Source organism: Sus scrofa, chromosome 15, assembly GCF_000003025.6.
Source record: "Sus scrofa isolate TJ Tabasco breed Duroc chromosome 15, Sscrofa11.1, whole genome shotgun sequence".
NCBI classification, from domain to species: domain Eukaryota; kingdom Metazoa; phylum Chordata; class Mammalia; order Artiodactyla; family Suidae; genus Sus; species Sus scrofa.
This window is the reverse complement of record NC_010457.5, coordinates 139131159-139189125: the sequence shown is the minus strand read 5'-3', so window position 1 is coordinate 139189125 and position 57967 is coordinate 139131159. Positions and strand designations below refer to the sequence as shown.

Genomic DNA, 57967 nt, shown 5'->3' with positions numbered 1-57967 from the left:
GTTGGCCATCTGTATATCTTCTTTGGAGAAGTGTCTATTCAGGTCTTTTGCCCATTTTTCCATTGATTGATTGTTTTTTTTGCTGTTGAGTTGTATAAGTTGCTTATATATTCTAGAGATTAAGCCCTTGTCAGTTGCATCATTTGAAACTATTTTCTCCCATTCTGAAAGTTGTCTTTTTGTTTTCCTTTTGGTTTCCTTTGCTGTGCAAAAGCTTTTCAGTTTGATGAGGTCCCATGGGTTTATTTTTGCTCTAATTTCTATTGCTTTGGGAGACTGACCTGAGAAAATATTCATGATGTTGATGTCAGAGAGTGTTTTGCCTATGTTTCCTTCTAGGAGTTTGATGGTGTCCTGTCGTATATTTAAGTCTTTCAGCCATTTGGAGTTTATTTTTGTGCATGGTGTGAGGGTGTGTTCTAGTTTCATTGCTTTGCATGCAGCTGTCCAGGTTTCCCAGCAATGCTTGCTGAATAGACTTTCCTTTTCCCATTTTATGTTCTTGCCTCCCTTGTCAAAGATTAATTGACCATAGGTGTCAGGGTTTATTTCCGGATTCTCTATTCTGTTCCATTGGTCTGTCTGTCTGTTTTGATACCAGTACCACACTGTTTTGATGACTGTGGCTTTGTAGTATTTCTTGAAGTCTGGGAGAGTTATGCCTCCTGCTTGGTTTTTGTTTCTCAGGATTGCTTTGGCGATTCTGGGTCTTTTGTGGTTCCATATAAATGTTTGGATTGTTTGTTCTAGTTCTGTGAAAAATGTCATGGGTAATTTGAATCAAGCAGAAACAGACCAACTGAACAGACCGATCACTAGAAATGAAATTGAAGAGGTCATAAAATCACTCCCTACAAATAAAAGTCCAGGACCAGATGGCTTCACAGGTGAATTCTATCAAACATATAAAGAGGAATTGGTGCCCATCCTCCTTAAACTCTTTCAAAAGGTTGAAGAAGAAGGAATACTCCCAAAGACATTCTATGAAGCCACCATCACCCTCATTCCAAAACCAGGCAGAGATACCACCAAAAAAGAAAACTATCGCCCAATATCATTGATGAATATACATGCAAAAATTCTCAACAAAATCTTAGCCAACCGAATCCAACAACATACCAAAAAAATTATACACCATGACCAGGTTGGGTTCATCCCAGGTTCACAAGGATGGTTCAACATACGCAAATCAATCAGCATCATACACCACATTAACAAAAAAAAGGTCAAAAATCATATGATCATCTCAATAGAGGCAGAAAAAGCATTTGACAAAGTTCAACATCCATTCATGGTCAAGACCCTCGCAAAAGTGGGTATAGAGGGAACATTCCTGAATATAATCAAAGCCATTTATGATAAACCCACAGCAAATATAATCCTCAATGGGGAAAAACTGAAAGCCTTCTCACTCAAATCTGGAATAAGACAGGGATGCCCACTCTCACCACTGCTCTTCAACATAGTCTGGGAAGTCTTAGCCACAGCAATTAGACAAACAAAAGAAATCAAAGGCATCCATATAGGAAGAGAAGAGATCAAACTGTCACTGTATGCAGATGATATGATACTATACCTAGAAAACCCTAAGGACTCAACCCCAAAACTCCTTGAACTGATTAATAACTTCAGCAAAGTGGCAGGATATAAGATTAACATTCAGAAGTCAGTTGCATTTCTGTATACCAGCAATGAAACATTAGAAAAGGAATAAAAAAATATGATACCTTTTAAAATTGTACCTCACAAAATCAAATACCTCGGAATACACCTGACCAAAGAGGTAAAGGACCTATATGCCGAGAACTATAAAACTTTAATCAAAGAAATCAAAGAAGATGTAAAGAAATGGAAAGATATTCCATGTTCCTGGATTGGAAAAATCAATATTGTGAAAATGGCCATACTACCCAAAGCAATCTACAGATTCAAGGCTCCTTTAATTTTTAAAAAAAGTTTCTATGTTTACTAGGAGTTGGAGAAGTTGGAACATTCTTGTCCTGTTGATGGGAATGCACAATTTAGGTACAGACACTATGGAAGTACTTTGGAGGTTCCCCTCAACTTAAAAAGTGTTTACTATATGATCCAGGCGTCACAGGTTTGTGTGTATATTCACCCAAAATTTGGAGCTGCAACTATACGAGATAATTGCATATGCATATACATAGCAGCATTATTCACCAATGGCAAAAGGTAGGAGCCATCCAAATAGTCATCGATGGATGAATAGACCAACTGTGGAAAATACGTTGGATGGAATTGTGTTCAACTTGTAAAAAGATGAAACTACCGTCATTTGAGGGTAACATGGATGAATCCTGAGGACACTATGCCAAGTGCTATAACCAGACACAAAAGGACAAATCCTATATGTTTTACGTATCGGAGGTATCTGAAGTAGTGACTTTCATGGAGGCAGCTAGTAAGATGTTGGTTCTCAGGAGGTGGAGCTGAGGGGAAAGAGGGGTTGTTGAAGGGTGTGCAGTTCAATTTTAGAAAAGGGTGAAACTTCAGGTCTGGAGATCTATTACACAACAAGGTGAATGTACATTGCACGGCTGAAATATACCTTTAAAGTAGTTCCAACAAAAGCAATATTTTAGAAAACAATTTAAAAATTTTTAAACATTTGGGAAACTTAACAAGGCATCAGAATTCAAACTACAATATGGTCTTCACATTTAAGGTGTTTGTTCTACACTTAAACATACCTAAAGCAATGCCAGGGCTACAGTGGAATTGAATAAGGGGTTACCAGTGACCTCAAATTACAGTCAAGCCGTACATGTGTACTGAGAACTTCTATGTGGCAGCAGCATGCAAAGCGTGTATGGGACCAAGAGACCAGTTCTATCATTGCCCAGTGACCTTCACCCAAATCTGAAATGTAAGTAACATAGACATGGTATAATCTGTGGAGTTCTAAAAAATAATTTTTTCACAGTATTGCAGAAATTCTATTCCATCGAATACCTGACGAGACTTCCTGATTTAATCCAAGGTCAGATTTTTGGCTCTTCTGCTCGGTACTACCGATTGGTGACTGTACAATGCAAATTTTCATAATGGTAATAATTTTCGAGAGGTGCAAGAAAGAACGGTTGGGGTTTTTTCCATTCCAAATTTGGATTAGGGTGGTATATAAGCCCAAGAAAATCCTTATGGAAACTCATGGGGAAATGGAAGAATACATGAGAGAGGGAGAAGACAAAGAAGGAAGAGGAGGGGGAAGAAGAAGTGCACAGGCCAAGGAGGAGGACAAGGGGAAGGAAGGTTTGAGATAGAAGAAGATAAGAGCCTGAAAATAAGAGGAGAAGTCCTGCTACTTGGGGAGGAGCCCCCGTCAATTGGCTGTGAGCTTGTGGCCCAGTCTCCACAGGGCCTCCTTCACCTCCTTGTTCCGCAGACTGTAGATGAGGGGGTTGAGCACGGGGATGACCAGGGTGTAGAAGACAGAGACCACCTTGCCCTGCTCCATGGACTCCACCGCTCCCGGCTGGGCATACATGACAAAAAGGGTCCCATAAAAGAGGGACACGGCCGTCATGTGGGAGCCACAGGTGGAGAAGAGCTTGTGTCTGCCTGCTCCCGAGCGCATCCTCAGGATGGTCACGGTGATGTAGGCATAGGAGATGAGGACCCCGAGTGTGGTGCCCACGATGATGAGCCCGCAGATGCCAAACAGGACCAGCTCATTGATGGCTGTGTCAGCACAGGCAAGCAGGAGCAGCGGGGGCACATCGCAGAAGAAGTGGTTGATGTGGTTGGAGCTGCAGAAGGGGAGGCTGAATGTGAAGCTGGTCTGCAGAATGGCGTTGAGGCAGCCTCCACCGTAGCAGCCCAGCATGAACCGGGCACAGGCCATGGGGCACATGGTGATGGGATAGTGTAGGGGGCTGCAGATGGCCAGGAAGCGGTCATAGGCCATCACGGCCAGGAGGAATCCCTCAGTGGTGATCATCAGAGAGATGAGGAAGAACTGGGAGGCACAGCCCCCGAAGGAGATGACCTTGGCTGAGGACAGGAAGTTGGCCAGGGCCTTGGGGTAGATGACAGATGAGTAGCACAGGTCCAGGAAGGAGAGGTTCTTGAGGAAGAAGTACATCGGGGAGTGCAGACGGGCGTCCAGGGTGATGACCACGATCATGGTGAGGTTCCCCAGGACGGCGGCCAAGTACAGGGCCAGGAAGAGGGCAAAGAGCAGGGCCTGGGTCTGCAGCCCACCCTGAAACCCCTCCAGCACAAACTCCTGCAGAGGCTTCCCTGAGAGGTTTCCATTTCCATGAGGTGGCATGGTCCTGAGCTGGTGATGGGGTTAATATTGGGTGGGAGGCAATTAGTGGGAGCAGAGCAAAGTCATAAGGTCATCCTTCCCTTGGAGCACTAGGACACTCAGTGCCCATCACACACTGACTAGAAACCACCTGCTGTGCCGTCTTATTCCCAAAGAGCTCAGACAGACCTGAAATGGGAAACATTCCCTCTGATTCACCAATTTGTAGGTATGCTTGGAGCCCTCCTTCTGTGGGAGACTGAGCTGCTGCTCTGGGGTGGTTCCAGGTTTTGCAGAGCTGATTTCCTAGATGGTAAGGCTATCTTACATCTCCTCATCCTTCCTGAAGGACATACTTTCCCTACCCAGGTGATGCTTCTGAGTTGTTCCTTTTCTTCAACTTGCTAGCGTATCTAATCTTGCACTCTGCAAGCGTGATTCTACCTATTCTTTAAATACACAAATAGTGAAAATAATAAATACATGAATTGCTGAAAAAAAAAATCAAGTTCCCTTCATGGTGCAGTGGGAACAAATCTGACTAGGAACAATGAGGTTTCAGGTCCTGCCTCACTCAGTGGGTTAAGGGTCTTGTTGCTGTGAGCTGAGGTGTAGGTCACAGATGCGGCTCAGATCTGGCATTGCTGTGGCTCTGTCATAGGCTGGAAACTACAGCTCTGATTTGACCCTTAGCCTGGGAACCTCCACATGCTGTGGGTGTGGTCCAGAAAAGACAAAAATTAAATATAAATAAATAAATAGATAGATAGATACATGATAGATAGATAGATACGTAGATAGGTAGATAGATAGATAGATAGATTGATAGATAGATAGATAGATAGATAGATAGATAGATACATACATACATACATACATACATACATACATACAGTGAAAGCACCTCAGCTCATCAGCGCTTAACTCAGTGATTGCAGGAACTCCCATCTAGTCTCGGAGCAGATCAGGCACCATCCCTCACCAGGCTAATGTGGGTATTGTGTCTGTCACCCCATTAGGCCCTGAGACCTGTCTCTGTTTCTTTGTCTCTGAGATTGGTCCATGGTGGCTACCATCAGCAGAGCCCTCTGAATCCTTGTGCATCCGAGGGCACCTTTCTAAAATGTCCAGATGTAGGACCATTTATAGAGAGGGGAATGTCCATCTCCATGGTGAGAAGCAGCAGAGCAGGGGCTGTGACACGTTCAGAATACGGGCATGCCACATGCTTACCCGTTCTTGGGTCCATGTCCCTGGCTGCTCAGCACACCCTGTGGGACTGATGGCTTCCAGCAATGGGAGTCACCAATGCTGTCACATCTACTTCAGTGTCTGAGGCATCCTGTTGGGTGCTGCCCCCTGTCCCAGTCCAGACCTACGTGTCTGCCCTGAGGAGAGCTGACCACACACTCACAAGGGACATGGGATCACCTGTGCGCTGGTCAGAGGAATGGTCAGAGGAGACCCATCCTCAAGAGGGAGCACTGAGTGAACAAGGTGAGTGCAGAGCCAGCGTGCCTCCCAGGGAGCAGAGGGCAGTTTTTGATTTCAGAGCACATTCCAGGTTTTCTGGCGGTCACATCTGCAGGATCAGGGAGCTGTTTGTCTTTGAAGGCGTGACCAGTTGGGAGTGGGGGTGCGCAGGCAGAGGCCGGTGTGTCAGTGGTGCCTGTGGAGGAGCGATGAGCCTCACATTCTGTGTTCTCTCTCAGCCTGATGTTCTCTTAAAGATGGTCTGTGAGAGATGCCACTATGCAACCAGAGAGCAGGTGGTGGGAACTGTGGGTTGTCCCGTTTTCCTCTCCTGGGGGACTTGATTCCAACCGTCACAGGAGAGCAGAAGGGGACAGTTTCACCTTGGAGGCCCAGAGAGTGTCTCAGGGTCCTTGCTGGCGCCAAGGGTGGAGGTCCTACCAAGTTGGCCCCCACCCCTGTACCCGCAGCCCCATCCTGTGCACAGACACTCACATTCACGATGGCCACACCCTGGCCAGCCACCTCTGCCCACCTGTCTGCTCATGTATTCAATGGAGCCACTGTTGCCTAGTGGTCATTATTCACCCAGCACCCCCAGGTTGGCTCCTAAGTCCCCTGATTTACCCAGCTTCATGTTCTGGGACTGTCTCCCTCGGGTCATCACAACACTGATCCATAAGAAGCCTAGGGAGCACCAGAAGAAAGATTTGTATTTTCAACGGCAAAGTCAAGCTCTTGGCTTGGTTTGCTAAAAAGCAAACGCGCACAGTCCCCTGTCTTTCTGAGACTGTCTGTGGGTTTTCATGGTGGCTCCACTGAGCCTGCCTTTGAGTCTGAGCCTGAGACATAACTTCCCAGGTGAAGCAAAAGAATCCAGGCTGCCTGTGAGCATCTATTTATAATGTCTTCATCTCAGGCTTTCATCGCAACAACTTGTTAATCAAGTCTGAGGCACTATAGCACCAGCATCGCCTGGAGACTGTCTGAGGTGCAGAATCTCAGACCACACAATTGAAGCCCACATTTGTATGAAACCATACCCCATTCTTTCTACTGTCATGAAAGTTCAGACCTGCTGCCCTCCCTGACCCTGCCTGGTGGTGTGGGGAGGTGGAGATGGTGTGGTTCAGGCTCCCGGGACTCACCTGTCAGTGACTAGTGACCCGCATCCTGCTGAGCGATGGCTGCCCTGCTCCTGTGATGTCAGGAGTGGTGTGAATCACTGAAGACCCTGTGCTCCTGGGTGGACGGGTCTCCTGAGCTGGTCTGTGCTGATGACAATAACGTGGCACCAAACAACCTGCCACTTTCTGCTCATCTCCGGCTTCGTTTGCAGTGCAGGGGAAGCGGGTGGTGGCAGAGGATGGGAATGGGTTCCCGTAAAAGGCAGGCCAGGTGCTTCAAGTTCTTGCTGCAGGAAACTGATGGGTCTTGGTTGAAGTATGAGATGGGATGGACTCAACTCACCTGCCCTTATATGGCTTGACCCCTTGGCTGACTAGGGTTCCTGGGACTTTCCAATTTGAAACTCTGCTGGGAAGATTTGTTCCACTTGACACAAGTGGGACTCAATGCCTCAAAGGACCAGTTAAGGGCGCCTTGGTCTTCTGAGTGCACTGGGACTCCCAACTCCCTGGGTCCCATGAAAATGAGGTCCTGTGACCAATCTTCATCCAACACATTTCAGCCCAAGACAAGGGGGGCAGGGAGCCTGAAATCCCTCTGCAAGCACTGAGGTCCAACAGGAGAGAAGCAAGACCACTCAGAGGGACCCAGGGCCCATCCTGGCAAAGGCATTCCCTGTGCAGCAGCTGTATCCAACATTGGCCCCCAGTTCCTCCTCCTCTGTGTCATCTGCCCCTGTGCTTGTGAGAAACAGTGACATGTAAGCGTCTGTGTCTGGGGAAGCAGCACAGCCCTTTCTCAGCCCTAGTGTGGCCCTTCCCCCAATGCAGACTGAGTAAATATATGTGGTAAAGAAAATATTTTAATCCTGGACAGAAATCCAAAATCAAATTATAAAGCTGCTTTATGTTGAAGGTAGAGGATGCATGAAATCCAAAAGCTGGAGAAATTTGAGCCAAGAAGTACCTAAGAAAACTAAGGCTGTTGTGGCTCGATAATCATTAGATGAAATAGATTTCAGGAGAAAAAGTTGGCTCATGAATGGACATTTCATAACGAAAATGTTTAATTCAACTGGATGCTGTGAAAAATTGAAAGATGTACACAACTTATAAAGATCCTAAATATCAACTTATAACGATCCTACATCAAAGTTGATAGAATGAAAATGAAATGCAAACATCCAAATCATGGTTGATATTTTACCATGCTTTTATCAGTAGCTGATAAAATTAATGGAAGCATTAGGTCTTATGTTAGGACCTTCATATGGCACAGGTGTGATTGTAAAGAGACAGAAGGAAAGAAAAGAACAAAAGAACGAAAGAACGAAGGAAAGAAAGAAGGAAAGAAGGAAGGAAGGAAGGAAGGAAGGAAGGAAGGAAGGAAAGAAAGAATCTTTTGTAAAACTTAACAAGGAATCACTAAAAAAAAAATTCTTTTGGTCTTTTTAGGGCTGCACCCGTGACATTTGGTGTTTCCCAGGCTAGGGGTCCAATGAGAGCTGTAGATTTCAGTGTGCACCAGAGCCGCAGCAGTGCCAGATCCTTAACCCACTGAACAAGGCCAGGGATCAAACCCACATCCTCATGGTTCCTAGTCAGATTCGTTTCTGCTGTAGCACAATGAGAACTCCAAGAAAAACTTCTTAATGAAAGTTTGATTCTCTTGTTTAGTGGCCTAGTAGGTGATCTCTCCTGGAGAATGTTCCTTATGCACCTGACAAAATAGTGTGTTTTTCTGTTTTTGGATAAAATGTTCGTGAAAATCAATGAATTCCATCTGTCCCAGTATATCCTTTAGTGCAGGGTTTCCTTACTGATTTTCCGTCTAGACGATCTTTCCGTTAATGAAAGCTGGAGGTTAAGGTCCCCTGTTATTGTGGCATTATTGTTCATTTATCCCTTCATATTTGTTAATATTTGCTTTGGTTTCGCTGCTTCTATTTGGACTGTGTGCCTCTTTGGAAGTGTTATGTCTTCTTGTTGGATCGATGTCCTGAATATGACCCCAGATGCACAGAAGTCAAATGAAAAATATTCAACAGTGACCTCATTACAATGAAAAGTCAGTGGCATTATGGGACCTCAGAAGAGTGAAAAAGCAACCTCTGAGATTGGAGAAAATATTTCCAAATCTCATACCTGACATCAGAGTATAAAAAGATCTCCTACAATCAAAAACCAATAATGCAATGGAAATTTTGCCAAGAACATACATACATATTTTTCTAAATATGATCTCCATGTGGCCAACGAAGACATGGGAAAATGCAGAGTTCTGTCCATGATGCAGAGGGATAAGGACTTGCCATTGTCCCTGCAGAGCCTCAGGTGGCTACTGAGGTACAGCTTTGACTGAGGCCCAGTCAGTGGGTTAAGGATCTAGTGCTGCCACAGCTGTTGCATAGGCTCAGATTTGATCCCAGGGCCTGAAACTTCCTTATGCTGCACCAAGTATATGTATTCGGATATATGCATAAGAATAATTTCCATTTGTGAAATGAAACTCAAAACCAATGACATAATCCTCTACAATTATTAGGATGGCTCCTGTTTTAAAAAAAAGTTTCTATGTTTACTAGGAGTTGGAGAAGTTGGAACATTCTTGTCCTGTTGATGGGAATGCACAATTTAGGTACAGACACTATGGAAGTACTTTGGAGGTTCCCCTCAACTTAAAAAGTGTTTACTATACGATCCAGGCATCACAGGTTTGTGTGTATATTCACCCAAAATTTGGAGCTGCAACTATACGAGATAATTGCATATGCATATACATAGCAGCATTATTCACCAATGGCAAAAGGTAGGAGCCATCCAAATAGTCATCGATGGATGAATAGACCAACTGTGGAAAATACGTTGAATGGAATTGTGTTCAACTTGTAAAAAGATGAAACTACCGTCATTTGAGGGTAACATGGATGAATCCTGAGGACACTATGCCAAGTGCTATAACCAGACACAAAAGGACAAATCCTATGTGTTTTACGTATCGGAGGTATCTGAAGTAGTGACTTTCATGGAGGCAGCTAGTAAGATGTTGGTTCTCAGGAGGTGGAGCTGAGGGGAAAGAGGGGGTTGTTGAAGGGTGTGCAGTTCAATTTTAGAAAAGGGTGAAACTTCAGGTCTGGAGATCTATTACACAACAAGGTGAATGTACATTGCACGGCTGAAATATACCTTTAAAGTAGTTCCAACAAAAGCAATATTTAGAAAACAATTTAAAATTTTAAGCATTTGGGAAATTTAACAAGGCATCAGAATTCAAACTACAATATGGTCTTCACATTTAAGGTGTTTGTTCTACACTTAAACATACCTAAAGCAATGCCAGGGCTACAGTGGAATTGAAGAAGGGGTTACCAGTGACCTCAAATTACAGTCAAGCCGTACATGTGTACTGAGAACCTTCTATGTGGCAGCAGCATGCAAAGCGTGTATGGGACCAAGAGACCAGTTCTATCATTGCCCAGTGACCTTCACCCAAATCTGAAATGTAAGTAACATAGACATGGTATAATCTGTGGAGTTCTAAAAAATAATTTTTCACAGTATTGCAGAAATTCTATTCCATCGAATACCTGACGAGACTTCCTGATTTAATCCAAGGTCAGATTTTTGGCTCTTCTGCTCGGTACTACCGATTGGTGACTGTACAATGCAAATTTTCATAATGGTGATAATTTTTGAGAGGTGCAAGAAAGAACGGTTGGGGTTTTTTCCATTCCAAATTTGGATTAGGATGGTATATAAGCCCAAGAAAATCCTTATGGAAACTCATGGGGAAATGGAAGAATACATGAGAGAGGGAGAAGACAATGAAGGAAGAGGAGGGGGAAGAAGAAGTGCACAGGCCAAGGAGGAGGACAAGGGAAGGAAGGTTTGAGATAGAAGAAGATAAGAGCCTGAAAATAAGAGGAGAAGTCCTGCTACTTGGGGAGGAGCCCCCGTCACTTGGCTGTGAGCTTGTGGCCCAGTCTCCGCAGGGCCTCCTTCACCTCCTTGTTCCGCAGACTGTAGATGAGGGGGTTGAGCACGGGATGACCAGGGTGTAGAAGACAGAGACCACCTTGCCCTGCTCCATGGACTCCACCGCTCCCGGCTGGGCATACATGACAAAAAGGGTCCCATAAAAGAGGGACACGGCCGTCATGTGGGAGCCACAGGTGGAGAAGAGCTTGTGCCTGCCTGCTCCCGAGCGCATCCTCAGGATGGTCACGGTGATGTAGGCATAGGAGATGAGGACCCCGAGTGTGGTGCCCACGATGAAGAGCCCGCAGATGCCAAACAGGACCAGCTCATTGATGGCTGTGTCAGCACAGGCAAGCAGGAGCAGCGGGGGCACATCGCAGAAGAAGTGGTTGATGTGGTTGGAGCTGCAGAAGGGAGGCTGAATGTGAAGCTGGTCTGCAGGATGGCGTTGAGGCACCCTCCACCATAGCAGCCCAGCACGAACTGGGCACAGGCCATGGGCACATGGTGATGGGATAGTGTAGGGGGCTGCAGATGGCCAGGAAGCGGTCATAGGCCATCACGGCCAGGAGGAATCCCTCAGTGGTGATCATCAGAGAGATGAGGAAAACTGGGAGGCACAGCCCCCGAAGGAGATGACCTTGGCTGAGGACAGGAAGTTGGCCAGGGCCTTGGGGTAGATGACAGATGAGTAGCACAGGTCCAGGAAGGAGAGGTTCTTGAGGAAGAAGTACATCGGGGAGTGCAGACGGGCGTCCAGGGTGATGACCACGATCATGGTGAGGTTCCCCAGGATGGCGGCCAAGTACAGGGCCAGGAAGAGGGCAAAGAGCAAGGCCTGGGTCTGCAGCCCACCCTGGAACCCCTCCAGCACAAACTCCTGCAGAGGCTTCCCTGAGAGGTTTCCATTTCCATGAGGTGGCATGGTCCTGAGCTGGTGATGGGGTTAATATTGGGTGGGAGGCAATTAGTGGGAGCAGAGCAAAGTCATAAGGTCATCCTTCCCTTGGAGCACTAGGACACTCAGTGCCCATCACACACTGACTAGAAACCACCTGCTGTGCCGTCTTATTCCCAAAGAGCTCAGACAGACCTGAAATGGGAAACATTCCCTCTGATTCACCAATTTGTAGGTATGCTTGGAGCCCTCCTTCTGTGGGAGACTGAGCTGCTGCTCTGGGGTGGTTCCAGGTTTTGCAGAGCTGATTTCCTAGATGGTAAGGCTATCTTACATCTCCTCATCCTTCCTGAAGGACATACTTTCCCTACCCAGGTGATGCTTCTGAGTTGTTCCTTTTCTTCAACTTGCTAGCGTATCTAATCTTGCACTCTGCAAGCGTGATTCTACCTATTCTTTAAATACACAAATAGTGAAAATAATAAATACATGAATTGCTGAAAAAAAAAATCAAGTTCCCTTCATGGTGCAGTGGGAACAAATCTGACTAGAACAATGAGGTTTCAGGTCCTGCCTCACTCAGTGGTTAAGGGTCTTGTTGCTGTGAGCTGAGGTGTAGGTCACAGATGCGGCTCAGATCTGGCATTGCTGTGGCTCTGTCATAGGCTGGAAACTACAGCTCTGATTTGACCCTTAGCCTGGGAACCTCCACATGCTGTGGGTGTGGTCCAGAAAAGACAAAAATTAAATATAAATAAATAAATAGATAGATAGATACATGATAGATAGATAGATTGATAGATAGATAGATAGATAGATAGATAGATAGATAGATAGATACATACATACATACATACATACATACATACACTACATACATACAGTGAAAGCACCTCAGCTCATCAGCGCTTAACTCAGTGATTGCAGGAACTCCCATCTAGTCTCGGAGCAGATCAGGCACCATCCCTCACCAGGCTAATGTGGGTATTGTGTCTGTCACCCCATTAGGCCCTGAGACCTGTCTCTGTTTCTTTGTCTCTGAGATTGGTCCATGGTGGCTACCATCAGCAGAGCCCTCTGAATCCTTGTGCATCCGAGGCACCTTTCTAAAATGTCCAGATGTAGACCATTTATAGAGAGGGGAATGTCCATCTCCATGGTGAGAAGCAGCAGAGCAGGGCTGTGACACGTTCAGAATACGGGCATGCCACATGCTTACCCGTTCTTGGGTCCATGTCCCTGGCTGCTCAGCACACCCTGTGGGACTGATGGCTTCCAGCAATGGAGTCACCAATGCTGTCACATCTACTTCAGTGTCTGAGGCATCCTGTTGGGTGCTGCCCCCTGTCCCAGTCCAGACCTACGTGTCTGCCCTGAGGAGAGCTGACCACACACTCACAAGGGACATGGATCACCTGTGCGCTGGTCAGAGGAATGGTCAGAGGAGACCCATCCTCAAGAGGGAGCACTGAGTGAACAAGGTGAGTGCAGAGCCAGCGTGCCTCCCAGGGAGCAGAGGGCAGTTTTGATTTCAGAGCACATTCCAGGTTTTCTGGCGGTCACATCTGCAGGATCAGGAGCTGTTTGTCTTTGAAGGCGTGACCAGTTGGAGTGGGGGTGCGCAGGCAGAGGCCGGTGTGTCAGTGTGCCTGTGGAGGACGATGAGCCTAACATTCTGTGTTCTCTCTCAGCCTGATGTTCTCTTAAAGATGGTCTGTGAGAGATGCCACTATGCAACCAGAGAGCAGGTGGTGGGAACTGTGGGTTGTCCCGTTTTCCTCTCCTGGGGGACTTGATTCCAACCGTCACAGGAGAACAGAAGGGACAGTTTCACCTTGGAGGCCCAGAGAGTGTCTCAGGTCCTTGCTGGCGCCAAGGTGGAGGTCCTACCAAGTTGGCCCCCACCCCTGTACCCGCAGCCCCATCCTGTGCACAGACACTCACATTCACGATGGCCACACCCTGCCAGCCACCTCTGCCCACCTGTCTGCTCATGTATTCAATGGAGCCACTGTTGCCTAGTGGTCATTATTCACCCAGCACCCCAGGTTGGCTCCTAAGTCCCCTGATTTACCCAGCTTCATGTTCTGGGACTGTCTCCCTCGGGTCATCACAACACTGATCCATAAGAAGCCTAGGGAGCACCAGAAGAAAGATTTGTATTTTCAACGGCAAAGTCAAGCTCTTGGCTTGGTTTGCTAAAAAGCAAACGCGCACAGTCCCCTGTCTTTCTGAGACTGTCTGTGGTTTTCATGGTGGCTCCACTGAGCCTGCCTTTGAGTCTGAGCCTGAGACATAACTTCCCAGGTGAAGCAAAAGAATCCAGGCTGCCTGTGAGCATCTATTTATAATGTCTTCATCTCAGGCTTTCATCGCAACAACTTGTTAATCAAGTCTGAGGCACTATAGCACCAGCATCGCCTGGAGACTGTCTGAGGTGCAGAATCTCAGACCACACAATGAAGCCCACATTTGTATGAAACCATACCCCATTCTTTCTACTGTCATGAAAGTTCAGACCTGCTGCCCTCCCTGACCCTGCCTGGTGGTGTGGGGAGGTGGAGATGGTGTGGTTCAGGCTCCCGGGACTCACCTGTCAGTGACTAGTGACCCGCATCCTGCTGAGCGATGGCTGCCCTGCTCCTGTGATGTCAGGAGTGGTGTGAATCACTGAAGACCCTGTGCTCCTGGGTGGACGGGTCTCCTGAGCTGGTCTGTGCTGATGACAATAACGTGGCACCAAACAACCTGCCACTTTCTGCTCATCTCCGGCTTCGTTTGCAGTGCAGGGGAAGCGGGTGGTGGCAGAGGATGGGAATGGGTTCCCGTAAAAGGCAGGCCAGGTGCTTCAAGTTCTTGCTGCAGGAAACTGATGGTCTTGGTTGAAGTATGAGATGGGATGGACTCAACTCACCTGCCCTTATATGGCTTGACCCCTTGGCTGACTAGGGTTCCTGGACTTTCCAATTTGAAACTCTGCTGGAAGATTTGTTCCACTTGACACAAGTGGGACTCAATGCCTCAAAGGACCAGTTAAGGGCGCCTTGGTCTTCTGAGTGCACTGGGACTCCCAACTCCCTGGGTCCCATGAAAATGAGGTCCTGTGACCAATCTTCATCCAACACATTTCAGCCCAAGACAAGGGGGCAGGAGCCTGAAATCCCTCTGCAAGCACTGAGTCCAACAGGAGAGAAGCAAGACCACTCAGAGGGACCCAGGGCCCATCCTGGCAAAGGCATTCCCTGTGCAGCAGCTGTATCCAACATTGGCCCCCAGTTCCTCCTCCTCTGTGTCATCTGCCCCTGTGCTTGTGAGAAACAGTACATGTAAGCGTCTGTGTCTGGGAAGCAGCACAGCCCTTTCTCAGCCCTAGTGTGGCCCTTCCCCCAATGCAGACTGAGTAAATATATGTGGTAAAGAAAATATTTAATCCTGGACAGAAATCCAAAATCAAATTATAAAGCTGCTTTATGTTGAAGGTAGAGGATGCATGAAATCCAAAAGCTGGAGAAATTTGAGCCAAGAAGTACCTAAGAAAACTAAGGCTGTTGTGGCTCGATAATCATTAGATGAAATAGATTTCAGGAGAAAAAGTTGGCTCATGAATGGACATTTCATAACGAAAATGTTTAATTCAACTGGATCTGTGAAAAATTGAAAGATGTACACAACTTATAAAGATCCTAAATATCAACTTATAACGATCCTACATCAAAGTTGATAGAATGAAAATGAAATGCAAACATCCAAATCATGGTTGATATTTTACCATGCTTTTATCAGTAGCTGATAAAATTAATGAAGCATTAGTCTTATGTTAGGACCTTCATATGGCACAGGTGTGATTGTAAAGAGACAGAAGGAAAGAAAAGAACAAAAGAACGAAAGAACGAAGGAAAGAAAGAAGGAAAGAAGGAAGGAAGGAAGAAGGAAGGAAGGAAGGAAGGAAGGAAGGAAGGAAGGAAGAAGGAAAGAAAGAATCTTTTGTAAAACTTAACAAGGAATCACTAAAAAAAAATTCTTTTGGTCTTTTTAGGGCTGCACCCGTGATTTGGTGTTTCCCAGGCTAGGGGTCCAATGAGAGCTGTAGATTTCAGTGTGCACCAGAGCCGCAGCAGTGCCAGATCCTTAACCCACTGAACAAGGCCAGGGATCAAACCCACATCCTCATGGTTCCTAGTCAGATTCATTTCTGCTGTAGCACAATGAGAACTCCAAGAAAAACTTCTTAATGAAAGTTTGATTCTCTTGTTTAGTGGCCTAGTAGGTGATCTCTCCTGGAGAATGTTCCTTATGCACCTGACAAAATAGTGTGTTTTTCTGTTTTTGGATAAAATGTTCGTGAAAATCAATGAATTCCATCTGTCCCAGTATATCCTTTAGTGCAGGGTTTCCTTACTGATTTTCCGTCTAGACGATCTTCCGTTAATGAAAGCTGGAGGTTAAGGTCCCCTGTTATTGTGGCATTATTGTTCATTTATCCCTTCATATTTGTTAATATTTGCTTTGGTTTCGCTGCTTCTATATGCACTGTGTGCCTCTTTGGAAGTGTTATGTCTTCTTGTTGGATCGATGTCCTGAATATGACCCCAGATGCACAGAAGTCAAATGAAAAATATTCAACAGTGACCTCATTACAATGAAAAGTCAGTGGCATTATGGGACCTCAGAAGAGTGAAAAAGCAACCTCTGAGATTGGAGAAAATATTTCCAAATCTCATACCTGACATCAGAGTATAAAAAGATCTCCTACAATCAAAAACCAATAATGCAATGGAAATTTTGCCAAGAACATACACACATATTTTTCTAAATATGATCTCCATGTGGCCAACGAAGACATGGGAAAATGCAGAGTTCTGTCCATGATGCAGAGGATAAGGACTTGCCATTGTCCCTGCAGAGCCTCAGGTGGCTACTGAGGTACAGCTTTGACTGAGGCCCAGTCAGTGGGTTAAGGATCTAGTGCTGCCACAGCTGTTGCATAGGCTCAGATTTGATCCCAGGGCCTGAAACTTCCTTATGCTGCACCAAGTATATGTATTCGGATATATGCATAAGAATAATTTCCATTTGTGAAATGAAACTCAAAACCAATGACATAATCCTCTACAATTATTAGGATGGCTCCTGTTTTAAAAAAAAGTTTCTATGTTTACTAGGAGTTGGAGAAGTTGGAACATTCTTGTCCTGTTGATGGGAATGCACAATTTAGGTACAGACACTATGGAAGTACTTTGGAGGTTCCCCTCAACTTAAAAAGTGTTTACTATACGATCCAGGCATCACAGGTTTGTGTGTATATTCACCCAAAATTTGGAGCTGCAACTATACGAGATAATTGCATATGCATATACATAGCAGCATTATTCACCAATGGCAAAAGGTAGGAGCCATCCAAATAGTCATCGATGGATGAATAGACCAACTGTGGAAAATACGTTGAATGGAATTGTGTTCAACTTGTAAAAAGATGAAACTACCGTCATTTGAGGGTAACATGGATGAATCCTGAGGACACTATGCCAAGTGCTATAACCAGACACAAAAGGACAAATCCTATGTGTTTTACGTATCGGAGGTATCTGAAGTAGTGACTTTCATGGAGGCAGCTAGTAAGATGTTGGTTCTCAGGAGGTGGAGCTGAGGGGAAAGAGGGGGTTGTTGAAGGGTGTGCAGTTCAATTTTAGAAAAGGGTGAAACTTCAGGTCTGGAGATCTATTACACAACAAGGTGAATGTACATTGCACGGCTGAAATATACCTTTAAAGTAGTTCCAAAAAAAGCAATATTTTAGAAAACAATTTAAAATTTTTAAGCATTTGGGAAATTTAACAAGGCATCAGAATTCAAACTACAATATGGTCTTCACATTTAAGGTGTTTGTTCTACACTTAAACATACCTAAAGCAATGCCAGGGCTACAGTGGAATTGAAGAAGGGGTTACCAGTGACCTCAAATTACAGTCAAGCCGTACATGTGTACTGAGAACCTTCTATGTGGCAGCAGCATGCAAAGCGTGTATGGGACCAAGAGACCAGTTCTATCATTGCCCAGTGACCTTCACCCAAATCTGAAATGTAAGTAACATAGACATGGTATAATCTGTGGAGTTCTAAAAAATAATTTTTTCACAGTATTGCAGAAATTCTATTCCATCGAATACCTGACGAGACTTCCTGATTTAATCCAAGGTCAGATTTTTGGCTCTTCTGCTCGGTACTACCGATTGGTGACTGTACAATGCAAATTTTCATAATGGTGATAATTTTTGAGAGGTGCAAGAAAGAACGGTTGGGGTTTTTTCCATTCCAAATTTGGATTAGGATGGTATATAAGCCCAAGAAAATCCTTATGGAAACTCATGGGGAAATGGAAGAATACATGAGAGAGGGAGAAGACAATGAAGGAAGAGGAGGGGGAAGAAGAAGTGCACAGGCCAAGGAGGAGGACAAGGGGAAGGAAGGTTTGAGATAGAAGAAGATAAGAGCCTGAAAATAAGAGGAGAAGTCCTGCTACTTGGGGAGGAGCCCCCGTCACTTGGCTGTGAGCTTGTGGCCCAGTCTCCGCAGGGCCTCCTTCACCTCCTTGTTCCGCAGACTGTAGATGAGGGGGTTGAGCACGGGGATGACCAGGGTGTAGAAGACAGAGACCACCTTGCCCTGCTCCATGGACTCCACCGCTCCCGGCTGGGCATACATGACAAAAAGGGTCCCATAAAAGAGGGACACGGCCGTCATGTGGGAGCCACAGGTGGAGAAGAGCTTGTGTCTGCCTGCTCCTGAGCGCATCCTCAGGATGGTCATGGTGATGTAGGCATAGGAGATGAGGACCCGAGTGTGGTGCCCACGATGAAGAGCCCGCAGATGCCAAACAGGACCAGCTCGTTGATGGCTGTGTCAGCACAGGCAAGCAGGAGCAGCGGGGGCACATCGCAGAAGAAGTGGTTGATGTGGTTGGAGCTGCAGAAGGGGAGGCTGAATGTGAAGCTGGTCTGCAGGATGGCGTTGAGGCACCCTCCACCATAGCAGCCCAGCACGAACTGGGCACAGGCCATGGGGCACATGGTGATGGGATAGTGTAGGGGGCTGCAGATGGCCAGGAAGCGGTCATAGGCCATCACGGCCAGGAGGAATCCCTCAGTGGTGATCATCAGAGAGATGAGGAAGAACTGGGAGGCACAGCCCCCGAAGGAGATGACCTTGGCTGAGGACAGGAAGTTGGCCAGGGCCTTGGGGTAGATGACAGATGAGTAGCACAGGTCCAGGAAGGAGAGGTTCTTGAGGAAGAAGTACATCGGGGAGTGCAGACGGGCGTCCAGGGTGATGACCACGATCATGGTGAGGTTCCCCAGGATGGCGGCCAAGTACAGGGCCAGGAAGAGGGCAAAGAGCAGGCCTGGGTCTGCAGCCCACCCTGAAACCCCTCCAGCACAAACTCCTGCAGAGGCTTCCCTGAGAGGTTTCCATTTCCATGAGGTGGCATGGTCCTGAGCTGGTGATGGGGTTAATATTGGGTGGGAGGCAATTAGTGGGAGCAGAGCAAAGTCATAAGGTCATCCTTCCCTTGGAGCACTAGGACACTCAGTGCCCATCACACACTGACTAGAAACCACCTGCTGTGCCGTCTTATTCCCAAAGAGCTCAGACAGACTGAAATGGGAAACATTCCCTCTGATTCACCAATTTGTAGGTATGCTTGGAGCCCTCCTTCTGTGGGAGACTGAGCTGCTGCTCTGGGGTGGTTCCAGGTTTTGCAGAGCTGATTTCCTAGATGGTAAGGCTATCTTACATCTCCTCATCCTTCCTGAAGGACATACTTTCCCTACCCAGGTGATGCTTCTGAGTTGTTCCTTTTCTTCAACTTGCTAGCGTATCTAATCTTGCACTCTGCAAGCGTGATTCTACCTATTCTTTAAATACACAAATAGTGAAAATAATAAATACATGAATTGCTGAAAAAAAAAATCAAGTTCCCTTCATGGTGCAGTGGGAACAAATCTGACTAGGAACAATGAGGTTTCAGGTCCTGCCTCACTCAGTGGGTTAAGGGTCTTGTTGCTGTGAGCTGAGGTGTAGGTCACAGATGCGGCTCAGATCTGGCATTGCTGTGGCTCTGTCATAGGCTGGAAACTACAGCTCTGATTTGACCCTTAGCCTGGGAACCTCCACATGCTGTGGGTGTGGTCCAGAAAAGACAAAAATTAAATATAAATAAATAAATAGATAGATAGATACATGATAGATAGATAGATTGATAGATAGATAGATAGATAGATAGATAGATAGATAGATAGATAGATACATACATACATACATACATACATACATACATACATACATACATACAGTGAAAGCACCTCAGCTCATCAGCGCTTAACTCAGTGATTGCAGGAACTCCCATCTAGTCTCGGAGCAGATCAGGCACCATCCCTCACCAGGCTAATGTGGGTATTGTGTCTGTCACCCCATTAGGCCCTGAGACCTGTCTCTGTTTCTTTGTCTCTGAGATTGGTCCATGGTGGCTACCATCAGCAGAGCCCTCTGAATCCTTGTGCATCCGAGGGCACCTTTCTAAAATGTCCAGATGTAGGACCATTTATAGAGAGGGGAATGTCCATCTCCATGGTGAGAAGCAGCAGAGCAGGGGCTGTGACACGTTCAGAATACGGGCATGCCACATGCTTACCCGTTCTTGGGTCCATGTCCCTGGCTGCTCAGCACACCCTGTGGGACTGATGGCTTCCAGCAATGGGAGTCACCAATGCTGTCACATCTACTTCAGTGTCTGAGGCATCCTGTTGGGTGCTGCCCCCTGTCCCAGTCCAGACCTACGTGTCTGCCCTGAGGAGAGCTGACCACACACTCACAAGGGACATGGGATCACCTGTGCGCTGGTCAGAGGAATGGTCAGAGGAGACCCATCCTCAAGAGGGAGCACTGAGTGAACAAGGTGAGTGCAGAGCCAGCGTGCCTCCCAGGGAGCAGAGGGCAGTTTTTGATTTCAGAGCACATTCCAGGTTTTCTGGCGGTCACATCTGCAGGATCAGGGAGCTGTTTGTCTTTGAAGGCGTGACCAGTTGGGAGTGGGGGTGCGCAGGCAGAGGCCGGTGTGTCAGTGGTGCCTGTGGAGGAGCGATGAGCCTAACATTCTGTGTTCTCTCTCAGCCTGATGTTCTCTTAAAGATGGTCTGTGAGAGATGCCACTATGCAACCAGAGAGCAGGTGGTGGGAACTGTGGGTTGTCCCGTTTTCCTCTCCTGGGGGACTTGATTCCAACCGTCACAGGAGACAGAAGGGGACAGTTTCACCTTGGAGGCCCAGAGAGTGTCTCAGGGTCCTTGCTGGGCCAAGGGTGGAGGTCCTACCAAGTTGGCCCCCACCCCTGTACCCGCAGCCCCATCCTGTGCACAGACACTCACATTCACGATGGCCACACCCTGGCCAGCCACCTCTGCCCACCTGTCTGCTCATGTATTCAATGGAGCCACTGTTGCCTAGTGGTCATTATTCACCCAGCACCCCCAGGTTGGCTCCTAAGTCCCCTGATTTACCCAGCTTCATGTTCTGGGACTGTCTCCCTCGGGTAATCACAACACTGATCCATAAGAAGCCTAGGGAGCACCAGAAGAAAGATTTGTATTTCAACGGCAAAGTCAAGCTCTTGGCTTGGTTTGCTAAAAAGCAAACGCGCACAGTCCCCTGTCTTTCTGAGACTGTCTGTGGGTTTTCATGGTGGCTCCACTGAGCCTGCCTTTGAGTCTGAGCCTGAGACATAACTTCCCAGGTGAAGCAAAAGAATCCAGGCTGCCTGTGAGCATCTATTTATAATGTCTTCATCTCAGGCTTTCATCGCAACAACTTGTTAATCAAGTCTGAGGCACTATAGCACCAGCATCGCCTGGAGACTGTCTGAGGTGCAGAATCTCAGACCACACAATTGAAGCCCACATTTGTATGAAACCATACCCCATTCTTTCTACTGTCATGAAAGTTCAGACCTGCTGCCCTCCCTGACCCTGCCTGGTGGTGTGGGGAGGTGGAGATGGTGTGGTTCAGGCTCCCGGGACTCACCTTGTCAGTGACTAGTGACCCGCATCCTGCTGAGCGATGGCTGCCCTGCTCCTGTGATGTCAGGAGTGGTGTGAATCCCTGAAGACCCTGTGCTCCTGGGTGGACGGGTCTCCTGAGCTGGTCTGTGCTGATGACAATAACGTGGCACCAAACAACCTGCCACTTTCTGCTCATCTCCGGCTTCGTTTGCAGTGCAGGGGAAGCGGTGGTGGCAGAGGATGGGAATGGGTTCCCGTAAAAGGCAGGCCAGTGCTTCAAGTTCTTGCTGCAGGAAACTGATGGGTCTTGGTTGAAGTATGAGATGGGATGGACTCAACTCACCTGCCCTTATATGGCTTGACCCCTTGGCTGACTAGGGTTCCTGGGACTTTCCAATTTGAAACTCTGCTGGAAGATTTGTTCCACTTGACACAAGTGGGACTCAATGCCTCAAAGGACCAGTTAAGGCGCCTTGGTCTTCTGAGTGCACTGGGACTCCCAACTCCCTGGGTCCCATGAAAATGAGGTCCTGTGACCAATCTTCATCCAACACATTTCAGCCCAAGACAAGGGGGGCAGGGAGCCTGAAATCCCTCTGCAAGCACTGAGGTCCAACAGGAGAGAAGCAAGACCACTCAGAGGGACCCAGGGCCCATCCTGGCAAAGGCATTCCCTGTGCAGCAGCTGTATCCAACATTGGCCCCCAGTTCCTCCTCCTCTGTGTCATCTGCCCCTGTGCTTGTGAGAAACAGTGACATGTAAGCGTCTGTGTCTGGGGAAGCAGCACAGCCCTTTCTCAGCCCTAGTGTGGCCCTTCCCCCAATGCAGACTGAGTAAATATATGTGGTAAAGAAAATATTTTAATCCTGGACAGAAATCCAAAATCAAATTATAAAGCTGCTTTATGTTGAAGGTAGAGGATGCATGAAATCCAAAAGCTGGAGAAATTTGAGCCAAGAAGTACCTAAGAAACTAAGGCTGTTGTGGCTCGATAATCATTAGATGAAATAGATTTCAGGAGAAAAAGTTGGCTCATGAATGGACATTTCATAACGAAAATGTTAATTCAACTGGATGCTGTGAAAAATTGAAAGATGTACACAACTTATAAAGATCCTAAATATCAACTTATAACGATCCTACATCAAAGTTGATAGAATGAAAATGAAATGCAAACATCCAAATCATGGTTGATATTTTACCATGCTTTATCAGTAGCTGATAAAATTAATGGAAGATTAGGTCTTATTTAGGACCTTCATATGGCACAGTGTGATTGTAAAGAGACAGAAGGAAAGAAAAGAACAAAAGAACGAAAGAACGAAGGAAAGAAAGAAGGAAAGAAGGAAGGAAGGAAGGAAGGAAGGAAGGAAGGAAGGAAGGAAGGAAGGAAGGAAGGAAGGAAAGAAAGAATCTTTTGTAAAACTTAACAAGGAATCACTAAAAAAAAATTCTTTTGGTCTTTTTAGGGCTGCACCCGTGATATTTGGTGTTTCCCAGGCTAGGGTCCAATGAGAGCTGTAGATTTCAGTGTGCCACCAGAGCCGCAGCAGTGCCAGATCCTTAACCCACTGAACAAGGCCAGGGATCAAACCCACATCCTCATGGTTCCTAGTCAGATTCATTTCTGCTGTAGCACAATGAGAACTCCAAGAAAAACTTCTTAATGAAAGTTTGATTCTCTGTTTAGTGGCCTAGTAGGTGATCTCTCCTGGAGAATGTTCCTTATGCACCTGACAAAATAGTGTGTTTTTCTGTTTTTGGATAAAATGTTCGTGAAAATCAATGAATTCCATCTGTCCCAGTATATCCTTTAGTGCAGGGTTTCCTTACTGATTTCCGTCTAGACGATCTTCCGTTAATGAAAGCTGGAGGTTAAGGTCCCCTGTTATTGTGGCATTATTGTTCATTTATCCCTTCATATTTGTTAATATTTGCTTTGGTTTCGCTGCTTCTATATGCACTGTGTGCCTCTTGGAAGTGTTATGTCTTCTTGTTGGATCGATGTCCTGAATATGACCCCAGATGCACAGAAGTCAAATGAAAAATATTCAACAGTGACCTCATTACAATGAAAAGTCAGTGGCATTATGGGACCTCAGAAGAGTGAAAAAGCAACCTCTGAGATTGGAGAAAATATTTCCAAATCTCATACCTGACATCAGAGTATAAAAAGATCTCCTACAATCAAAAACCAATAATGCAATGGAAATTTTGCCAAGAACATACACACATATTTTTCTAAATATGATCTCCATGTGGCCAACGAAGACATGGGAAAATGCAGAGTTCTGTCCATGATGCAGAGGGATAAGGACTTGCCATTGTCCCTGCAGAGCCTCAGTGGCTACTGAGGTACAGCTTTGACTGAGGCCCAGTCAGTGGGTTAAGGATCTAGTGCTGCCACAGCTGTTGCATAGGCTCAGATTTGATCCCAGGGCCTGAAACTTCCTTATGCTGCACCAAGTATATGTATTCGGATATATGCATAAGAATAATTTCCATTTGTGAAATGAAACTCAAAAACCAATGACATAATCCTCTACAATTATTAGGATGGCTCCTGTTTTAAAAAAAAGTTTCTATGTTTACTAGGAGTTGGAGAAGTTGGAACATTCTTGTCCTGTTGATGGGAATGCACAATTTAGGTACAGACACTATGGAAGTACTTTGGAGGTTCCCCTCAACTTAAAAAGTGTTTACTATACGATCCAGGCATCACAGGTTTGTGTGTATATTCACCCAAAATTTGGAGCTGCAACTATACGAGATAATTGCATATGCATATACATAGCAGCATTATTCACCAATGGCAAAAGGTAGGAGCCATCCAAATAGTCATCGATGGATGAATAGACCAACTGTGGAAAATACGTTGAATGGAATTGTGTTCAACTTGTAAAAAGATGAAACTACCGTCATTTGAGGGTAACATGGATGAATCCTGAGGACACTATGCCAAGTGCTATAACCAGACACAAAAGGACAAATCCTATGTGTTTTACGTATCGGAGGTATCTGAAGTAGTGACTTTCATGGAGGCAGCTAGTAAGATGTTGGTTCTCAGGAGGTGGAGCTGAGGGGAAAGAGGGGGTTGTTGAAGGGTGTGCAGTTCAATTTTAGAAAGGGTGAAACTTCAGGTCTGGAGATCTATTACACAACAAGGTGAATGTACATTGCACGGCTGAAATATACCTTTAAAGTAGTTCCAAAAAAAGCAATATTTTAGAAAACAATTTAAAATTTTTAAGCATTTGGGAAATTTAACAAGGCATCAGAATTCAAACTACAATATGGTCTTCACATTTAAGGTGTTTGTTCTACACTTAAACATACCTAAAGCAATGCCAGGGCTACAGTGGAATTGAAGAAGGGGTTACCAGTGACCTCAAATTACAGTCAAGCCGTACATGTGTACTGAGAACCTTCTATGTGGCAGCAGCATGCAAAGCGTGTATGGGACCAAGAGACCAGTTCTATCATTGCCCAGTGACCTTCACCCAAATCTGAAATGTAAGTAACATAGACATGGTATAATCTGTGGAGTTCTAAAAAATAATTTTTTCACAGTATTGCAGAAATTCTATTCCATCGAATACCTGACGAGACTTCCTGATTTAATCCAAGGTCAGATTTTGGCTCTTCTGCTCGGTACTACCGATTGGTGACTGTACAATGCAAATTTCATAATGGTGATAATTTTTGAGAGGTGCAAGAAAGAACGGTTGGGGTTTTTTCCATTCCAAATTTGGATTAGGATGGTATATAAGCCCAAGAAAATCCTTATGGAAACTCATGGGGAAATGGAAGAATACATGAGAGAGGGAGAAGACAATGAAGGAAGAGGAGGGGAAGAAGAAGTGCACAGGCCAAGGAGGAGGACAAGGGGAAGGAAGGTTTGAGATAGAAGAAGATAAGAGCCTGAAAATAAGAGGAGAAGTCCTGCTACTTGGGGAGGAGCCCCCGTCACTTGGCTGTGAGCTTGTGGCCCAGTCTCCGCAGGGCCTCCTTCACCTCCTTGTTCCGCAGACTGTAGATGAGGGGGTTGAGCACGGGATGACCAGGGTGTAGAAGACAGAGACCACCTTGCCTGCTCCATGGACTCCACCGCTCCCGGCTGGGCATACATGACAAAAAGGGTCCCATAAAAGAGGGACACGGCCGTCATGTGGGAGCCACAGGTGGAGAAGAGCTTGTGTCTGCCTGCTCCTGAGCGCATCCTCAGGATGGTCATGGTGATGTAGGCATAGGAGATGAGGACCCGAGTGTGGTGCCCACGATGAAGAGCCCGCAGATGCCAAACAGGACCAGCTCGTTGATGGCTGTGTCAGCACAGGCAAGCAGGAGCAGCGGGGGCACATCGCAGAAGAAGTGGTTGATGTGGTTGGAGCTGCAGAAGGGGAGGCTGAATGTGAAGCTGGTCTGCAGGATGGCGTTGAGGCACCCTCCACCATAGCAGCCCAGCACGAACTGGGCACAGGCCATGGGGCACATGGTGATGGGATAGTGTAGGGGGCTGCAGATGGCCAGGAAGCGGTCATAGGCCATCACGGCCAGGAGGAATCCCTCAGTGGTGATCATCAGAGAGATGAGGAAGAACTGGGAGGCACAGCCCCCGAAGGAGATGACCTTGGCTGAGGACAGGAAGTTGGCCAGGCCTTGGGGTAGATGACAGATGAGTAGCACAGGTCCAGGAAGGAGAGGTTCTTGAGGAAGAAGTACATCGGGGAGTGCAGACGGGCGTCCAGGGTGATGACCACGATCATGGTGAGGTTCCCCAGGATGGCGGCCAAGTACAGGGCCAGGAAGAGGGCAAAGAGCAGGGCCTGGGTCTGCAGCCCACCCTGAAACCCCTCCAGCACAAACTCCTGCAGAGGCTTCCCTGAGAGGTTTCCATTTCATGAGGTGGCATGGTCCTGAGCTGGTGATGGGGTTAATATTGGGTGGGAGGCAATTAGTGGGAGCAGAGCAAAGTCATAAGGTCATCCTTCCCTTGGAGCACTAGGACACTCAGTGCCCATCACACACTGACTAGAAACCACCTGCTGTGCCGTCTTATTCCCAAAGAGCTCAGACAGACCTGAAATGGGAAACATTCCCTCTGATTCACCAATTGTAGGTATGCTTGGAGCCCTCCTTCTGTGGGAGACTGAGCTGCTGCTCTGGGGTGGTTCCAGGTTTTGCAGAGCTGATTTCCTAGATGGTAAGGCTATCTTACATCTCCTCATCCTTCCTGAAGGACATACTTTCCCTACCCAGGTGATGCTTCTGAGTTGTTCCTTTTCTTCAACTTGCTAGCGTATCTAATCTTGCACTCTGCAAGCGTGATTCTACCTATTCTTTAAATACACAAATAGTGAAAATAATAAATACATGAATTGCTGAAAAAAAAAATCAAGTTCCCTTCATGGTGCAGTGGGAACAAATCTGACTAGGAACAATGAGGTTTCAGGTCCTGCCTCACTCAGTGGGTTAAGGGTCTTGTTGCTGTGAGCTGAGGTGTAGGTCACAGATGCGGCTCAGATCTGGCATTGCTGTGGCTCTGTCATAGGCTGGAAACTACAGCTCTGATTTGACCCTTAGCCTGGGAACCTCCACATGCTGTGGGTGTGGTCCAGAAAAGACAAAAATTAAATATAAATAAATAAATAGATAGATAGATACATGATAGATAGATAGATACGTAGATAGGTAGATAGATAGATAGATTGATAGATAGATAGATAGATAGATAGATAGATAGATACATACATACATACATACATACATACATACATACATACATACATACAGTGAAAGCACCTCAGCTCATCAGCGCTTAACTCAGTGATTGCAGGAACTCCCATCTAGTCTCGGAGCAGATCAGGCACCATCCCTCACCAGGCTAATGTGGGTATTGTGTCTGTCACCCCATTAGGCCCTGAGACCTGTCTCTGTTTCTTTGTCTCTGAGATTGGTCCATGGTGGCTACCATCAGCAGAGCCCTCTGAATCCTTGTGCATCCGAGGGCACCTTTCTAAAATGTCCAGATGTAGGACCATTTATAGAGAGGGGAATGTCCATCTCCATGGTGAGAAGCAGCAGAGCAGGGGCTGTGACACGTTCAGAATACGGGCATGCCACATGCTTACCCGTTCTTGGGTCCATGTCCCTGGCTGCTCAGCACACCCTGTGGGACTGATGGCTTCCAGCAATGGGAGTCACCAATGCTGTCACATCTACTTCAGTGTCTGAGGCATCCTGTTGGGTGCTGCCCCTGTCCCAGTCCAGACCTACGTGTCTGCCCTGAGGAGAGCTGACCACACACTCACAAGGGACATGGGATCACCTGTGCGCTGGTCAGAGGAATGGTCAGAGGAGACCCATCCTCAAGAGGGAGCACTGAGTGAACAAGGTGAGTGCAGAGCCAGCGTGCCTCCCAGGGAGCAGAGGGCAGTTTTTGATTTCAGAGCACATTCCAGGTTTTCTGGCGGTCACATCTGCAGGATCAGGGAGCTGTTTGTCTTTGAAGGCGTGACCAGTTGGGAGTGGGGGTGCGCAGGCAGAGGCCGGTGTGTCAGTGGTGCCTGTGGAGGAGCGATGAGCCTCACATTCTGTGTTCTCTCTCAGCCTGATGTTCTCTTAAAGATGGTCTGTGAGAGATGCCACTATGCAACCAGAGAGCAGGTGGTGGGAACTGTGGGTTGTCCCGTTTTCCTCTCCTGGGGACTTGATTCCAACCGTCACAGGAGAGCAGAAGGGGACAGTTTCACCTTGGAGGCCCAGAGAGTGTCTCTTGGAATTCAGGGTCCTTGCTGGTGCCAAGGGTGGAGATGGAGGAGGTCCTACCACGTTGGCCCCCACCCCTGTACCCGCAGCCCCATCCTGTGCACAGACACTCACATTCACGATGGCCACACCCTTGCCAGCCACCTCTGCCCACCTGTCTGCTCATGTATTCAATGGAGCCACTGTTGCCTAGTGGTCATTATTCACCCAACACCCCCAGGTTGGCTCCTAAGTCCCCTGATTTACCCAGCTTCATGTTCTGGGACTGTCTCCCTCGGGTCATCACAACACTGATCCATAAGAAGCCTAGGGAGCACCAGAAGAAAGATTTGCATTTTCAACGGCAAAGTCAAGCTCTTGGCTTGGTTTGCTAAAAAGCAAACGCACACAGTCCCCTATCTTTCTGAGACTGTCTGTGGGTTTTCATGGTGGCTCCACTGAGCCTGCCTTTGAGTCTGAGCCTGAGACATAACTTCCCAGGTGAAGCAAAAGAATCCAGGCTGCCTGTGAGCATCTATTTATAATGTCTTCATCTCAGGCTTTCATCGCAACAACTTGTTAATCAAGTCTGAGGCACTATAGCACCAGCATCGCCTGGAGACTGTCTGAGGTGCAGAATCTCAGACCACACAATTGAAGCCCACATTTGTATGAAACCATACCCCATTCTTTCTACTGTCATGAAAGTTCAGACCTGCTGCCCTCCCTGACCCTGCCTGGTGGTGTGGGGAGGTGGAGATGGTGTGGTTCAGGCTCCCGGGACTCACCTGTCAGTGACTAGTGACCCGCATCCTGCTGAGCGATGGCTGCCCTGCTCCTGTGATGTCAGGAGTGGTGTGAATCACTGAAGACCCTGTGCTCCTGGGTGGACGGGTCTCCTGAGCTGGTCTGTGCTGATGACAATAACGTGGCACCAAACAACCTGCCACTTTCTGCTCATCTCCGGCTTCGTTTGCAGTGCAGGGGAAGCGGGTGGTGGCAGAGGATGGGAATGGGTTCCCGTAAAAGGCAGGCCAGGTGCTTCAAGTTCTTGCTGCAGGAAACTGATGGGTCTTGGTTGAAGTATGAGATGGGATGGACTCAACTCACCTGCCCTTATATGGCTTGACCCCTTGGCTGACTAGGGTTCCTGGGACTTTCCAATTTGAAACTCTGCTGGGAAGATTTGTTCCACTTGACACAAGTGGGACTCAATGCCTCAAAGGACCAGTTAAGGGCGCCTTGGTCTTCTGAGTGCACTGGGACTCCCAACTCCCTGGGTCCCATGAAAATGAGGTCCTGTGACCAATCTTCATCCAACACATTTCAGCCCAAGACAAGGGGGGCAGGGAGCCTGAAATCCCTCTGCAAGCACTGAGGTCCAACAGGAGAGAAGCAAGACCACTCAGAGGGACCCAGGGCCCATCCTGGCAAAGGCATTCCCTGTGCAGCAGCTGTATCCAACATTGGCCCCCAGTTCCTCCTCCTCTGTGTCATCTGCCCCTGTGCTTGTGAGAAACAGTGACATGTAAGCGTCTGTGTCTGGGGAAGCAGCACAGCCCTTTCTCAGCCCTAGTGTGGCCCTTCCCCCAATGCAGACTGAGTAAATATATGTGGTAAAGAAAATATTTTAATCCTGGACAGAAATCCAAAATCAAATTATAAAGCTGCTTTATGTTGAAGGTAGAGGATGCATGAAATCCAAAAGCTGGAGAAATTTGAGCCAAGAAGTACCTAAGAAAACTAAGGCTGTTGTGGCTCGATAATCATTAGATGAAATAGATTTCAGGAGAAAAAGTTGGCTCATGAATGGACATTTCATAACGAAAATGTTTAATTCAACTGGATGCTGTGAAAAATTGAAAGATGTACACAACTTATAAAGATCCTAAATATCAACTTATAACGATCCTACATCAAAGTTGATAGAATGAAAATGAAATGCAAACATCCAAATCATGGTTGATATTTTACCATGCTTTTATCAGTAGCTGATAAAATTAATGGAAGTATTAGGTCTTATGTTAGGACCTTCATATGGCACAGGTGTGATTGTAAAGAGACAGAAGGAAAGGAAAGAACAAAAGAACGAAAGAACGAAGGAAAGAAAGAAGGAAAGAAGGAAGGAAGGAAGGAAGGAAGGAAGGAAGGAAGGAAGGAAGGAAGGAAGGAAGGAAGGAAGGAAGGAAGGAAAGAAAGAATCTTTTGTAAAACTTAACAAGGAATCACTAAAAAAAAAAATTCTTTTGGTCTTTTTAGGGCTGCACCCGTGACATTTGGTGTTTCCCAGGCTAGGGGTCCAATGAGAGCTGTAGATTTCAGTGTGCACCAGAGCCGCAGCAGTGCCAGATCCTTAACCCACTGAACAAGGCCAGGGATCAAACCCACATCCTCATGGTTCCTAGTCAGATTCATTTCTGCTGTAGCACAATGAGAACTCCAAGAAAAACTTCTTAATGAAAGTTTGATTCTCTTGTTTAGTGGCCTAGTAGGTGATCTCTCCTGGAGAATGTTCCTTATGCACCTGACAAAATAGTGTGTTTTTCTGTTTTTGGATAAAATGTTCGTGAAAATCAATGAATTCCATCTGTCCCAGTATATCCTTTAGTGCAGGGTTTCCTTACTGATTTTCTGTCTGGATGATCTTTCCATTAATGAAAGCTGGAGGTTAAGGTCCCCTGTTATTATTGTATTATTGTTCATTTATCCCTTCATATTTGTTAATATTTGCTTTGGTTTCGCTGCTTCTATTTGGACTGTGTGCCTCTTTGGAAGTGTTATGTCTTCTTGTTGGATCGATGTCCTGAATATGACCCCAGATGCACAGAAGTCAAATGAAAAATATTCAACAGTGACCTCATTACAATGAAAAGTCAGTGGCATTATGGGACCTCAGAAGAGTGAAAAAGCAACCTCTGAGATTGGAGAAAATATTTCCAAATCTCATACCTGACATCAGAGTATAAAAAGATCTCCTACAATCAAAAACCAATAATGCAATGGAAATTTTGCCAAGAACATACATACATATTTTTCTAAATATGATCTCCATGTGGCCAACGAAGACATGGGAAAATGCAGAGTTCTGTCCATGATGCAGAGGGATAAGGACTTGCCATTGCCCCTGCAGAGCCTCGGGTGGCTACTGAGGTACAGCTTTGACTGAGGCCCAGTCAGTGGGTTAAGGATCTAGTGCTGCCACAGCTGTTGCATAGGCTCAGATTTGATCCCAGGGCCTGAAACTTCCTTATGCTGCACCAAATATATGTATTCGGATATATACATAAGAATAATTTCCATTTGTGAAATGAAACTCAAAACCAATGACATAATCCTCTACAATTATTAGGATGGCTCCTTTATTTTTTAAAAAAAGTTCCTATGTCTACTAGGAGTTGGAGAAGTTGGAACATTCTTGTCCTGTTGATGGGAATGCACAATTTAGGTACAGACACTATGGAAGTACTTTGGAGGTTCCCCTCAACTTAAAAAGTGTTTACTATACGATCCAGGCGTCACAGGTTTGTGTGTATATTCACCCAAAATTTGGAGCTGCAACTATACGAGATAATTGCATATGCATATACATAGCAGCATTATTCACCAATGGCAAAAGGTAGGAGCCATCCAAATAGTCATCGATGGATGAATAGACCAACTGTGGAAAATACGTTGGATGGAATTGTGTTCAACTTGTAAAAAGATGAAACTACCGTCATTTGAGGGTAACATGGATGAATCCTGAGGACACTATGCCAAGTGCTATAACCAGACACAAAAGGACAAATCCTATATGTTTTACATATCGGAGGTATCTGAAGTAGTGACTTTCATGGAGGCAGCTAGTAAGATGTTGGTTCTCAGGAGGTGGAGCTGAGGGGAAAGAGGGGGTTGTTGAAGGGTGTGCAGTTCAATTTTAGAAAAGGGTGAAACTTCAGGTCTGGAGATCTATTACACAACAAGGTGAATGTACATTGCACGGCTGAAATACACCTTTAAAGTAGTTCCAACAAAAGCAATATTTTAGAAAACAATTTAAAATTTTTAAGCATTTGGAAAATTTAGCAAGGCATCAGAATTCAAACTACAATATGGTCTTCACATTTAAGCTGTTTGTTCTACACTTAAACATACCTAAAGCAATGCCAGGGCTACACTGGAATTGAGTAAGTGGTTACCAGTGACCTCAAATTACATTCAAGCAGTACATGTATACTGAGAACTTCTATGTGGCAGCAGCATGCAAAGCGTGTATGGGACCAAGAGACCAGTTCTATCATTGCCCAGTGACCTTCACCCAAATCTGAAATGTAAGTAACATAGACATGGTATAATCTGTGGAGTTTTGAAAAGTCATTTTTTCGTAGTATTGCAGAATATCTATTCCATATCATACCTGCCATGTTTTTCTGATTAAATCCAAGGTGAGAGTTAAGGCTCTTCTGCTACGTACTACCAATTCCTGAGTGTACAATGCAAATTTTCATAATGGTAATAATTTTCGAGAGGTGCAAGAAAAAATGATTATGGTTTTTTCCATTCCAAATTTGGATTAGGATGGTATATAAGCCCAAGAAAATCCTTATGGAAACTCATGGAGAAATGGAAGAATAAATGAGAGAGGGAGAAGACAATGAAGGAAGAGGAGGGGGGAGAGGAAGGGCACAAGGAGGAGGACAAGGGGAAAGAAGGTTTGAGATAGGAGAAGATAAGAGCCTGAGAGGAGGAGAAGTCCTGCTACTTGGGGAGGAGCCCCCATCACTTGGCGGTGTGCTTGTAGCCCAGTCTCCACAGAGCCTCCTTCACCTCCTTGTTCCGCAGACTGTAGATCAGGGGGTTGAGCACGGGGATGACCAGGGTGTAGAAGACAGAGACCACCTTGCCCTGCTCCATGGACTCCACCGCTCCCGGCTGGGCATACATGACAAAGACGGTCCCATAAAAGAGGGACACGGCCGTCATGTGGGAGCCACAGGTGGAGAAGAGCTTGTGTCTGCCTGCTCCTGAGCGCAGCCTCAGGATGGTCACGGTGATGTAGGCATAGGAGATGAGGACCCCGAGTGTGGTGCCCACGATGATGAGCCCGCAGATGCCAAACAAGACCAGCTCATTGATGGCTGTGTCAGCACAGGCAAGCAGGAGCAGCGGGGGCACATCGCAGAAGAAGTGGTCGATGTGGTTGGAGCTGCAGAAGGGGAGGCTGAATGTGAAGCTGCTCTGCAGGATGGCATTGAGGCAGCCTCCACCGTAGCATCCCAGCACCAGGTGGGCACAGGCTGATGGGCACATGGTAATGGGATAGTGCAGGGGGCTGCAGATGGCCAGGAAGCGGTCGTAGGCCATCACAGCCAAGAGGAATCCCTCAGTGGTGACCAGCATGGAGAAAAAGAACAGCTGAGTGACACAGCCCCCAAAGGAGATGACCTTGGCTGAGGACAGGACGTTGGCCAGGGCCTTGGGGTAGATGACAGATGAGTAGCACAGGTCCAGGAAGGAGAGGTTCTTGAGGAAGAAGTACATCGGGGAGTGCAGACGGGCGTCCAGGGTGATGACCACGATCATGGTGAGGTTCCCCAGGCCGGCCGCCAAGTACAGGGCCAAGAAGAGGGCAAAGAGCAGGGCCTGGGTCTGCAGCCCACCCTGAAACCCCTCCAGCACAAACTCCTGCAGAGACTTCCCCGAGAGGGTTCCATTTGCACGGGGTGTCATGGCCCTGAGCTGGAGACAGGTGCAGAGAGCAGGTGGGAGGCAGTGCGAGGGAGCAGGTCAAGCTCACAGGTCATCCTTCCCTTGGAGCAGGGAGACATTTGAGCATCTCATTGCACCCTGACCAAGACACCACCAGCTGCCGAATCCTCCTTCCAGATGCGCTCAGACTGGCCTGAAATGGAAAACATTGCCTGGATTCACTACTTCATAAATATGCAGATAGCACTCAGTGGCAGACTCTGAGCTTAGCTTAGAGTTTTCAAATGGGAAACACCCACACTCTTAGGGTGGAGGAGGGTTGCGGAGCTGAGAGCCTCCGGCGTTAAATGGTGTTGAATCCACCTGTGTCCTTTGAGAGAAGTGATCTCCTGCCCCTCGAGGGTGCTGCTGAATTGTGCTGTGTCCACTCTTTGCCTAGGTATCTAATCCTGCCCTTTCTCTGCCTTATTAACTCATTCATCAATCTCAGAAATGTTAGTTGAGCACCTCCTGCTCCCCAGGACTCGACCTAATGATGCCTCCATCTGCAGCCCGGTCTGCAAGGAGAGCCAAGGGAAGCCCTCATGAGCACACGTGGGTTTTTGCTACCTGTGTCCCCTGCAGACCCCGAGCCCTCTCTCAGCATCTCTGCCCCTGCACTTGGGCCACAGTGGCTTTCTGTCAGCAGAGATCTCTGCAGCTTGGAGGTTCTCAGGGGCTTCCTGCCAATGATCAGCCTCTTTTGCCAAATCATGGGATGGGAAGAGCCCTCTTCCCCGGTCTGAAGAGCAGTACGATAGGGGCTGTGACACTTTCCGGAGATGGGAGTGTCCTCTCCATTGTTGTCACTGGCGACCTGCCCCCCAAACACTGCACCTCCCTCCAGGGCTGCATCCTTTGGGCAGGATGCTCCTTTTCCATTTGAAAGTAGAGAGATCTGGGGTTCGGTCTTGTTCCTTCTGGAATTCTCTTAGCCTTTTCTGCTCCCTGCCTTTGTCACAGCAGAGACCATTCAGAAGGTCAGAGCACGGCTCTGCCTCGGATAAAAGTCGGTTATAAACCAGGGTGGTTTTGAAGGGGCTGTGCTGACTGGAGCATGGATGGAGCGGTGAACGGGGTCTTCTCTGTATCCCCCTAGTAGCACCCCAGTGGATCCCAGCTGCCCCAGGGCTCATTCACCCGCAGTGGGGGCAGCGTGGCCCCGCTGATCACCCCCACAGCCTAGGAAGATTTTTCTGTGGTGAACTGAGGTTTTGAGTTTGTATTACCTAACCATCTCTCCTGGAAATCCCTTAACTTGATAAAAGAGCACCTGCATAGGTTCTCCTTGTGATAAAAGCTGAGCATAAATAGATATTTCCATCCACGAAGCCATGTTCTTTTTTTCCTTTCTCAACAACCAACAAGCAGGGATCTCCAGCCTGCTGAGATTACCAGGCATCCCCGGCCGTCGATGACATGCACAGGCCTTTGATCCAATCCTAAGGAATGGGCTCAAGGGGATGGATGCCAGCTGGGCAGTGGTGACCCTCTGCAGTGGAACTTCCCCTGTTCTAACGCTCATTGCTAATCCTCCTTCCTGACAGTGAGGCCCAGGAACCAGGAGCTTCACCACGTGGTTACAGTGCGGCTGGTTAGAAATGCAGAAGCTCTAACCCCACCCCACCTTCGCTCTCAGAACTTGCTATTGGAAGTTCCAGATGTGGCTTAGCAGGTGGTCAACCCGACTAGTATCCCTGAAGATGCCAGTTAGATCCCTGGCCTCGCTCAGTGGGTTAAGGATCTGGCATTACCGTGAGTTGTGGTGCAGGTCGTAGACATGGCTCAGATCCCACGCTGATGTGGCTGCTGCTGTGGCTCCAATTCAGCCCCTAGCCTCGGAAATTCCATATGCCACAGGTGCAGCCCTCAAAAGAAAAAAAAACAAACTTGCTGTTAAACAAGTTGCCCAGAGGACTCATCTACTGGTTAATTTGAAGAGGCACTGCTTTCAACCACCTTGAAGCTGAGGTCAGGGTTACCAAGGCAAGACAGTGGACATAATTCCGGGTGCTGAGCACAAGCACTGAGTGCACCCTGCAGACAGAACCCCGCTGCCTCCCTCACGTACCGGTCTCCTTCAACTCCTGGCAGCCCTGATGGGTGGCTACCTTGACCTTACCTTTTTCAGGTGAGGGTCCTCCCTCATCTGGGTCACACAGCCAGGACCTGGTTTCCCAGAGCCTCCTAAGCTCCTGAAAATCGGTGGGCACCAAGGACCCCTGCCTCTTTCCCGTCTGGCCCCCTGTGCATGAGGTGAGAGTGAGAATGGGGAGAAAGAGGGCACCAGGGATTCCAGTGAGAGTCTGGCCAGGTGTTTGATGCAGGGAGCTCTTGGGTTGTGGGGCAAGCAATGGAGAGCATGAGGTCAGCTCAGCTGCCCTCCAAGTCCCGTCCCATTATCTGTGAGGCAGCTCGAGTGCCTGCACCACGGGGCCACTCTGCTAGGGAAGGTGCTTTTCACCTGGCACAGCTGGGAGCCAAGGTCACAAATGGCCAATTAGGGCACTTGGGCTTCCGAGTACACTGGGACTCCCAACTCTCTGGGTCCCAGGAAGCTGCTATGCTGTGGCCGGTCTTCCCCTGACCCGTCTCCCAACCCAAGACAGGGAGCCATGAAGCCGAAAGTCCATCAGGGAGCCTGGGGGAACCAAGAGGAGACAAACACCGGCAATGTAGAGGGACCCAGAGCTGCTTCCTGGAAAGGGCTCCCCAGGCAGCAGGTGTGACCTCCGGGTCCACAGGCCTTGCTTCTCCTCCCCACGTGTGCAGGATGGCGTAAAGTGAGGTGAAATGCATGAAATATTTCACTGGGGGCACCTGGAAATGTTTCTGTGCTTCAAGGAGTCCTGCATTCAATCCAGATAGAGTAATGTGTCTATTTTAAAAAGAGTTTAATCTGAGATAGAAATCAGAAGCCAAAGTACAAAGCTGATATATGTTTGTTTGTTTGTTTTGTCATTTCTAGGGCCAATCCAACAGCATATGGAGGTTCCCAGGCTAGGGGTCGAAGTAGCGCCATAGCCGCCAGTCTACTCCAGATCGTCTGCAGCCCACACCACAGCTCACGGCAATGCCAGATCCTTAACCCACTGAGCAAGGCCAGGGATCGAACCTGCAACCTCATGGTTCCTAGTCAGATTCGTTAACCGCTGAGCCACGACGGGAACTCTCTGATATATGTTTAATTCAAAAATATAGAGGGTATGTAAAGAAAAATTGTAAAGGCTGTATTGCAAACATGCCAAGAAAAAGAAGGCAGGCATCACTCAATAAGACAGAGTAACGTTCAGGAGAAAACCTTTATTCGTAATGGGACATTTTAAAATGAAACTCTTCAATTCAGCTGGATCATGGGCAACTCTAACATTTGTATCCAACTGATAGAAACTTTAAATGTGTAAAGTAAAACCTGGTAGAATTACACACAAATGCATACATCCAAATCCTGGTTGGTAATTGACATCCGTCTCTCCGCAGCTGATAAACCACGCAGAGACACGTTAGAGTCATATGTGAGACAGACTTAAAGTATCCCCCACAGGGACCCCCTTGGCACAGATGGCACACTGCTCTCGGCAGCCACAGAGCCACAGTCCCCTTGGAGCACATGGGACATCACGGTACTGAGGTGACCAGTGTCTCCCTCCAAGACACGTCTACCCAGAAGCTCAGGATGTGACCTTCTTTGGAAATAGGGTCTTCCTAAGCGAACTAGTCAGGATGCCGTCTTGCTGGGCGGGGTGGACCCTAAGTCCCATGGCTGGTGTCCTGATGAGAAGAGGAGAGGCCTCAGAGACACGGACACTCAAAGACACAAGGAGGAAGATCCTGGGGAGACTGGGCAGAGATTGCAGGGATGGAGTAAGAGGGAACAGAAGGCCAAGGACAGCAGGAGCCTCCAGAAGCCAGGAAGAGGCAGGGAAGAAGGTTCTCCCAGAGCTGTCACGGGCAGCTGGCCCTGCTGACCACCGGATTTTGGACGTCTGTACTCGAGACGTGTGAGAGTGTAAATTCCCGCTGCTCTGAGTCACCAGCCTTGTGTTGATTAGTTCTGGTGGCCCTAGTAACTCACGCTGGAGGGTGCTGAGGCAGTGAGCTTTCACCTGGCAAGGTCAGTGGGCACTTAGACTCTCCTGGCTCAGGGGTGGTGCCAGCTCTCCAGCCCTGATTCACAATGTGCTGTGCAGATTGCTGACCTCCCTTCCCGGTCCTTCCATGGTCTCGATCATTCATGCCATTTCAATAGTTTTAAACATGAAGACAAGCCCCAGTTTACTTGTGGAATCTTCTCTAGAGAGACGTTTATGTTACTTCCTTTTTATTTTATTTTATTTTATTACTTTTTATCTTTTATTTATGTGTATAATTTTATATTTATGTATAAGCAAGATAAAGTTTAAAAATTTTAAAAAGTGTGTATAGACTTAGAATCAAATGTATTCCTTGAATTTTAAGGCGTTTACCTTGACATAACCTCTTTAACCTAAGTATAGTGCTATGCCAGGTACATTTTGGGGTGGAATGCCTGGTTAACAATGAACTCAGTTGCAGTTGTGGTAGATTTTGGCTGAGAACCTCCTGAGGGGCCGTCTGCAAAGCCCGTAGGGGATCAAGATAGCGAAACCCTCCCACTTAACACGGTACCGCTGTCGTCGCTACAGTCTGAAGTGTGGGTAATTTAGAGGCCACAGCACTCTGTAACTTTTATTCCTTTTTTCCTTCTTCTTCAGACTGCTGAGCATTTGCATCTAAGGCCCAGTCTTACTTACCCTTAATTCAGGAGAAACGCTCTGTTACCGTGGACCCTTAGGGGTGTCTTCCTGTTGGGAATGCAAAATCCATCAGAATCAAGACACATGCACATGTGGAGGGAATGTCTACTCTTCCCTCTCCAAATCTGGATCGATTAGATGACAGAACATGTCTCTAAAACTCCATGGAATGACAGGAAAGAAAGGCAGGAGGGAGAGACAGGTCTGTCGTTTGTGTAGCAGAAAATCTGGGGGACTCTGCAAGAGGGAATTTGGTAGCAGGTGACTGCAGTACCTGTGGAAGGGGGAGGTGTCATTTGGGAGGTGCAAAGATGAGGCGGTGGTGACAAAGTTCCGTGAGAGACTTCGAGAATGCTTTAGGTGAGGAATTGTGAGCAGCAGACCTTGAGTTTGCCTGAGCAGGGAGAGAGGTTCCGTGAGAGCTGGGATGGCAGAAGCAGGGCAGGTCCCTACTGGCCCAGGAGCAAGCAGATCACCCCCATGTCCCGAGCACAACCTTCTGGTGACCATGGGCGTGAATGACTCCACTACAGAGAGTCAAGGTAAGGAGGCCAGCGGGCTGTGAGCCCAGGCTCTGTGTGGGGTCCCCTGAGCATGAGGCTGGAGCTCCGAGTGGGCAGGTCAGGACAGGGGGTCCAGGCTCCAGGGAGTGTGGGACAGAGGCCAGGGAGCCGTGCGCTCTACCACGACAGTGCACCTCCCTTTCCATCCATGCGGTCTGCTGCAGCCACCAGGAACTCATCCTCATTCAGAGATGTCTGCTGTGTCAAGGCTTCACTTGTCAGGGTGACACGTAGTGAGGATATTGTCTCCTGCCAGGCTGGGTGGACGGGGCCAGGGGAACGCTGGATATCAGGCATTTAAGTGGACTCCCTGGGACTCTGAGGTGCCATCTCAGGGGAGAAACCAGGGGCAGGGTGACCGGGAGCCCCTGAAGCAGGAGCACAGGTCACTGTGCTTCCTGTTGGAGGTGGTAGGATTAGTGACCAGAAGGGGAGGGGGAGGGGAACATCCAGATGCCAAACGGAGGGGAAGCACCGTCCTCCCCCCTCCCCTAAGAGGCTATGCTGACCCCAGGGTATCCCCAAGGAAGGGCAGGGCTGAGCATCCTAAATCCCCCTTCTGGGTGGTCCAGGGGAGATTGCTGAGCACAGGTTTACCTGAGATTCAGCCATGAAGTGAAGGGAAAAGGCCAGAGCATTTGTCTGGCCCACAGACCTTCACTGAAGGTGTTGAACTGGGACCTGTCCCCTGGTTCAGAGACCCTCTGTTCATGTCTTTGCACACTGTATTACACAAATATCTCCTTTAGGGTCATGTTCCTTCAAGGACCATTAGAATCTTTGTGGCAAAGATGCCTTTTTCACCTGTGCATCTCAGTCTGCATGCATGGTCCAAGATGCGCTTCCAGGAAAGTAAAATGAAACGTTGGATGAAGTAATGAACTGGAGGAAGGGGAAGGAATTCCTCAAAGCAAATGCATGACACTGTCTCCATGGCCCCTTTGTCCTTGCCCCCAGGGTGCTCTGTCTCCCAGGTCACCATCAATCAAGGGGCTGTGTGCTTGTGGCCCAGGCTCCGCAGGGCCTCCTTCACCTCCTTGTTTCGCAGACTGTAGATGAGGGGGTTGAGCACAGGGATGACCAGGGTGTAGAAGACAGAGACCACCTTGCCCTGCTCCATGGACTCCACACCACCTGGCTGGGCATACATGACAAATAGGGTCCCATAAAAGAGGGACACGGCCGTCATGTGGGAGCCACAGGTGGAGAAGAGCTTGTGTCTGCCTGCTCCCGAGCGCATCCTCAGGATGGTCACGGTGATGTAGGCATAGGAGATGAGGACCCCGAGTGTGGTGCCCACGATGATGAGCCCGCAGATGCCAAACAAGACCAGCTCATTGATGGCTGTGTCAGCACAGGCGAGCAGGGGCAGTGGGGGCACATCGCAGAAGAAGTGGTCGATGTGGTTGGAGCTGCAGAAGGGGAGGCTGAATGTGAAGCTGGTCTGCAGGATGGCATTGAAGCAGCCTCCACCGTAGCAGCCCAGCACCAGGCGGGCACAGGCTGATGGGCACATGGTAATGGGATAGTGCAGGGGGCTGCAGATGGCCAGGAAGCGATCGTAGGCCATCACAGCCAAGAGGAATCCCTCAGTGGTGATCATCAGAGAGATGAGGAAGAACTGGGTGGCACAGCCCCCAAAGGAGATGACCTTGGCTGAGGACAGGACGTTGGCCAGGGCCTTGGGGTAGATGACAGATGAGTAGCACAGGTCCAGGAAGGAGAGGTTCTTGAGGAAGAAGTACATCGGGGAGTGCAGACGGGCGTCCAGGGTGATGACCACGATCATGGTGAGGTTCCCCAGGACGGCCGCCAAGTACAGGGCCAGGAAGAGGGCAAAGAGCAGGGCCTGGGTCTTCAGCCCACCCTGAAACCCCTCCAGCACAAACTCCTGCACAGGAACCACTGACAAATTCCAATTTCCATGGGGCGTCATGGCCCTGAGCTGGGGACAGGTGCAGAGAGCAGGTGAGGATAGAGTGAGAGGGAGCAGGTCAAAGTCACAAGGTCTTCCTTCCTTTGGCGTGGTAGGCGCCTCAGTGTCCATTGCACACCAACCAAGGGACCACCAGCTGCCCTGTCTTACTCCAAAAGAGTTCAGACAGACCTGAAATGGGAAACATTCCCTCTGATTCACCAATTCCTAGGTATGCTTGGAGCCCTCCCCCTGTGGGAGACTCTGAGCTGCTGCTCTGGGGTGGTTCCAGGTTCTGCCGAGCTGGGAGCCTACAGTGTAAGGATATCTTCCATCCCCTTGTCATTCATGAAGGACGTGCTTTCCCTCCCCGTGGGATGCTTCTGAGCTGTGCCTTTTCTACAACTTACTAGAGTATGTAATCTTGCAATTTCCACACATTATTTGAACTCTCTTAAATTACAGAAATCTCAAAGCACCTCGTGTCATCAGGAATTAACCCAGGGATTGTAGGATCCGCAGGCCAGGCTGTGTGCAGATCAGGCACCATCCCTCACCGGGCTAAGGTGGGCGTTGTGTCTGCTACTCCTGCAGACCCTGAGACCTATCTCTGCTCCTTTGTCTTGGGGGTTGGTCCATGGTGGCTACCATCAGCAGAGCTCTCTTCATCCTCGAGAATCTGGGGTTCTTTCTTCAATGTCCAGATGTTGAACAATTCTCAGAGGGAGGAAATTCCTTCTCCGTGGACTGAGAATCAGCAGGACAGAGTCTGTGACACATGCAGAGAATGGGCATGCTACATTCTTACCTGTTCTTGCATCCAAGTCCCTGGTTGCTGAATACACCCTTTGGGGTTAAGGGCTTCCTGTGGTGGGAGCCACCAACCCCACCTGTCACTTCTCCTTCAGTGTCTGAGTCTTCCTGTTGGGTGCTGCCTCTTGTCCCCGTCCCTGCTGAGACCTTCTTTTCCCCCACGAGCAGGGCTGACCACACACTCAGGTGGGACCTGGGATCCCCTGTCTGCTGGTCACAGGGATGGGCAGAGGAGACCCAGCCTAAAGAGGGAGGAGCTGGGAAGTAGGCTGGACCCTGAGCCAGCGTGCCCCCTGGGGAGGCGAGGCTGCGTTGTTGATTTCAGAGCATATTGCATGTTTCTGGGGGTCAGATCTGCATCCTCAGGGAGCTGACTGTCTTTGAGGGAGTGAGCTGACCGGGAGCGGGGGTGTGCAGGCAGAGGCTGGTTGGTCCGTGGTGCCTGTGGAGAAACGGTGAGCCGCACATTCCCTCTCAGCTTGAAGTTCCCTTCAAGGTGGTCTGTGGGAGCTCCTACCTTCCAAGGAAAGAGCAAGTGGGTGAAAGAGTGAGTTGTCCAGTGTTGCTCTCCTGGGAGACTTGATTCCAACTCTCCCAGGAGATAAAAGGGCACAGATCCACCTCCGATGCCCTGGAGTGCCTCTTGGAATTCAGGGTCATGGCTGGTGCCAAGAATGGAGTTGCAGGAGGCCATACCCACTTTGGTCCACAGCCCTGTACCCGCAGCCCCATCTGTGCACAGACACTCACATTCATTCTGGCCACAACCTTGCCGGTCCTCTCTGCCCAAACGCCTGCTCACGCACACTGTGACCTAGTGCCATTTTTCATCCAACCTCCCTATGTTGCCTCCTACGTCCCTGATATACCCAGCTTCATATTCTGCGACTGTTTCCCAGGATACTTTGTCCACCTCGGGTGCCTTGGGTCAGCACAACAACGACCTCAAAAAGCCTAGGGAGCACCAGAGTTGAGATTCACATTTTCATCTCGGAATCCAAGCTCTTGGCTTGCCTTTGTGAGGAAAAAAACACAACTCACACACTCCTCTGTCTTTCTGAGATTGTCTGTCTGTGGCTTTTGGTGGCAGCTTCAGTGAGCCTGTCTTTGAGTTGAGCCTGAGAAACACCTTCGCAGGTGAAGCAAAAGATCCCAGGCTCTCGGCGAGCCTCTATTTGTAATGCCTGTGCCCGAGTCCTTCCGTGTGTCCTCTTGCTACTCAGGTGTGGTCTGAGGCTCTATAGCACCAGCAGTACCTGGAGACTGTCTGAAGTGCAAAGGTTCAGACCACCCAATTTGAGCTCGTGTTTATATGAGACCACCTGATTCTTTCTACTGTTGTGAAAGTTCAGACCTGCTACCATCACTGACCCTGCCCCGTGGTGTGGGGAGGTGAGGATGGTGTGGGGTACACTGCGAGCTCCCAGGATTCGCATAGCAGTGACTGGTGGCCCACATCTGGCTGAGCGATGGCTGTACTGCTCCTGGGATGGTGGGAGGAGTGTGACTCACTCAGGACCCTGTGCTTCCAGGTGGACAGGTCTCCCGAGCTGGTCTGTGCTAATGCAAATGAGGTGGCATCAAAGACAACTTTCCACTCTCTGCTCAGCTCTGACTGACTTTGCTGTGAAGGTGTGTGGGATGGAGGCAGAGGATGGTAATGGGGTCTGGGGAAAAGTCAGGCCAGGCCTTCAGGTTCTTGGTGCAGGAACCTCATGGGTCTTGGTGGAAGCATGAAATGTGTGGAATCACCTCACCTGCCCCTCTATGGCTTGTCCATCAGCAGGCTAGCGTTCCTGGGACATGCCCCTTTGGTTCACTCTGCTTTGAAGATTCTCTCCAATTGTCACAGCTGGGACTCAAACCCTCAAATGGCCAATTAGGAGGGACTGTGGCTCTGCGTGCACTGGGTCGCCCAACTCCCTGGGATCCAGGAGGATGAGGTCCTGTGACCAATCTCCCTCTGATACATCTCAGGCCAAGACAAGGGAGGCAGGGAGCCTGAAATCCCTCTGCAGGCACTGAGGTCCAACAGGAGGAAGCAAGACCACTCAGAGGGACCCAGGGCCCATCCTGGCAAAGGCAGTCCCTGTGCAGCAGCTGTGACCAACAGTGCCCCCCAGTTCCTCCTCCTCTGTGTCATCTGCCCCTGTGCTTGTGAGAAAGAGTGACATGTAAGCGTCTGTGCCTGGGCAAGCAGCACAGCCCTTTCTCAGCCCTAATGTGGCCCTTCCCCCAGTGCAGACTGAGTAAGTATATGTGGTAAAGAATATGTTTTAATCCTGGACAGAAATCCAAAGTCAAAATATAAAGTTGATTCATATTTAATATTAAAATGAGAAAGTAGGAAAGCAAAATGCTGGAGAAATTTGTGTCATGAACTTCCTAAGGAAAAAACAAGGCTGGTATGGCTCAATAATTACTAGACAGAGTAGATTTCAGGAGAAAAAATTTTGCTTATGAATGGACATTTCATATGTAATTCAACTGGATGATGTGAAAAATTTAAAGGTGTACACAACTTATTAAGATTACAATATGTACATTAAAACCTGACAGAATGGGAGTTCCCATCCTGGCGCAGCAGAAACAGATCTGACTAGGAACCACGAGATTGTGGGTTTGATCCCTGGCCTTGCTCAGTGGGTTAAGGATCTGGGGAATCCATGAGCTGGCGTAGTTTGCAGACACAGCTCAGATCTGACATTGCTGTGGCTGTGGTGTAGGCTGGCAGCACTGGCTCAGATTGGACCCCTAGCCTGGGAACCCCCATTGCCTCGGGTGCATCCCTCAAAAGACAAAACAAAACCAAACCCTGACAGAATGAAAATGAAATGCAACATTCAAATCATGGTTGATATTTTAGTATGCTTCTCTTGGTAACTGATAAAAAAAATAGGAAATGTTGGGTCTTATGTTAGGTTTGATTCAAAATATGAAGTGCACAGACCTCCTTGGCACAGATGGAACACCACCCTCAGCCACCACAGAACATAACTCCCTTTGGAGCACATGGAATGTCCCTGCAGTAAGGTGACCAGTGTCTGCCTCCAAAACGTGTCTACCCAGAAACTCTGAAGGTGACCTTCTTTGGATACAGGGTCTTCCTAAGGGAATTAGTTAGGATGAGTCCATCCCATATTTGGTGGGCCATAAACCAATGACTAGTGTTCCCCATAAAGAGAGAAAAGTGCACAGAGAGATGAAGTCACAAGAAGGAAGGGCATGGAAAGCCTGGGCTGAGGTTGGAGTGATGCAGCAACAGGAAAGAAATGCTCGGGGAGTTGCCTTCATGGCTCAGCAGTTAATGCACCTGACTAGGATCCATGAGGATGCAGGTTCAATCCCTGGCCTCGCCCAGTGGGTTAAGGATCTGGCATTGCTGTGAGCTGTGGTGTAGGCTGTCAGCTGCAGCGCTCATTTGGCCCCTAGCCTGGGAACTTCCATATGCCACAGGTGTGGCCCTAAAAAGAAAAAAGAAAAGCAAAAGCAAAAGCAAAAAAAAAAATCTCAGATTGCCAGGAGCCTCCAAAAGCCCGGAAGAAGCAAGGAATACACCTTTTATCCCCCTAGAGCTTTCATGGGCAGCAGACCTGCTGACAACTTGATTTTGGACATCGATGCTCCAGACCTCTGAGAGTGTCATTTCCTGTTGTTATGAGTCCCCAACTTTGTGTTAATTGGCTACAGTAGCCCTTGTGCCTGACACAGGAAGGTGGTGAGGCAGCTTGCTTTCCCCTGGTGATGTCAGCAATCCACCTTCACTTTCAAGTTATTTTTTGATTGCCTCTTGGATCCCTTTGGGAACCAATTAGCTATTGAGAAACAGGTGTAGAGTCTATTTGTTAATGCTTTTGGTTATTTTTTTTCTGTTATTGAGTTCTACTTTCACACTATTTTCTTTTCTTTTGCTTTTTAGGGCCATGCTGATGGCATATGGAGGTTCCCAGGCTAGGAGTCAAATCAGAGCTACAGCTCCAGGCCTACACCACAGCCACCTCAATGCCAGATGCTTAACCCACTGACCGAGGCCAGGGATCTAACCCACATCCTCATGGTTCCTAGTCAGATTAATTTCTGCTGTAGCACAATGAGAACTCCAAGAAAAACTTCTTAATGAAAGTTTGATTCTCTTGATGTTATTGAGACTTGTTTAGTGGCCTAGTATGTGATCTCTCCTGGAGAATGTTCCTTATCCCCCTGACAAAATAGTGTGTTTTTCTGTTTTCGGATAAAATATTCGTGAAAATCAATGAATTCCATCTGTCCCAGTATATCCTTTAGTGCAGGGTTTCCTTACTGATTTTCTGTCTGGATGATCTTTCCATTAATGAAAGCTGGAGGTTAAGGTCCCCTGTTATTGTGGCATTATTGTTCATTTATCCCTTCATATTTGTTAATATTTGCTTTGGTTTCGCTGCTTCTATTTGGACTGTGTGCCTCTTTGGAAGTGTTATGTCTTCTTGTTGGATCGATGTCCTGAATATGACCCCAGATGCACAGAAGTCAAATGAAAAATATTCAACAGTGACCTCATTACAATGAAAAGTCAGTGGCATTATGGGACCTCAGAAGAGTGAAAAAGCAACCTCTGAGATTGGAGAAAATATTTCCAAATCTCATACCTGACATCAGAGTATAAAAAGATCTCCTACAATCAAAAACCAATAATGCAATGGAAATTTTGCCAAGAACATACACACATATTTTTCTAAATATGATCTCCATGTGGCCAACGAAGACATGGGAAAATGCAGAGTTCTGTCCATGATGCAGAGGGATAAGGACTCGCCATTGTCCCTGCAGAGCCTCGGGTGGCTACTGAGGTACAGCTTTGACTGAGGCCCAGTCAGTGGGTTAAGGATCTAGTGCTGCCACAGCTGTTGCATAGGCTCAGATTTGATCCCTGGGCCTGAAACTTCCTTATGCTGCACCAAATATGCCGAGGTCCAGCCCCAGCAGCCAGGGAGTGCCGAAGGAGAGGATGGGCTACAAACGGCGCGGAAAGATTTGGAGCCAACTCCTCAGCTGCATGCTGCAGATGACCCAATTTATTAAATGAAAAGCATCAGTTTTTATACCCTATCACAATCAGGTTTCGTGTAAGATTTGACATTAACATTTGATTTAAAGCCCTTTTGTTCCCTCCACCCGAGATACAAAAAAAAAAGGTTAGTTAAAACATGTTCCTTTCAACTTTAGATTTTCCTTCAAGATTACAAACTTAAAGTTTCACACCGTATTTTTCTTAAAAGGTCAACAACAGTAGCTATTCTATTCTATATTAAGAACAAAGCTTTAATAAGTAATAAACTATGATACCTAACATTCTTTAACTAAAGGTGTATATAGTTAACAAAATGCATGAAAGCCTTGGGCTCATGACATTCTTAAAACTACGATTTATTTGGCGCCAGCAAGCTAACCATTTAACCTATTGTGCTGATGTACATAAGTTCCAAACCACCAATTTCAATAGAAAGGAGTATTATACCCAAAAATTAACAAATGCCCCCACAAGGGATGAAAGTTACAGGTGACACTGTTATTTGATAAAAAAAATATATCTATTATAGAAAATAGCAATTTATAGGCCAAACAACATTTTTCCCAGCCCCGAACTTCTTTTTAAGTAAAGGGACTGAAATCATAAGTTTCCCCTGTATACTCTCACAAAATAGGTGCCATAAATTGCTACTCCAAAACAAAGGCTTTTTCCATTACATTGTTTGAATAACTTCACTCTGTTTTGGTTCAAGTGTTTTACGTACCCAGGGCAAATCTTTAGCAGTAAGAAAGCTGTGAATCAAAGATAGAAAAAGAAGGATAAACACAGAAAAATAGATTAACATATTTTTTAGGGGATATCATTTTTATTTCCCTGGAGCCGATGTCTTTCAAGGGATTGCTCTGCAATCCTTCTTTCTTCAGCTTGTCTGTAGCTCTGCTAACCAGACAAGTCTCATGCAGGTGCCGACTGTGGCTTTGCTTTCTTTACTGGAGCAGCCTTATGCCTCCCGACACAAATATATGTATTTGGATATATACATAAGAATAATTTCCATTTGTGAAATGAAACTCAAAACCAATGACATAATCCTCTACAATTATTAGGATGGCTCCTTTATTTTTTTTTAATTTTTTTTTTTATTTTCCCACTGTACAGCAAGGGGGTCAGGTTATCCTTAGATGTATACATTGCAGTTACAGTTTTTTCCCCCACCCTTTCTTCTGTTGCGACATGAGTTTCTAGACATAGTTCTCAATGCTATTCAGCAGGATCTCCTTGTAAATCTATTCTAGGTTGTGTCTGATAAGCCCAAGCTCCCAATCCCTCCCACTCCCTCCCCCTCCCATCAGGCAACCACAAGTCTTTTCTCCAAGTCCATGATTTTCTTTTCTGAGGAGATGTTCAATTGTGCTGGATATTAGATTCCAGTTATGTGATATCATATGGTATTTGTCTTTGTCTTTCTGGCTCATTTCACTCAGGATGAGATTCTCTAGTTCCATCCATGTTGCTGCAAATGGCATTATGTCATCCTTTTTTATGGCTGAGTAGTATTCCACTGTGTATATATACCACATCTTCCGAATCCAATCCTCTGTCGATGGACATTTGGATTGTTTTCATGTCCTGGCTATTGTGAATAGTGCTGCAATGAACATGCGGGTGTATGTGTCTCTTTTAAGTAGAGCTTTGTCCGGATAGATGCCCAAGCGTGGGATTGCGGGGTCATATGGAAGTTCTATGTATAGATTTCCAAGGTATCTCCAAACTGTTCTCCATAGTGGCTGTACCAGTTGACATTCCCACCAATAGTGCAGGAGGGTTCCCTTTTCTCCACAGCCCCTCCAGCACTTGTTATTTGTGGATTTATTAATGATGGCCATTCTGACTGGTGTGAGGTGGTATCTCATGGTAGTTTTGATTTGCATTTCTCTTATAGTCAGCGATGTTGAGCATTTTTTCATGTGTTTGTTGGCCATCTGTATATCTTCTTTGGAGAAGTGTCTATTCAGGTCTTTTGCCCATTTTTCCATTGATTGATTGGTTTTTTTGCTGTTGAGTTGTATAAGTTGCTTATATATTCTAGAGATTAAGCCCTTGTCAGTTGCATCATTTGAAACTATTTTCTCCCATTCTGAAAGTTGTCTTTTTGTTTTCCTTTTGGTTTCCTTTGCTGTGCAAAAGCTTTTCAGTTTGATGAGGTCCCATGGGTTTATTTTTGCTCTAATTTCTATTGCTTTGGGAGACTGACCTGAGAAAATATTCATGATGTTGATGTCAGAGAGTGTTTTGCCTATGTTTCCTTCTAGGAGTTTGATGGTGTCCTGTCGTATATTTAAGTCTTTCAGCCATTTGGAGTTTATTTTTGTGCATGGTGTGAGGGTGTGTTCTAGTTTCATTGCTTTGCATGCAGCTGTCCAGGTTTCCCAGCAATGCTTGCTGAATAGACTTTCCTTTTCCCATTTTATGTTCTTGCCTCCCTTGTCAAAGATTAATTGACCATAGGTGTCAGGGTTTATTTCCGGATTCTCTATTCTGTTCCATTGGTCTGTCTGTCTGTTTTGATACCAGTACCACACTGTTTTGATGACTGTGGCTTTGTAGTATTTCTTGAAGTCTGGGAGAGTTATGCCTCCTGCTTGGTTTTTGTTTCTCAGGATTGCTTTGGCGATTCTGGGTCTTTTGTGGTTCCATATAAATGTTTGGATTGTTTGTTCTAGTTCTGTGAAAAATGTCATGGGTAATTTGAATCAAGCAGAAACAGACCAACTGAACAGACCGATCACTAGAAATGAAATTGAAGAGGTCATAAAATCACTCCCTACAAATAAAAGTCCAGGACCAGATGGCTTCACAGGTGAATTCTATCAAACATATAAAGAGGAATTGGTGCCCATCCTCCTTAAACTCTTTCAAAAGGTTGAAGAAGAAGGAATACTCCCAAAGACATTCTATGAAGCCACCATCACCCTCATTCCAAAACCAGGCAGAGATACCACCAAAAAGAAAACTATCGCCCAATATCATTGATGAATATACATGCAAAAATTCTCAACAAAATCTTAGCCAACCGAATCCAACAACATACCAAAAAAATTATACACCATGACCAGGTTGGGTTCATCCCAGGTTCACAAGGATGGTTCAACATACGCAAATCAATCAGCATCATACACCACATTAACAAAAAAAAGGTCAAAAATCATATGATCATCTCAATAGAGGCAGAAAAAGCATTTGACAAAGTTCAACATCCATTCATGGTCAAGACCCTCGCAAAAGTGGGTATAGAGGGAACATTCCTGAATATAATCAAAGCCATTTATGATAAACCCACAGCAAATATAATCCTCAATGGGGAAAAACTGAAAGCCTTCTCACTCAAATCTGGAATAAGACAGGGATGCCCACTCTCACCACTGCTCTTCAACATAGTCTGGGAAGTCTTAGCCACAGCAATTAGACAAACAAAAGAAATCAAAGGCATCCATATAGGAAGAGAAGAGATCAAACTGTCACTGTATGCAGATGATATGATACTATACCTAGAAAACCCTAAGGACTCAACCCCAAAACTCCTTGAACTGATTAATAACTTCAGCAAAGTGGCAGGATATAAGATTAACATTCAGAAGTCAGTTGCATTTCTGTATACCAGCAATGAAACATTAGAAAAGGAATAAAAAAATATGATACCTTTTAAAATTGTACCTCACAAAATCAAATACCTCGGAATACACCTGACCAAAGAGGTAAAGGACCTATATGCCGAGAACTATAAAACTTTAATCAAAGAAATCAAAGAAGATGTAAAGAAATGGAAAGATATTCCATGTTCCTGGATTGGAAAAATCAATATTGTGAAAATGGCCATACTACCCAAAGCAATCTACAGATTCAAGGCTCCTTTAATTTTTAAAAAAAGTTTCTATGTTTACTAGGAGTTGGAGAAGTTGGAACATTCTTGTCCTGTTGATGGGAATGCACAATTTAGGTACAGACACTATGGAAGTACTTTGGAGGTTCCCCTCAACTTAAAAAGTGTTTACTATATGATCCAGGCGTCACAGGTTTGTGTGTATATTCACCCAAAATTTGGAGCTGCAACTATACGAGATAATTGCATATGCATATACATAGCAGCATTATTCACCAATGGCAAAAGGTAGGAGCCATCCAAATAGTCATCGATGGATGAATAGACCAACTGTGGAAAATACGTTGGATGGAATTGTGTTCAACTTGTAAAAAGATGAAACTACCGTCATTTGAGGGTAACATGGATGAATCCTGAGGACACTATGCCAAGTGCTATAACCAGACACAAAAGGACAAATCCTATATGTTTTACGTATCGGAGGTATCTGAAGTAGTGACTTTCATGGAGGCAGCTAGTAAGATGTTGGTTCTCAGGAGGTGGAGCTGAGGGGAAAGAGGGGGTTGTTGAAGGGTGTGCAGTTCAATTTTAGAAAAGGGTGAAACTTCAGGTCTGGAGATCTATTACACAACAAGGTGAATGTACATTGCACGGCTGAAATACACCTTTAAAGTAGTTCCAACAAAAGCAATATTTTAGAAAACAATTTAAAAATTTTTAAACATTTGGGAAACTTAACAAGGCATCAGAATTCAAACTACAATATGGTCTTCACATTTAAGGTGTTTGTTCTACACTTAAACATACCTAAAGCAATGCCAGGGCTACAGTGGAATTGAATAAGGGGTTACCAGTGACCTCAAATTACAGTCAAGCCGTACATGTGTACTGAGAACTTCTATGTGGCAGCAGCATGCAAAGCGTGTATGGGACCAAGAGACCAGTTCTGTCATTGCCCAGTGACCTTCACCCAAATCTGAAATGTAAGTAACATAGACATGGTATAATCTGTGGAGTTTTGAAAAGTAATTTTTTCACAGTATTGCAGAATATCTATTCCATATCATACCTGCCATGTTTTTCTGATTAAATCCAAGGTGAGAGTTAAGGCTCTTCTGCTAGGTACTACCAATTCCTGAGTGTACAATGCAAATTTTCATAATGGTAATAATTTTCGAGAGGTGCAAGAAAAAATGATTATGTTTTTTTCCATTCCAAATTTGGATTAGGATGGTATATAAGCCCAAGAAAATCCTTATGGAAACTCATGGGGAAATGGAAGAATACATGAGAGAGGGAGAAGACAATGAAGGAAGAGGAGTGGGGAAGAAGAAGTGCACAGGCCAAGGAGGAGGACAAGGGGAAGGAAGGTTTGAATAGAAGAAGAGCCTGAGAGGAGGAGAAGTCCTGCTACTTGGGGAGGAGCCCCCGTCACTTGGCTGTGTGCTTGTGGCCCAGTCTCCACAGGGCCTCCTTCACCTCCTTGTTCCGCAGACTGTAGATGAGGGGGTTGAGCACGGGGATGACCAGGGTGTAGAAGACAGAGACCACCTTGCCCTGCTCCATGGACTCCACCGCTCCCGGCTGGGCATACATGACAAAAAGGGTCCCATAAAAGAGGGACACGGCCGTCATGTGGGAGCCACAGGTGGAGAAGAGCTTGTGTCTGCCTGCACCTGAGCACATCCTCAGGATGGTCACGGTGATGTAGGCATAGGAGATGAGGACCCCGAGTGTGGTGCCCACGATGATGAGCCCGCAGATGCCAAACAGGACCAGCTTGTTGACAATGTGTCAGTACAAGTAAGCTGGAGCAGGGGGACACATCGCAGAAGAAGTGGTCAATGTGGTTGGAGCTGCAGAAGGGGAGGCGGAAAGTGAGGATAGCCTGCACCCCAGAGTTGAGGCAGCCTCCACCATAGCAGCCCAGGACCAGGCGGGCACAGGCTGATGGGCACATGGTGATGGGATAGTGCAGGGGGCTGCAGATGGCCAGGAAGCGGTCGTAGGCCATCACGGCCAGGAGAAGAGTCTCAGTCGTGCCCATCATGGAGAAGAAGAAGAACTGGGTGGCACATCCCCCAAAGGAGATGACCTTGGCTGAGGACAGGACGTTGGCCAGGGCCTTGGGGTAGATGACAGATGAGTAGCACAGGTCCAGGAAGGAGAGGTTCTTGAGGAAGAAGTACATCGGGGAGTGCAGACGGGCGTCCAGGGTGATGACCACGATCATGGTGAGGTTCCCCAGGACGGCCGCCAAGTACAGGGCCAGGAAGAGGGCAAAGAGCAGGGCCTGGGTCTTCAGCCCACCCTGAAACCCCTCCAGCACAAAGTCCTTCAGAGGCTGCCCCGAGAGGGTTCCATTTGCATGGGGCGTCATCGACCTGAGCTGGGGACAGGTGCAGAGAGCAGGAGGGAGGCAGTGCGGGGGAGCAGGTCAAGGTCAGGAGGTCATGTCCTTGGAGCAGGGGGACACTCAGGGCATCTCTGTCCACTTAGCAGGAGGCCACCAGCTGCCACGTCTTCCCTCCAGGTGACCCCGACTGCCCTGCAATGAACACAGTGCCTGGGTTCACTCCTTCACTCGTGTGCTGGGAGCACTTCCTCTGTGGGCGGCTGTGCACAGTCCCGCTGGGGGCTGGGGTGTGGTACCAGGGGCTTTGCAGGCCTGGGGGTCTGAAGCGTGGCCGTTGCATTGCAGCCTCCTGTCTCCTCCTTCGGGAATGCTGCCGAGGTTCCCCTCTTTGCCCCGGGGTCGAATCCTCCACCTTCTGCCCCGTATTTGACTCTTTATTTACTTCAGAAGTATTTACTCATCCCCTTCTGCCCACCAGGTCGTGGCTGGGTGATGTTCCATCTCTAGGCCAGGCTGGGAGCAGAGCGGGGCAGAGCCCTCACCAGGCCTGGGTGGGGGCTTTTCTGTCTGTCTCTCCTGTGGGCCTCGATCCCCGTCTCAGCTCACTGCCTACAGCCTGGAGCCCCGTGCTATCCATCAGGTGAGTCGAGGACTGGCCAGGCAGGAGTGTTTCCCCGCCTCTGCTGAGAGCAAGCCATGAGGGCTCACTGTATACTTGGCACGACTGCCACCCTGTTCTTCACAGTCTGCTTCCACTCCAAGCCTCCCTGCCTCGTAGCTGACCTTTTCACGGTGAAGGTCATGACTCACCTGAGCCCGCACAGCCAGGACCTACTCTCCCAGGGTCTCCTGAGCCTCTGACCACGTCTGTGCTGGTGATCCTCAGTGGGGACCGGGGGCCCCTGCCTGTTCCCCGTTCGGTTCTGGCTTCTTGTGCAGCGAAGGAGGGTGGAGAGGGGGCAGCGGAGGGCACCTGGGGTCTCAGTGAGCCTCAGGCTGGTGCTCCAGGTTGAGGAGCAGGAAGCTCTTGGGTCTTGGAGGAAGCAGGGCCTGGAAGGGACTCAGCTCACCTGTTCCCCTAAGTCTTACCTCCTCAGCCGAGCAGTGGGTCAGGTGCCTGTACCTCTGGGTCACGCTGTTGGGGCAGGTGTTCTCTTTGGCAGGCCTGGGGCCCGAGGCCTCAAAGGGCCAATTAGGGGAGACCCGGGCTTCCGAGTGCCTTGGGACTCCCCACCCCCTGGGCCCCAGGAATCTGAGGTCCAGTGTTCAGTCCTCCCTGACAAGCCCCCAGCCCCAGACAGGGGAGCCCAGAAGCCTGAAGCCCATCAGGGAGCCCGGGGAGCCTACAGGAGAGAAACACAGACAGTGCAGAGGGACCCAGAGCCTCTTCCTGGAAAGGTCTCCCCAGGCAGCAGGTGTGACCTCCTGGTCCACAGCTCTGACTGCTCCTCCCCACGCTCACAGGATGGCATAAGGAGGAAGGCTGGCTCCGAGTTCTGTGCCCGGGCCAGTGGCCCCGCCCTTGCCATTCCAGACACAGTGCGTCTGCCTCACAGTCCTGAGATGCAGGCCAATCGTCATCCCTTGGTATAATCGGAACACGGGAGAAGGTAGATGGCCTCCCCCTGCATGCTCCTCTCCGTTGTGGCTGCGTTGCTGGCACGTCGAAAATCCTCCTTCCTGTGTGTGCGAAAATTTGGGGTAAACACATGCTTGGTGGAATTCAAGCAGAGGCTGTGATACAGCCAAACGGAAGGGCTGTGTCTGTGACCCCCATAACCCTTCCCTCCCTAGAGGAGATGTGTGTGTGCCCCAGGTGTGTCTGCATCATGGGGGCTCTCCTCTGTGTGTCTTCGTGCGAGTCAGGTCACCTCTGTCACTGGTTCTGCTGTTGGGGGGTTCACCCCACCACATGTCACGAGCATCTTTCTCGGTCCGTAAATTCCTTCTGAACGTCCCCCCGGGGTTCTGTGTGGGCACAGTGGCCATCCCCGATCCCTCCTGACCTGACAGCCACCCCCTACAGGCTTTCCTGTCATGAAGCCTGACGCCGTCTACGTGTCTTCTGGGCTCCTCCTGTCATTCCTGGTGGGTTAGGATCCTACAGTCCAATCATGCGTTAGCACGTGGACACCTTGCTTCGTCCTGAAAAGCACTGCCCATTTTTCTCCAGAAACGTCCAATGTATTTTCTCCCCGTGGCCCATGGAGATTTGCCTCCCTCCCCTCCGCTAGGCTCGAGGCTTGCTGTCCACCCTGACCCCTAACAGGCAGGTGCTGCTAACGGCACCGAACAGACCTCTGATTCCCAGGGAGGCTGAGCATCGTTTCACACGTTTGTTGACCTTTGGCATCTCTACCTGAGGGACTTGTTTCCCTGAAATGACACCCTGGGTCCTTGCTGCCCACCCGCTGGGGGCGTTGCCGTGGAGAACGGGCACGCTATCCTATGAACCCTGTGAAAGCCCAGACTGGGGGCCTGTTTCACTTACGGTCAAGCCAGGACTCCGAGCTGCCCGCCCCCTCAGACGCTGGCTCTTCTGGTCAGGCCAGGAACTAGTTGTACGGTTTTGCTCCTAAAGGACATTTGGTTCCTTCCCTCCGGCCTCATCCCTAGGGCCCGTGTCCAGCAGAGCTGCCCCTGGCAGTGGACGTGCCCTGTGCTCTGCCCGGTGTGACCCAGGGCCCTGCATGGCCCCTGAGCTCTGGCAATGTGCCAGTGCAGCGGAGAACTGACTGTTCCATTTCACTGCAGTAAAAGGACAAAGCCGAAGAGCTTCCTAGGGCTTGTCGCTGTGGCCCTGGGCCCTGGCGTGTGGCTTGTCCTCAGCAGTTGACCCTTGGTCTCCTCGCCTCTATTCGTCTCTTATCGGCCATCTCCTTCTAAGTTCTGCTTAGGGGTCTTGGCTTTCGCCTCCTGACTTTCGTGCTCCTTATGTGTCACACCCCCGTGGCCACAGTAAGAGTTGTGTGTATTGAAGGCGCTGTGATGCTGCAGTTCCTGACTCTTTAAGCACACTCATGAATCAGACTTTATGTGCAATCTGGCAAGCCGTTCGATATGTTGCCACCAATTCAACATCAGTTTCAATCCCGTGTGAGCCAAAGAAAGTGGACTGTGGGAGTTGCCTGGGGGCACAGCAAGTTAGAGTTCCGGCGTTCTCTCTGCAGTGGCTCGGGTCCGGGCTGAGGCACAGGTTCAGTCCCTGGCTCGGGAAGTTGCACATGCTGTGGGCGCAGCCAAACAGGCAGACAGACAGACAACCAAGCAAACCATGGTTAAGGTGGTAGATTTTTTATAAAGAAAGAGAGAGAGAAAACGGACTTGTGGCCAGAACCCACCTGCACACTCCTGGTTTCCAGCTTCCGTCAGGAGCCCATCAGAGCACAGTAAAGGTGGCCAGCGGCCAGTCCTGGGGCTCAGCACGTGTGGTCTGGACTGGCTGTCTGCAACATCTGTGAGCAATAGCAGGTTTTAAAAACAATTTGGAGGTCATTTGTGGAAATACTCCACAGAAAAAATGTACAAGCATATAAGACACAAATGATGTGTCCTCTCGGAAAAAAACACATGTAACTAAAGAAACCAGGATACTTAATTACGTTTTGCAACACTGAAAAACATTATTAGAAAACGAATGTTTCATGTGACGGGAACTCCGCATAAAACTCAATAGGATGGGAGTTCTCTTGTGGCACAGCAGGTTAGGTATCTGGCCCTGTTATTGCCGCAGGTGAGGTTGCTGCTGTGGTGCGGGTTTGATCCCTGGCCCAGAAACTTCCATGCACCATGAGTGCAGGCAAAAAAAAAAAAAAAAAAAGAATTGATAGAATAGAAGGAAAAGGAAGATTGCATAGCAAAGATAACTTGAGAGCCAAATAAGCACTAGAGACTTAATTACAAAACCTGACGGATTCCCGTTGTGATTCACTGGGGTAAGAGCCCACACAGTGTCCGTGAGGATGCGGGTTCCATCCCCAGCCTTGCTCAGTAGGTCAAGGATCCCGCATTGCTGTGGCTATGGACTAACTTATAGCTGCAGCTCCAATGTGACCCCTAGCCTGGGAACGTTCCTATGTTGCAGGTGTGGCCTAAACGAAAAAGAAAACAGAATTCCAACAACACTATGCACGTTTACGCTCACAGTTTCAGCAGCTTAGGAAAAATGTACTGTGAATTTTACACAGCCACAAACTATGAACACTTCATGATAAAATACTATGAATCATCCATAACAGTTCATAAGCATGAAAAATTGAATTTGTGATTTCAAAGCTGCCCCCAAAGAATGCTTCAGGCACAGATGGGTTCACTGGGGAATTCTAAACATTAAGAAAAATCATACCATCTTTTTTCTTGTTTTTTTTTTTTTGTCTTT

General features: G+C 47.7%; 3 protein-coding genes and 4 pseudogenes across 3 annotated transcripts; all 7 read right to left on the bottom strand.

Moving 5' to 3' along the window:
• On the bottom strand, positions 3237-4604 carry LOC110257159 (olfactory receptor 12-like). Its single transcript, XM_021076081.1, has one exon. The coding sequence runs from the start codon at positions 4295-4297 to the stop codon at positions 3347-3349; it is 951 nt and encodes a 316-aa protein (XP_020931740.1). The 5' UTR covers positions 4298-4604; the 3' UTR covers positions 3237-3346.
• Positions 10788-12086, bottom strand: LOC110256927 (annotated as a pseudogene).
• Positions 18092-19372, bottom strand: LOC100522524 (annotated as a pseudogene).
• Positions 25663-26703, bottom strand: LOC110256925 (annotated as a pseudogene).
• Positions 33311-34261, bottom strand: LOC100525618 (olfactory receptor 12-like). Its single transcript, XM_003133800.4, has one exon. The coding sequence runs from the start codon at positions 34259-34261 to the stop codon at positions 33311-33313; it is 951 nt and encodes a 316-aa protein (XP_003133848.4).
• Positions 40603-41553, bottom strand: LOC106506441 (olfactory receptor 12-like). The gene has a single exon (XM_013984669.2). It carries the CDS (start codon positions 41551-41553, stop codon positions 40603-40605), a length of 951 nt encoding a protein of 316 aa, XP_013840123.2.
• Positions 52665-53613, bottom strand: LOC110256924 (annotated as a pseudogene).

Coding starts and splice junctions, on each gene's coding strand:
- LOC110257159 (XM_021076081.1), bottom strand. CDS start 4,297: ATGCCACCTCATGGAAATGGAAACCTCTCAGGGAAGCCTCTGCAGGAG.
- LOC100525618 (XM_003133800.4), bottom strand. CDS start 34,261: ATGACACCCCGTGCAAATGGAACCCTCTCGGGGAAGTCTCTGCAGGAG.
- LOC106506441 (XM_013984669.2), bottom strand. CDS start 41,553: ATGACGCCCCATGGAAATTGGAATTTGTCAGTGGTTCCTGTGCAGGAG.